The sequence below is a fragment of the Triticum dicoccoides genome, chromosome 6B (assembly GCF_002162155.2).
Source record: "Triticum dicoccoides isolate Atlit2015 ecotype Zavitan chromosome 6B, WEW_v2.0, whole genome shotgun sequence".
In the NCBI taxonomy this organism is placed as follows: Eukaryota; Viridiplantae; Streptophyta; class Magnoliopsida; order Poales; family Poaceae; genus Triticum; species Triticum dicoccoides.
The window spans coordinates 145017642-145089730 of NC_041391.1; the positions used below are offsets into that span (position 1 = coordinate 145017642).

At 46.8% G+C, this 72089-nt stretch overlaps 1 protein-coding gene across 1 annotated transcript; it reads right to left on the reverse strand.

The window, feature by feature from the left end:
- Positions 1 to 30338: 30338 nt before the first annotated feature.
- On the reverse strand, positions 30339 to 31447 carry LOC119322560 (BTB/POZ and MATH domain-containing protein 1-like). Its single transcript, XM_037596039.1, has 2 exons — positions 30821 to 31447; positions 30339 to 30742 (listed from the first exon to the last, which is right to left on the reverse strand). Exons 1-2 carry the CDS (start codon positions 31445 to 31447, stop codon positions 30344 to 30346), a joined length of 1026 nt encoding a protein of 341 aa, XP_037451936.1. The 3' UTR covers positions 30339 to 30343.
- Positions 31448 to 72089: the final 40642 nt, after the last annotated feature.

The window sequence follows — 72089 nt, forward strand, 5'->3', positions numbered from 1 at the left end:
GTTCAACTTAAGAACTACGGTTTGAAAAAAGAAACAAAACAAACGAAGCAACAAAAGTCAAAATGGCGAAAGAAACAAGCTTCGTTTACTAATCTGAACCTAAGTCAAATTTTACAGAAGCAAAAACTTGTTTGAGTTGGTTAAACAGAAAGAGGGTTTCGAGACGAAACTCTAGGCGCTTGAATCGCCTGATTCCGATAAATGAGCGAAAAGTTATACTAGAACAAAAATCGGATCACAAATCGCGATCTGGAATAATCGTGGAAAAATTCGAGAAAAAGAAAAACTGACGAACGGATTAACAAACGGATGTTCGTTAACAGCGGCTAAACGGTGAACTCGTCCATTAACACGAACGAAAGAGCGAACGCTCGCGAAATAAATAAACCGATCTAAAAAAATATAAAACCTAGGGTTTCTAAAAAAATCGAATTGGTTTTCTTTAGAAAACCGGGGCGGCGGGCGGCTACCTCGGCTCGGGCTCCGGCGAGGTTCGGCGGCTCCGGCGGGGCTCCGGTGGGGCGGCGGGAGCCGGCGGCTACGGCAGCGGGCGGCGGCAGCAGCGGCTACGGCGGCGGCGGCGCGATCTGCGGCGGCGGTGGCTCGGCGGATCGGGAGGCTGATGCGGAGCATCCCTCGTTCATACCCATGTACACTCCGACTACTCTCCAAACCCCAAGAGGACATATGACGAGACATTGAACATACGCCATTGGAATTAAGGTGAACCCGCTCTTCTTCGAGAATATCATGAATATCCATTGGACTTGCTTGCTACCTCACAAAAGTGCTCTATGTGTCCTTAGATACGAAGACCGATGACCACAAGCTAGTGAGGGACACCCCAAAGGAGTTGGAGAAGGACCACAAGGCCACAAGGAGGAAGAAGGAGTGCAACAAGATCAATTCAGCACCTTCCAGGCGACCCCGTGCCCACGGGCCTCGAAGACCCCGTGCGCACGGACTACTCAGAGAGCTGGCGCCGGAGCACCCCGTGCGCACGGGCTTGTACCGTGCCCATGGGACCCCCGTGCGCACGGGCCCAACTTACCCCGTGCGCACGAGCTCATCAGGATGGATGGCCGAGAGTCACCTGTTGGGCCTCCACTTCGTCCCATTCCTCCACCTACCTACCTATATATATATATCCCTCTCCCTCCTCCATTTAGACTTAGCAAATAGGATAGCTCATTCTTAGGTGAGCTTTGCTCCTACCTTCTCCTCTTGAGAGAGAGAGACCACTCCCATGGAGTTCAAGGCCTCCATGTGAGAAGATCCACTTGTGGATATCAAGACCTCCTCTTGGAGATGACAATCATCAAGACCTCTCTCCTCATAGGATTGGGATGAATTAGTACTTTGTATCTTTCCTTTGTTGCTCTTGGATCATTGTATCTCTTGTATGTTCTTTGATCTAGCATATGTGTGATTGGATCTAGTCAATTTGAGTATTTCCCATCTTTTGTGTTCCTTGTGTTCATCTTGTTCTTGGGGATCCCCCCTCCAATTCGTGAAAGATCTCCCCATAGGGTTCCACCCTACATCATCTTGGTATCATGAGCCATGGTTTCTCACGAAATTGGAGCCCCCCCTCTTTGTTTTCTAGCCTTGTTTTGTGTGATTTCGTCCTAAATTCAAAAATTCCCCACCAAAAATAGCCCCAATTTTTTTTGTGATTTGTTGGTTTGATGAGATTTCGTTGGATTTGATCCATGGATTTGGTGTTTAGCAAGTAGATCCACCCCTCTACCACCTTCTCCTACCTTCCACCCTTCGATTTTGACCTCAGATTCGAGATTTGCCACGGATCCGGAGTTGTTCGTCCGCTCCTCGAGGACCCCGTGCACACGGGCCCCCGTGCACACGGGCTTCGCAGACCTCGTGCGCACGGCCCTTCCTGTGCGCTTCGGCCTCTGCCCCACCCCCCATATCACCCCCTGACCCCCAGCTAAACCCAGCCACGAGGTCCATCATTTTGCCGCCCAGATCGCAAAGAAATCCGCCAAACCCGCGTGTCCCAGAACACCCCGTGTCCCCGGTACGTGTACCATGCTCACGGGACCCCGTGCCCATGGGCTCCTACCCCCGTGCGGACGACCCCCCAGGTCAGCTGCAAGCACTTCACCGTTTTGCCCATAACTTCCACATCCGGAGTCAGATTTTCGTGTTCTTTAGCTCGTTGAGTAGGTATTGACATTCCCCATCCACCTAGATAGGCTCCCACACCATTTGACTCCACCAAAATTTCAGCATTTTGGCAAGTTTGCCTAGGCCCTCCACCATATCATCCGCATAGCCACCACCGACTCCGCAACCTAACCCATTTTGTTCACCATAGCATTAGTGGTTGTTTGAGTAGTGATTCGAGTCTCCTAAGGTGTTTCGGCTACTTAGGGACGGTTGCCTCTTCATCAACCACCACCTCCGCTCTCCGCTACCACCATTTGACATTTGTCATTTGAGATTTTGAGTTTGCGGTTTTTCCGTCTCCTAAGGTGTTTCGGCTACTTAGGGACGAGACTCCATCATCTTGGTATCTACATCAAGAACACCGCCACTCATCATCCCAAAGGATGGTAACCTCGACGACACCATTGTATATTCCCCTTGCAAATTGCATTGATAACCCCTAGCCCATTTTGCGTTACTTGCCTATCGAGACTAGCCATTTGAGTATTGCCGGCAACGTTACTTGTGCACATTAGTGATCATACCTTCCATTGCATACATACCATATCATATTGGTATCATCTTGCTATCATATCATCTCTTGTGTCACAAGATTGTTCCCGCATATACACAATTGCTATCTTGGTTTTGTGCATTTCGCATAAGTGGCCATATAAAAAAAAGAATAAGCTTTTAAGCAAAAAAAAGAGAGCAAAGCAGCTTGTAAGCAAGTGCCATAGCATCATACCCCATTGCACATAAGATTGTCATATCCGATCATCTTGGATCATCTTGAGAGAAACACCGGGAACCATACATACATAGCATACTTGGGATAGAAAGTTTATCCATTTTGCATCTTATAGGTTGTGCACAAGTGGCGTATCCGCCTATTGAGAAATCGTGCTAGCGTCTCTCTTGAGTTGTGCAACACAAGCGTTTTCCGTGGATTACACATTTTGTGCTCATTCTTTGGTTGCACGACCCCATTTTATCTATCCATGTGTGTGTTTCCGTGTACCACATATTTCTTTTGGTCTACTTGTTTCACTTGCGAATTTGTGAATCTTTTCCAACATTATTGACTCTTGCTAACATTTTGCATCAAATTTTTGTGCCACTATCCTAACCGAGCTCTACCATAAGCCTTAGTTGTGTAGGTGTGAGAATTGACAAGATCCGGTACCAACTGTGCTATTTCCTTGTTACATTATTGAGTGATCATTGATCCATCTTCAACATTGGATAAGGTACATTGGTCTAGTTCTTTCCTTTCTTCCACTCACATTTGCTCGAGTATTGTGATGGATAGGCAAGGCATTTCCTCTCCGGTCTACGATAACAACGACGGCGTGAACAACTACATCACCAAAGCGTCCATCTTCGACCTACAACGACAAATGCAAGGCGCACAATCAAAATTGCGAGAGCGCATCAAGAACATCTCCATCGACATTCGTCACTCCGAAGCAAGGAAAAGGGACTACATCGACAAGAAGCTTTCCGCACATAAAGAGGAGCAAGATGCAAGGATGGAGGAGATTAGAACCTTGATCAAGTCTTCTTCCCCTTCGTCATCTTCAAGGCGGCGACATTCAAGCCACAAGTCTTCGGAGCGCGGCCATGATGCAAGTGCAAATCGTCCTCGTCCACATCTACATGGCGACCACCATCATGTTCGTGATCAACATCGTCATGAAGGGCAAGTCACATCCAAGCATCATGTGCACGATGACGACGAACGACATCTACTACGAGCTCAAGCACGACAACGACATCATCATCATGAAGATGCTCCACAAGCGCAAATGCACAAGTCCCAACAAGCCCTACTTCACGCCAAGTCCAAGCTTCAAGAGCACAAAAGAAGATCGCGAGACGACCACCACCAAGACGGTGCTACGACTACACCAACCACTTTGGCATCTTCGCCAAGTGCTATCAAGGCATCTTCGCCTTTGGACGTATGGCATCTTTGCCTACTTCCCACGAGTACGCCAACAACGACTTCATCAAGTCCAAGGCGATGACCTACAAGCGAGGGCGACACTTCCATCTTCGGAAGCCCCTCAAGGACGATGGCCGAGCATGGGAAACTCCCTTCGGTCATGGAGACGAGCTATGAGGTGCCACATCATATGGGCCTCCAACACCAAGACGGCGACAAGAAGGTCGAGCAAGGGCCATCCCCTTCGACCACGACGATAGGAGTTGAGCATGGAGACATTTGCACCTACATCTCTCCGACACTCACATATGTCGAGATGCCCCATTTGTCATGTGAGGAGAGCCACCACCACATGAGTGACATGAGTGACTCCACCATATGTGACATTGAGAGCATTTCCTATGAGAGGATGAGTGTGACCACCACTAGCCCCACACATGAGAGCATGCCACACATCCTATGTGAGGTTGAGCGCCATTTGAGTGACTCCACCAACCATATGAGTGAGTGCATCCTTGAGGGAGTGAGTGAGCCACAACACTTAGTGAGTGAGGTAGTTGACACGACACGTTAGGCCACCATGATTTCTAACGACTTAACCTCTACTCCTAGTGTGTTTTCTTCTTTGGTGCTAGGTCTCCTACATGACGACATGCTTATCCTCGATGAGTCCATCCCTCCAATGGACAAAATGATGGCCATGGTGGACGATAATGCACCCCCACATGGTTCCATCAAGATGAAGATGACAACGAGACGATCTTCAACACCTCACCTACAACACATGCGCGACGCTCCAAAGGTAACATAGGTGATGGTGCTTCTCTTGTCCCACTAGTGGACGCTCTTGACAATGATTGCTCCCATGATGTTGACCCACCTATTACCATGCTTCATGCTAGTGAAACTTCGTCATGCCTTGACTTACCTATTTATGATGAATATGATGATGAGCATGTTGAGTTGCCTAGTTGTGATGCTATGCTCCATAGGATATCATGTGAAAATTCTATTGGTCACATCATATTTGACAATCCATTGAACTTGTCATATGCTATGAGTGAGATCTCCCATATTGCATCATTTCAATCTCAACATAGTAACTATGCATGCCCCATTAAAATAAATCCCATTTGCACTTATGGCATAGATGACGAGATGATGGTCATTGACTTTTGCTTCTCTTGTGATGATATTGCCATCCGTCCTTTACATGATTTGCGCAATTCATTTACTATGTCCACTACTGGAATCTGGCACTTTGCCATCTGCCATAGCAGATGGCAAAGGCATGGTCGGCGGATGGCAAAGGCTTTGCCATCTGCCAGCAGATGGCAACCAGTTTGTCTGAAACCCTGTCGGCAAAGGCTTCTTTGCCGTCTGCTGGTTGATGGCAAAGAGCCTGTGGCTTTGCCATCAGCTGGCAGATGGCAAAGCCTCCTAACGGGGTTAGCCCCGTTAGAAGGCTAACGACATACTTTGCCGTCTGCCAGCAGATAGCAAAGGCTGCATGCTTTACCGTCTGCCAGCGGATGACAAAGAGCTTTGCCATCTGCTGGCAGATGGCAAAGAGCCCAAATAGGCCAGCCCAAATTTTACATGTAGATGACACGTGGCCTCTTTGCCGTCTGCCAACAGATGGCAAAGTGACTATATTGCCCCATCTAATTTTGTTTTTTCTTATATCAATTCATTTTCACAGAAAATCAAACACAAATATATTTATATGACCAATATAGCATATTCAACACATATTACCAATAGTCATGAACACATATATATCCAACACATGTTACCAATAGTAGCAAGTTTCATCCGTACATATACATAGTTTCATCAATATTACACAGTTTCATCCATAGATAGCAAGTTTCACAAGGTCAAAACAAAAACTAAATACAAGCACTCCATCAACCCAAGCTTCCGTGATCTTAAGCAAATCTGTAAAATGGGAAAGAAGAAAGTTAGAAGAAGACTAGAAGAAGAAAATTATTGTGATGCAACTAAAATGTGAAGAAGATTATTATGATGTAACTTATATCATCAATTCTGCAATCTGAGAAATAAATGAACACAAGGGCTGCTGCATGATCTGAAGAAATATGTAGATATATTACCAGTTAACTGATCAATTATGTAAAGCATCGATTCCTCAGTCACATTGCTGCTGCATGATCTGAAGAAATAAACGCAGAGTGATGGGGCTCACCTTGCTGCTGAAGCCTGACATAGCTTGGCCTTGGGGAGCCACTGGCCATGGGCTTGGAGGAGGATGGCAGGGGCGCTGGTGATGTTGTCGCCTTGGGGAGACACATGTACCAAAGATTCCAGGACAGTTAAGAGAATCTACTGGTCTAAAAATAATGCAAAGAGGAGCCATGAAGAGGTATCTATTAGCAGTGAAAACTGAAACGACAACTACTTTATTGTGAGTTGTACTCTATACGTATTTATAGTATTCTTGTTAATACAAACCAAGGAAAGTGTGTATACTCACATTTAAACTGTTAAACTAAAATCTGGAATGAAATAGCAAAATATCTCTCCACATTAGTAACTAACACCAAGAAACTAAATAAGCAAACCATCTTTTGCTCTTCTAAATTTGCAGAAAAGCATAGAAGTTCAGTTCAGGAACCAGAAATAGGAAGAAAAGAGAAATAGCAAAATATAGGAAATTTAACTATTTGTCAAATTGTAAGCATGTACATGCACCACCATCTCTTTGAGGTTGCCACTATCATATCTTGAGTTTCACATGAATGAAACACTGCTTGGCCAAGTATTCCGAAGGAAATAACAAGAATATCATTAGGTAGAGAAAATTTAAAGTACCACTCGATCTATTTGTGCATCAGGCACAAGATCAGCCATGCTACCTAGCTACACAAATCCATTACCCAAATAATCATGTGAACGCAAGTCCTCACCACCTCCCTTTTTTGCTTCCTATTCTTCCTGCCCGCTCTCACCGGGGTGGCACACCACACCAAAAATAAGAAATAATATGGAGACCTGATAAAGAGAGTAGTGAATCACATACTGCAAATCGGTTAAAAAAATAGCCATTTCATATCCATATGTTCTATTTTAAAAGTAACTTCTTATATTAGACATGTTTTCATTTACATTTTAAGCAAATATTGATGGAGGGGTTAATACTGCCATGACACAAGCACAGTATAGGCTGCATAATGGCAAGTAAGATACATGTCCCAATAAATCCTACCGCCAAGGTCAAATACTTTGTATCCGAGCCTCAAATGGTGGGTTACTACAGGATAGTGCAAACTTGTAGAGAGTATACTACACAAAACATAATTCGCGGATAAGAAATGAATGGACAGGCCTGAGAAATAAACCAGGCAATAATGCAGAAAAATTTGATGAAGCAAATAGTTCACGACTGAAAATTTAGTTGTTCTGATGCCATCCTAAAGAGCACAGCCGCTACAGTATCACTTAGTACTTAGTAGTTGTCATTCTTCAGAAACAATGAAAACAGTAAAAACTAAAAATGTGAAATGGAAAGTATGATAAGATTACAAAGGCCAAAAAAATCGTGTTCAATTGTCAGTTATACAAATAAGCAGGAGGATGAGTATAACCTACATGTTAACTTGTTCCAGTGGTGCTAATTACAGTTCAGTATACCACTCCTTCAGGACATCATGCAGAAAAAATTAGTATAAACTAAACAGCATCAATGAGGACATTGTTATTTCCAAAGGAAAGTGTGCTTTGTTATAGCAAAGACCAGAGTTTCCAACAACAATGAGGGCCACAGAATAATGAATTCATGCAACGAAAAATAAGTTAGAGATACCATGTTGGTCACTAACGCGCTTGCACAATTGGGCATGATTGTGTCAATGGATCAGATTCACAAATAGCATCCAAATTTAGTAAGACTAATCATGTATATTTGACGCAATCTGGAAAATAAGTGTAAGAAAGAGTTAAATCAAAACTAAAAAGTGATGCCAATAGGTAGAGAAATGTGGAGGTGACTATTAGAGCATATGGGAGGCTTGTGGATTGCAACTGACGTAAATATCAGCAAGAAAATAAAAGAATCCATCTAAAAGGTTTGGATGGCTTCCGCTATAGTGAGCAAATGGATGGTTATGGAATAACTTACGTATAGCTATTGCATGAATATCGTAATAACCTTCAGATCCTTTGCATCACCGTTTCTCACTTGTCCTTAAATGCGTTGGGTGTGAACCAAGATACGCCAAAATTGATACATTGCTCTGAAAACATGAATATCAAATCATAATGATCCGGTGAAAGAGAAATCAATAGTACACCGTAGAAGTTGTCACCAGCTCACTAACAAAGAGTGGCATTTATATTATGATTACTAATTAAAATATAAAAAATACGAATGAAACTAAATATCCCATAGACATGCACCACCACATAATTTTCTACTACAACAGTCTAGTCCCTTAAGTTATTCCTTTGCTCTATCTGGCCGCAAGATTCGATCCTTATTGTAATGAGATAGCATATTGCTTAATTAAACAACATCGACACGCCTCTAAAAGAAACATAAGAAAATAATCTAGTCCAATACGCTATAACCTGACGCAAAAAATAGTCATATACGTCGATTATTTTAGTTAAGTAAATTATAAAATGGAAAAAGCTAGTTGTTTAAGTTGGATTCTCATCCACGTAATGTTAAACATACTCTAAGTCTCAATATAAAAAAACAAATGAGTAGTATCTTGTAGAAGTGGATTATATTATATCTGCGTGTGTGGAGATCATTCCATCAGACGTGGACTGAAGATGCTGCCATCGGATTCCTCCTATTCTATTACGATGCCCATTGTTGGTTATGTGACACATGCATACTGGTCTGCACACAGTCCTTGTGCATCCTGCTCATTTTGCAATGAAAGCTATAAAAAGCATACATGCTATCTAGTTGTTGTACTATGGGAAGGAAAAAAAGTCATGACGCAGCATTTACCATCCCCTTCAATGCGCCACAGTTGTACTACAAAAAAAGCACACATGATATCTAATTTCGTTTTTAGGAAAACCACATGTATAGTCTGCATTTCCTTCAATGCGCGACAGTTTATACGACCCGGACTCTGTTTTGTATAAGCAGAAAACCTTCATCCCCAAAATGAAAAGGATTAAATTGTTTATACCTTGAAAGGTTTTGATCGGAACGAACATATTAATGCAAATACGCTAACATAACAACATAATTGAAGCCAAGTTACTGCTTGTGATCGGAGAAACTTTTATGCTAACTTTCGCATTGTAAACTAATATGTGTCAGCACAACATATTCATTTGGATTCGGTGCCAACCTGTGCCAAAGTATGAATCATGTTATTTGCCTAGTTTACATGGTAAACTTCAAGAAATAAATATCTCCTCAGAACATAAACTGTTGAGCACAGGATTCGAGCCTTTCACCTATAGACCAACAACGACATACATGGAGTCTGTTCATAGCATATCTGCGCACATGTTGTTAGTGAACAACAAATTAAGCAAGATCGGGTTTTTATGCTAATAAAAAGTAATACAAAATTTATAGTCCCACTTAGATTACGAACAGATGATCAAACTCACCCTGGACCAACAAATTTCAACAAAATTGAAAACATGAAAAAAGAGCGAACCTCCATTCAGATTATAGAGATGACTATCCAATCCAATTGATATTCATGTCTTCTCCCTGGTCCAAGGAAAGTGCAGGTTTCTTTGGAAATAGAAAGACTGCCTGCAATGGTGGTTCTTAGGGCCTTAATGAGGACAGCAAAGGGCCTGGGGATGGCAGCCAGAAGGAGGACGCGATCCCGGAGATGCACTGGTAGAGAGGAAACGTTGGCCCCATACTTTCCGTTACTGAAAGCAATGCCGATGCTGTCTGCTGAGATGACGACCGCTGGATCGCTGGAGAAACGTGATTGAGGAACGAAACTGGGCAGATTGATTATGCTACAAAGGATGTTGTGGAGGTTCAAGGGATCTCCACTTCAGTTGCATCAACCAACCAACTCAGCCGCACCTGATTAACCCAAAAAATCTCCCCAACTGAAACTGCTACCATCATATACATGACATGCGGTGCATCGATGCACTTCTCCACTACATCGTCCATCATGGATTACAGCGTGATTGGGTGTGGAAGTTGAGGATGACATTATATGAATATCCTCTTATGTATCATCAACCACCATGGATTGCAAGCTACTTGGGCCAGCCCAGATTCAGAGGTTGCAGAGAACATGAACAGGGAGAGGCTGGTTGCATCGTTTCATTATAGATGGAATTGTGGTGTGGCCAGTTTAGTACGTCGTGGAGGCCGGCGATGGGAGAGGAGGAGCGACATTAAAGGGTCCCACGCTGGGTGAAGGAGTCGGCTTTTATCTGTAAAAAAAAGAGTTGATGAGAGATATTTTTGTGTAGCCCGTCCAAAGGTTCGATGAAGAGGCATGCACGTGGGATAGTTTGCCAGGACTCTTTCAGCTACCTCATCCGACGACTGTACATAGTTAATATGGAGATCGGACAGTCAATTTTCTTAATTTTGAGGATTAACGTAGAGGCTCGGATGGTGCTGTCAATTAGTAAATATAAGATAAGATATAAGATAGTTAACAGTGCAAGCATAGAAGAATCCACCAGAGCAAACTGGTGACCATCAATTATAGCAGCATAAATACAAGATATCTTTGTTTACAGACATTTTAAGCAGTCCTTGTACAGATACTGTGGCGGCGGAACGGCAAGCAAGATCTAGTAGTATAATTCATGGCTGCTCAAGCAAAGATCGCATCTATTCAAGAGTCCGTGAAAATTCAGTAGAATATGTACTGAAACAATAGAGGACAATGCATTTTTGCAACCATTAAAACGCCAACAAATTAACAACTCCTTCCAAAGTCAAAACATGCGAGGGAAGTCATATATTTGATTGAAAATAAAAAATAAAGGCTTTATCCAGTCATACCATGGAATCAGTTGAAAATAATAAAATAAAGACTTTTTCAGAATTTGATTAAAATGAGGGCATATGCATCATGATTAAAGGTTGCTCCCTATACTGTATAAAACTTTCAGTGCTAGTTAATCTAATCACATAGCACATTATCCTTCCACTTTCAGGTTTACATTATCACGAATATTAGTTAGATGGTAGGTGCAAGAACGTGTGCTTGTAAATCAAGGTTCAAGGAGATCACTGTCGACTTACTGTATTGGAACCAACAAAAGACTGCACCAACAAGAGAAGTTGTGCACCCACCAGATCCCACGGACCACGCCCGCCGGAGAAAGAGAAGCCGCCACATAGGCAGCACCACTTCATCGTCGATGGCCACCGCGAGGACACCCTTGACCAGAACCACCCCTACGCACCTCCCCCTTGACGCCACATGCCACACCTCTTTAACACCATCCTATATAAACAGAGTAGCAAAAATCTCAACATTGTGTTCATACGTGTGAGTGCCTGGTTGAGTCTCGGGGAGAGAGAGAGAGAGAGAGAGAGAGAGAGAGAGAGAGAGAGAGAGAGAGAGAGAGAGAGATCGTACCAGATCCAAAGCAACAGGAGCCAAGCTGCGAGAAATCCATCAACGGTGGCTCAGATCCCGCGCCAGCCCGACCAGCCCCTCGAACGGAACGCATCAAGGGCCCCACCTCTCAGTCCACAGCCCGCGCCGCCGCGGACATCCCGAGCTCCGTGGAGTGCGCCGCCGGCCGCAGGCGCCGCGACGGCGGTGGTCCCGCTCATGGAGTCGTCCATGGCCGCCGCCGCGTGGATCTCCTCGTTGACCCCGACTATCGACCACCGGAACGCGAAGAGGAGGGAGGGGCTCGCGACGCAGCAGGGCGGGCCGGTGGAGGAGTAGCAGCAGGGCGGCGGCGGGGCTCCTAGGGCGCAGAAGGAGGAGGAGGAGGTGGGAGGGAGTGGCAGCGGGTGAGGAAGGAAGGAGCGAGGGGCGTGGGGCTGTGGATTGGGGCTAGGGTTCGATGCCCTTTTCGTCCCTCCTAGGGGGAGGGCCGGCGACGGGGTGGGGGAGCGACAGCGACGGGGCGGGGGAGTGATGCGGCCGGCGACAGGGCGGGGGAGCAATGGGGCCGGCGACAGGGTGGCGGCGGGCGAGCCTAGAGCGCCATCGACGGGGGCTGTTCGGTGTGTGGATGAGATGCGAACATAGTTTTTTTTACCTGGATGGGTGGGGAGAGAGGGAGGGGATAACCCCACAGTTGTTTTTACCTAGAAAAAAATAACCTCATCTCTTTGCCATCTGCCCGCAGATGGCAAAGAATCTTTGCCGTCTGCTCGCAGATGGCAAAGAGGTGGGGCTGGTACGCCTTTACACTCTTGACGGCCACAGGATTTGCCAACCTCTTTGCCATCTGCTGGCAGATGGCAAAGATTATTTGCCATCCACTAGCAGATGGCAAAGAATTGGCTGATGGCAACCATGTTCTTTGCCATCTGTCAGTTATTTGCCATCTATTTTTTATAAGCAAATGGCAAAGACGTTCTTTGCCATCAGCTGGCAGATGGCAAAGAGCTGGCTAATGGCAAATTCCCTGTTTCCAGTAGTGGTCATGCCATGATCACATTGTTCCAAATATGCATTGTTTCGGATGTTGTCAATATTCTCCATGTGATGTTTCCACTATTGGTCATGAGGAGACCCCCATAGTTTCCTCATACATATTAGGAGATCTTGATGCATTTCATACTTTGCATGATTCCCATGATAGTGTACACCATATGCATTCCATGAATAACAATGCTCTAGATATTGTTCGTGATGCATTACACAATTTGAGTCTCCATTATGCTATACATAATAACAAACCTCTCATGATGGATGACATGTTTCTATATCATGCATCTCATTTATTTGAGCATTGGCTATTTTGTGCTCACCGACACATGCACGTGCGCATCAATGATGGATGATGTGTACATCTACCATGCACACACAATTTTTCTTTTGTATTTGTTTTGTGTATGTACTCATGTATACTTGTCAACCTCTCAATCCCAGGAGTTGACGAAACGAGCTCTTGAGAGCAACGATGCTTTGGGATCCCGTGGACTATCCTTACCACCGTTCCCTTCGCGCAAGGACTACGCGCATCTCTTTTACTTGTCTCTCACACGGCTATGGGCTATTTACCACTTGTCACCTTATGCTCATTTTCCCGTGTTCACTTGCATGTATTCCTTGTTTCTATGCCTTTGCCATGCAATTGTGACCCTTGTTTGCATCTACCCATGATTCACCATTATGATATTCCTATGTGTATTTGCATGCTTGGTGGAGATCCTTGTTGCTTTTGCCATGTTTATCATGTGCCCCATGCTATTGATGCTTGTTGTGTTGGGAGAGTAATGATGCTCCATTGCTATTCACATATGGCCTCTCGCCAATACATTCATGCCATTCTACTCATATCTTGCTTGCATGCTTGTGATATGTCATGTGCATTATTCATGCCCACTATTTGAACACATGACATGCTTGCCATGATTCCTTCTAGTATGTTGCATCTTCGCACTACTAGCATGCTTGACTTGATCGCTATGATTGCTTGCTATGTTGCATCACCCATGTTCCACTATTACTTGCTTTCTTGGGTTGATGGCATATATGTCCATGCCTCTCACTTGATTTGTCATGATCATTGTCTCTTGTCTCCATTAGTTGCATCTCTCATATCACCTTGTATTGATTGCCAACTTGCTATGCTTATTGATCATGGAGACTTTGACACCTTACTTGTGATGCATGCTTCTTTACTTGAGCATCTTGTATTTGGTTGTTCTTGCATCATATGTCTCCATACTATGAAATGCTCCCTTGTACCTTCTTATGATGAGCTTGATGCATACACTTGTTGGGTATCTTACCACACGAATGATAGGTTTTGCATTTCCGCTAACCTCATTTGTTTTTCCGAGTGTTTATCATGTTCTTTCATTTTGGAGGATTCACAAGGCGGTGTCGTTATGCGACATATTGGTTATGTGAAGGCATACATGATGTACGACTCCAACATCTTTGGGAACTTTCTTGAGGTGAACTCCTTCTCTTTGAGCCATCCTCAAATACGCATATTGGATGGGTCACTCTTTCATTGTTGTTTCCTTCTTGTTGTCTCCATGATACATCTCGTGAACGGAGGAGCGAGATTGGAGATTGGCTATATGGACCTTCACATTGAGGAGCGCTCGCACTTATTGGATGCACCTTCGGAACTCCACTCATGCCTCGACATCGAGCTTTGGTACACCAACACCTCCATATTTATTGATTGTGCTCATACATGTCATGCTCGATGGACATATCATACTCACCACAAGTTTGCACCCCATGCATGGATTGACTCACATTATGATTGCCTTGTTAAATCTTGTATTCCCATGTCATCCATGATATATGACCTTGTGCATTTCCTTAGCAAATTTGTTGTGATCTACCTTTATGGCATATTCATACATCATTATCATATTGTCCACCATCAATTGCATGATAGCTTACACATATTGAGCATCCATTGCCATATTCATGCTATTGATAAACCGTCTCACCATGACATTATTTTGCACCGTGGTTGCATTGATCATATTCACAACACATTTGTGTGCACCATGATTGCATTTCCTCCCATGAATGCTTTGCATCTCATTCTAGATCATCTTGATAAGCTTCATGCACTTTGTCACGACCAATCTTGCCGCACGGACTCATTCTTACATGATGGACACTTTGTGTGCGCTAACCATTGTATTTTCGAGTGTTGCTTGTGTTTGCTCTTTTTGCATGTCTATCACTCCGGTGACACCTTGGACTACTTGGATTGCGCCATGTCTTCAACTTCGTCCAACTACAAGTCCGTCTACGACAACCGTTTCCATAGTGATGAGGATCACGATCTGAGGTCGGATCTTTCCCAAGGGGGGGGGGAGATGATGCGGAGCATCCCTCGTTCATCCCCATGTACACTCCGACTACTCTCCAAACCCCAAGAGGACATATGACGAGACCTCGAACATACGCCATTGGAATTAAGGTGAACCCGCTCTTCTTTGAGAATATCATGAATATCCATTGGACTTGCTTGCTACCTCACCAAAGTGCTTTGTGTGTCCTTAGATACGAAAACCGACGACCACAAGCTGGTGAGGGACACCCCAAAGGAGTTGGAGAAGGACCACAAGGCCACAAGGAGGAAGGAGTGCAACAAGATCAATTCAGCACCTCCCAGGCGACCCCGTGCCCACGGGCCTCGAAGACCCCGTGCGCACGGACTACTCAGAGAGCTGGTGCCGGAGCACCCCGTGCGCACGGGCCCAACTTACCCCGTGCGCACGGGCTCATCAGGATGGATGGCCGAGAGTCACCTATTGGGCCTCCACTTCGTCCCCTTCCTCCACCTACCTATATATATCCCTCTCCCTCCTCCATTTAGACTTAGCAAATAGGATAGCTCATTCTTAGGTGAGCTTTGCTCCTACCTTCTCCTCTTGAGAGAAAGAGACCACTCCCATGGAGTTCAAGGCCTCCATGTGAGAAGATCCACTTGTGGATATCAAGACCTCCTCTTGGAGATGACATTCATCAAGACCTCTCTCCTCATAGGATTGGGATGAATTAGTACTTTGTATCTTTCCTTTGTTGCTCTTAGATCATTGTATCTCTTGTATGTTCTTGGATCTAGCATATGTGTGATTGGATCTAGTCAATTTGAGTATTTCCCATCTCTTGTGTTCCTTGTGTTCATCTTGTTCTTGGGGATCTGAAACGCCCTCGATGCGGCTATATCTCCCACGTGTCGAAGCACGACTTAGAGGCATAACCGCATTGAAAGCAATGTCGCAAGTGAGGTAATCTTCACACAACCCATGTAATACATAAGGGAAAGAGATACATAGTTGGCTTACAATCGCCACTTCACACAATTACATGAATAAAGCATTACATCATCCAGATACAATCAAGGTCCGACTACGGAACCAAAGTAAAAGAAGAACCCCAAATGCGACAAAGGTCCCCGATCGACCCTAACTGGGCTCCACTACTGATCAACTAAAACGAAACAACACAAAGGGCAAGATCTTCATCGAGCTCCTCCTTGAGCTTGGTTGCGTCACCTGCTCGGTAACATAGGCACCTGCAAACTGGTCTTGGAAGTATCTGGTGAGTCACGAGGACTCAGCAATCTCGCACCCGCGAGATCAAGACTATTTAAGCTTAAGGGTAAGGTAAAGGCATGAGGTGGAGCTGCAGCAAGCGACTAGCATATATGGTGGCTAACATACGCAAATGAGAGCGAGAAGAGAAGGCAAAGCACGGTCGATAAAAGTATGATCAAGAAGTGATCCTATAGCAACCTACGTCAAGCATAACTCCAACACCGTGTTCACTTCCCGGACTCCGCCGGAAAGAGACCATCACGGTTACACACACGGTTGATGTATTTTAATTAAGGTCAACTTCGGGTTTTCTACAACCGGACGTTAACAAATTCCCATCTGCCACATAACCGCGGGCACGGCTCTCGAAAGTTTATAACCCTGCAGGGGTGTCCCAACTTAGCCCATGACAAGCTCTCACGGTCAACGGAGGAATAGACCTCCACCCGAGACACTCCGATCAGACTCGGTATCCCGGTACAACAAGACATTTCGACAGGGTAAAACTAAACCAGCAACACCGCCCGAATGTGCCGACAAATCCCGATAGGAGCTGCACATATCTCTTTCTCAGGGCACACTCAGATGAGTCTAGCTACGAGTAAAACCAACCCTCAAGTTTCCCTGAGGTGGCCCCGCAGGCAGCTCAGTTCGGACCAACACTCAGAGGAGCACTGGCCCGGGGGGGTTAGAATAAAGATGACCCTTGAGTCTGCAGAACCCAAGGGAAGGTGGTAGGTTGTTAGTGCAAATGGTAAAACCAATGTTGGGCATTGCTGGAGGAGCTTTACTTAAGGCGAACTGTCAAGGGGTTCCCATTATAGCCCAACCGTGTAAGGAACGCAAAATTCGGGAACATAACACCGATATGACGGAAACTAGGACGGCAAGAGTGGAACAAAACACCAGGCATAAGGCCGAGCCTTCCACCCTTTACCAAGTATATAGATGCATTAATTAAATAAGATATATTGTGATATCCCAACAAGTAAACATGTTCCAACAAGGAACAACATCTCCATGTTCCAACAAGGAACAAACTTCAATCTTCACCTGCAACTAACAACGCTATAAGAGGGGCTGAGCAAAGCAGTAACATAGCCAATCAACGGTTTGCATAGGAAAGGTGTCAAAGGTTAGGGGTTCATGGCAATTTGGGAGGCTGACAAGCAAATGGTAGGCATCGTAGCATTGGCATAGCGAAAGAGCGAGCAAACTAGCATAGCAAAGATAGTAGTGATTTCGAGGGTATGATCATCTTGCCTGAAATCCCGCAAGGAAGAAGAACGAGTCCATGAAGAAGACAAACGGTCGTAGTCGAACGAATCCTCACAACTCCGGAACGAAACCGAAGCTAACGAGAGAAGCAACCCGGAAAGAAACAAACAACATAGTAAACAACCATCACATAAACATGGCATGATGCGCAAACAAGTATGATGCATGTCCGGTTTAAATATGCATGGCATGGGAAAGTGCACAAACAATCCTACAAATTAAGTGGAGCTCAATATGCAACGAGTTGCATATTGACGAAACACCACATCAATTATTTAGTTATCTCTCGTTTAAGCTACCCAACAATATTAAGTGTGGTTAAACATGGCAAGGGGTGAAACATAATTAAACTACACCGTCTAAACAATTTAAATGGGGCCGGATATAAGAACAACAAATCCGGTAAATCCCCATATGCATTTAGCAATTTAATGCAACAACAAGTTTAAACATTTTAAATGTTGTTATCATGATGCGGATGACATATGCAAGTTTTATGCAATTTTATGAAAACGATAACATGAACATGTTATGAAGCATTTGTCGCCATGGCGGAAGGAAAAAGGTGCCACGGCGGCGAATCCGAAAATGATGCCACGGCAACATTCCGGTCCCGGTAACTCATGGAGGTACCGGTGCAAAGGAAGTGGGCGTGAGCGTGTCATGCAAGATGGTGGGGTGATCCCGACTTCCGGGTTCCACAGGACGGTGGCACGGCAAAAGAGGGGCATCGCAAGGACGATTCGATCACGGAGCAAATGATGCATCTCATTCAACACATGCATTAAGTCACGGGCGTCGTCTCGGCGTTATACCTTCGAAGCGTGCGTTTTCGGAGCGGTTCGAGTCGTCGAGGGAAGTAGTTGTTCACGGCGACGGTAGAGGTACTCATTCATTTCGTAGATGTCCAGGGTCGTCGGTAGAGGTACACGTTTCGGAGAGGAACTTGTCGTATCCATGTAGTCGTTCACGTGTGACCGTGGTGTAGTCGTACATGTCGGCGATAGTGGAACTTGGCGGTCTCGACGGTCATCGGGTACTTGTTGGTCCGGTCTTGGCGTCCGCAATCGTAGTGGTACTTGGCGGTTTCGTGTAGTCGAACTTGACGGAGAAAACGTCCTCGAGGGTAGTCGTGGTACTTGGGGTCTTCGGACTTGCCGGTCTCGGTTCTTGCGACGATAGTTGTACACGTTTGCGCTAGTTGTTCGAGTCACCGGTAGAGGTACTTAGCAGCGTAGTTGTACAAGCACGACATCGGACTTGTCGAACCCGAACACTTCGGGGGGGGGGGGCGCGTCATGGTACTTGGCGAATCCCAGAGATGGCGGAAGACGAACTTGGCACCCACGGTCTTGACGCCAACAGCAACAGCAAGTGAAGGTGCATGATGATAGTGGGCATCAAAGTGCAGCACGGGTACAGGAGGCCGGGGCTTCACGCGAACAGGGCCACGGCGATGCAACAGAGATGGGCGCATGGAGCAGAATTGCGGCGATGCGGATCTCGCGCAGGAGATGGGGTCGCAGCACCATGGGGATGGAGGTGCTCGGCTTCCCTCGGACGTTGCCGGCTGCTGATGGAGGAGACGCGTGGGAGAGGTGGAGCGGATCCAGGTGGAGGCGAGGTGGAACAGGGTGTGGCGGCCATGGGAGCTCCAAGGAGGGAGGTGACTGGTCGTGGTCGCCGGCGATGGAAGCGGAGCAAGGGACGGGCGAAGCAGAGGAGCCGATGGCGGACGCGGGAGGTCGGTCGCGGCGCCATGGGGAGGCGACGACGTGGAGGAGGGGAGGCTGCAGGGGCAACGATGGTGGAAGATGAGGGCGACGACGATGAGTGGCTTGCGGAGGAGGCAGGGAAGGAGCCGCGCGAGGGAGGAGGTGGGCGCTCGGCGCTCGCGCACAGAGGCGACGGGGCCGGCAGGGGCGAAGGCCGGCGGCCATGGCGATGCAGGCAGTGGAGAGGCGATGGGATCGGGCACGAGAGAGAGAGGGGGATCGAGGGGGGAGATGGGGATCGAGGGCGAGAGATGCGAGCGCAGAGGAGGGAGATGGGATCGATAGGAGGGGTTGCGGCGCTGTGAGGGAAACGAGGGAGCGATGGCTGAGGGGATCGGGCAGGGGGGTTCGGGCTAGGGTTAGGTCGGCTGGGCTGGATGGGCCGGGAGGAGAATGGCCAGAGGCCTGGCGGGCTGGCAGAGGCCTAGCTGGGTCTCTCCCTCACTCTAATGAAAAATAAAAAACAGAACAGAGAAAAGAAAGAAAGAAAGAGAGGTTAGGGGAAGAAAAAGCGCAAGGGGATATTTTTCCCGGACTCGCAAAAATATGCTCGTTCCAAGAAAAATAGAAAGGGGCATGATTGAAAGATTTAAATTCAAACTCATTTGAAATTCAAATGGGTTTTGAACTAGGACTTGATGAAAGGAAGGTCCAAAAATGTTCGGATTTTTGGTGGAGCTCCGGAAAATGATGAAATAATTTATGGGCAGAGTTGGAGATCAAGAATTAAGATAATAAAGGCATTGAGAATTATTTGCAAGTGTGTTATGGTGATCTCCGAAACAATGGAATATTTTATAATATAGCTCCCTAAATATCGGGAGGGTATGTTGTAAAGAGAAGTCACCATGTGATTTCCCTCGGTTTAAATGGATCGAAAAATCCATACAATTTATTTAGTTAAGGTTTTAAAAATTAATGATATGATGGCATGATGACATGAAGCAATGCACATGATGCAAGGATGAATGCAACAAATAAAACAAATCACACGACGAAACTCGGAATAGCTGGAAGTCTTCTGGAGCGTCGGTCTCGGGGCGTTACAACACTCCACCACTACAAGAGGATCTCGTCCCGAGATCTAGGATGTCACCGGAGAGAAACGGAAGAGGAAGAGAAGAGGTAAAACTAAGTTGCTTCTTTGACCAATGAGTGAAACCAAAGAACCTTGAGAGGTTGAGCAATTTAAAAGAAAGAGCACAACTGAGAAGAACGAGATTGCAAACAATTCGTTAGAAAAAAAAAGGAACAAGGAACATTACGAGAACTTGAAGGTTGCAAAGCTATGAATGACGAATACAATGGACAAGAAGGAATTGAAATCACTCTAGTTGAAACGAGATAAACAAGGAACAAGGAAGATCAAAATCGGACAGCACTCCGGTTGAAAAGAGATGCAAGACTTGATAAGATGAAAAAGAACTTGAAAGAAAAAGGAAGGACACTCCGGTTAAATGGATAAGCATGAAAAGAACACGATCCTCACGAATCGAGATGGTGAGTGAAAAGAGCAACGTCGCAATGCCTCCGGAAGAAAGAATAGAAGATAGGTCATTGGAATAACAGAATGGAGGGGGAAATGGCAACTTCTGCCACAATTGAGCTTGGAAAGCACTCTTCCAAGAAGGTTACAACGGGGTTGTTGGGAAAAACCAACAACGAAACGAATAAGCTTGTAGTGGGCTTATGGAAAACATCTCAAAATTATGAGGTGACAACCCGCCACTAAAGGAAGCCATTGATTTGAGTGAGAGCACCAAGGCGATGAGAAACTTCTTTCACCAAGAGGATAGGAGAAAAACTTGGATCATTGATAAGCACCACAAATAGCAACATTCCCAATGGAAGGCTTTTAGGTGAAATATGACACAAGATAACTCCAACAACGAGGTTGATGGATTTAAAAATAATTCATTCTTAACAACATGTGAATCATGGAACATGAACTCAAATTATCAAGAATGACATAATACCACCTCCGAAATATGGTAGAAAGAATTGCACTCAGGATTACCATATGAAGAAAGCTTGAGCTCCTTAGGAAAGAATCTCGATGAAAACTTTGAGAAGGGAATTAAATCCTTGATGAACCATCATGTAGAACCTCCATGAAGAACTCCGGTAAACAAAAGGAATGAAAAGAAAGAGAAATTGAAAACACAAGGTGAATCCTTGCAATGATTTAGATGGACCTCCGTGATAATTAGAGCTTGGAACTCCGGGAAAAAGAGAAGATGAAACAAATGAAACCGAGAATTTTAAGGGCCTCCGGAATAAAGAATTAATCACTTGGATGAACAAGAATAAGAATTATGTTATGCTTATCCTTCACCAATTAAATTGATGACAATCAACGGATTTGGCATACTACTTATTCTCGTAGAAAGGATTAAAAGAGATATATCAAAACTTGAGAAGGTCTTCAACGAACCACCGGTAGAATTGGAACAACAAATGAATTGATATGATGAACAAGGAAGAGAGATCTTGAAAGAACCATCGTAAGAATTAAAAATGAACAAAGAAAAGATAAGGAAGACACCGGGAAGAATTAGCAAATGAACGAAGGTGCTTGAGACAAACTAGATACATGAGAACAAAGAGATCAAGAACTGATTAGAGGATATTCGATAGATGCACCGGCAAGTTAGGAGAATGATAACTGACGGCTGAGAATGAATAAACCTGAATTGATGGACTCCGGATGACAAACTGAGAAGACTCTTGAATATCTCCTGATGGGTGAAAAAGATTCTCACAATCGAAAACAATTATGAGAGGATGGCAACAAGCTAGCACCATGAATCTTGAAGAGAATAGAGCAAGATTAAAGAGAAACTCTTCTTCGGTCTTCAAATGATGCGAATGACAACGAGAAACACACCAAGAATTATTGAGGCACACCGGAAGAATCAAAAGCGAAGAGGTTGAGCCAACTATAAAAAGAATTTGAAAGATCTTGGAGAAAAGCATTTGACTGATGATAACTCATTCTTACGTCAAACTTGGAGAAAAATTTAAGAGTAACGCCGGGAAAATAAGAAGAGTCAGGTAAGATCCTGGAAAAAGACCTGTGGGTTAGGGCCCACTCAAAAGAAACACCGTTGAACAACTTGAAGAGAGATAATGCACCGGTTGAAATAAAAGACTTGAATGAGAGAACATCCTCGAAAGATCTTGAACGAATGCATAGTGGAAACACGAATCTTCTGAGATATCTTGAGCACTCCGAATAAGAATAGAGAGAGATGAACAATTATGAGAGGCACCGGCATGGGATAGCATTTGAACAAGGAGAGGAATAAGATCAACACTGAAAGCTTGAATTGGATCCACCGGAGAAGCAAAAAAACGGAGGATGATGAACTTGAAACCCTTGAGCATCTTCATGGGAAATCACCGGATAAGAACATTGATGGAAAAGAATGGAGAAACTTCACAAAAATAAAATGATACTTGGTAAAGAAATCTTAGTCCTTGAGGAAAAAGGGTGGGTGGGCGGGAAAAAAAACAAAGGCAACTTGGAGACGGATGAAACAACCACCGTTGAGAAGAAATGATAATTGGTCTTGCTGATGTTGACGTGAACGGATCCACTTGAGGAGAGACACACCGGTTGAAAAGGATTGACATGACAATCTCGATTGTCGAGAAGGATTGGTATTCACATCGGAGTATGAGAACACCATTTCGGAAAAGTATGGAATCAACACTTGACATTGAAGCAACTCGAATACCACAACTCAAAACAAAAACAAAGGACTGGCTTGCGAATAAGCCGGAACAAACATATGATAGAGATTTCGTCCGAAGTTTTCGTGGTGGGGCCTACACGGGCTCGATCGTACAGCACCATCATGTACAAGGCAGTGCACATGACATACGAAGCGTCCCCGAGTCGGCATAGCCAAGGACTCTTTAAGACACAACGAGACCACTGTAAAAACGACCGTGAATAGGCGGACCACTAGACGTCGAACCCCAATTTCATATCATACATCTGTCGGAAAGATATCCTAAGAGCTACTTGAATTCCCACCAATGAAACTCCCGAAATTTTCCGGTTATGCAATCAGGTGTTGGGGATACAGGGGAAGCATAATATCTCACCCAAAACTAACAAATCCTACATCCAGCTGTATCCATCCTTCAACACATAACCAAGAAACCTTCGGAAATCGTCTACCTCAACCTTCGAAAAGCATCCGTTATACAAGTTATGGCAATACTCCCATACTCACCTCAGTACTGGGTTATCGGGGTTATCTCACCAACAACTGCATAAAAGAGATTTTCGATGTCGGCGTACTAAACTCAGGTATTCCAGAATTGCAACGATAAAATTATGATGACAACACCTCAGAGCTCAACTCCCCGGGACACCTCCACTAAAAAAAACCCCGCTGACGGGAGGCACCAAGACAATGTTGTCATCATAAAACCATCGGAACGATTCTAAGATACCCGCGTGATCCTAAAATTTTTTTTTAGTGAAACTTGAGGAGAGGAAAGTCAAAACTCTACGTCAGGATGCCTTACCAGAGCGATGAAGAGACTAGGGAGTAAAAAGAATTCCTGACTCTCCGATATATATAATCCTAAATGACTCAAAACATTTTTCTAGACACAACTCGGCCGCTAAAAACGATCAAACAGTGGGGCTCCTAAGGTCGGGGAAGGCTCTGATTACCAACTTGAAACGCCCTCGATGCGGCTATATCTCCCACGTGTCGAAGCACGACTTAGAGGCATAACCGCATTGAAAGCAATGTCGCAAGTGAGGTAATCTTCACACAACCCATGTAATACATAAGGGAAAGAGATACATAGTTGGCTTACAATCGCCACTTCACACAATTACATGAATAAAGCATTACATCATCCAGATACAATCAAGGTCCGACTACGGAACCAAAGTAAAAGAAGAACCCCAAATGCGACAAAGGTCCCCGATCGACCCTAACTGGGCTCCACTACTGATCAACTAAAACGAAACAACACAAAGGGCAAGATCTTCATCGAGCTCCTCCTTGAGCTTGGTTGCGTCACCTGCTCGGTAACATAGGCACCTGCAAACTGGTCTTGGAAGTATCTGGTGAGTCACGAGGACTCAGCAATCTCGCACCCACGAGATCAAGACTATTTAAGCTTAAGGGTAAGGTAAAGGCATGAGGTGGAGCTGCAGCAAGCGACTAGCATATATGGTGGCTAACATACGCAAATGAGAGCGAGAAGAGAAGGCAAAGCACGGTCGATAAAAGTATGATCAAGAAGTGATCCTATAGCAACCTACGTCAAGCATAACTCCAACACCATGTTCACTTCCCGGACTCCGCCGGAAAGAGACCATCACGGTTACACACACGGTTGATGTATTTTAATTAAGGTCAACTTCGGGTTTTCTACAACCGGACGTTAACAAATTCCCATCTGCCACATAACCGCGGGCATGGCTCTCGAAAGTTTATAACCCTGCAGGGGTGTCCCAACTTAGCCCATGACAAGCTCTCACGGTCAACGGAGGAATAGACCTCCACCCGAGACACTCCGATCAGACTCGGTATCCCGGTACAACAAGACATTTCGACAGGGTAAAACTAAACCAGCAACACCGCCCGAATGTGCCGACAAATCCCGATAGGAGCTGCACATATCTCTTTCTCAGGGCACACTCAGATGAGTCTAGCTACGAGTAAAACCAACCCTCAAGTTTCCCTGAGGTGGCCCCGCAGGCAGCTCAGTTCGGACCAACACTCAGAGGAGCACTGGCCCGGGGGGGTTAGAATAAAGATGACCCTTGAGTCTGCAGAACCCAAGGGAAGGTGGTAGGTTGTTAGTGCAAATGGTAAAACCAATGTTGGGCATTGCTGGAGGAGCTTTACTTAAGGCGAACTGTCAAGGGGTTCCCATTATAGCCCAACCGTGTAAGGAACGCAAAATCCGGGAACATAACACCGATATGACGGAAACTAGGACGGCAAGAGTGGAACAAAACACCAGGCATAAGGCCGAGCCTTCCACCCTTTACCAAGTATATAGATGCATTAATTAAATAAGATATATTGTGATATCCCAACAAGTAAACATGTTCCAACAAGGAACAACATCTCCATGTTCCAACAAGGAACAAACTTCAATCTTCACCTGCAACTAACAACGCTATAAGAGGGGCTGAGCAAAGCGGTAACATAGCCAATCAACGGTTTGCATAGGAAAGGTGTCAAAGGTTAGGGGTTCATGGCAATTTGGGAGGCTGACAAGCAAATGGTAGGCATCGTAGCATTGGCATAGCGAAAGAGCGAGCAAACTAGCATAGCAAAGATAGTAGTGATTTCGAGGGTATGATCATCTTGCCTGAAATCCCGCAAGGAAGAAGAACGAGTCCATGAAGAAGACAAACGGTCGTAGTCGAACGAATCCTCACAACTCCGGAACGAAACCGAAGCTAACGAGAGAAGCAACCCGGAAAGAAACAAACAACATAGTAAACAACCATCACATAAACATGGCATGATGCGCAAACAAGTATGATGCATGTCCGGTTTAAATATGCATGGCATGGGAAAGTGCACAAACAATCCTACAAATTAAGTGGAGCTCAATATGCAACGAGTTGCATATTGACGAAACACCACATCAATTATTTAGTTATCTCTCGTTTAAGCTACCCAACAATATTAAGTGTGGTTAAACATGGCAAGGGGTGAAACATAATTAAACTACACCGTCTAAACAATTTAAATGGGGCCGGATATAAGAACAACAAATCCGGTAAATCCCCATATGCATTTAGCAATTTAATGCAACAACAAGTTTAAACATTTTAAATGTTGTTATCATGATGCGGATGACATATGCAAGTTTTATGCAATTTTATGAAAACGATAACATGAACATGTTATGAAGCATTTGTCGCCATGGCGGAAGGAAAAAGGTGCCACGGCGGCGAATCCGAAAATGATGCCACGGCAACATTCCGGTCCCGGTAACTCATGGAGGTACCGGTGCAAAGGAAGTGGGCGTGAGCGTGTCATGCAAGATGGTGGGGTGATCCCGACTTCCGGGTTCCACAGGACGGTGGCACGGCAAAAGAGGGGCATCGCAAGGACGATTCGATCACGGAGCAAACGATGCATCTCATTCAACACATGCATTAAGTCACGGGCGTCGTCTCGGCGTTATACCTTCGAAGCGTGCGTTTTCGGAGCGGTTCGAGTCGTCGAGGGAAGTAGTTGTTCACGGCGACGGTAGAGGTACTCATTCATTTCGTAGATGTCCAGGGTCGTCGGTAGAGGTACACGTTTCGGAGAGGAACTTGTCGTATCCATGTAGTCGTTCACGTGTGACCGTGGTGTAGTCGTACATGTCGGCGATAGTGGAACTTGGCGGTCTCGACGGTCATCGGGTACTTGTTGGTCCGGTCTTGGCGTCCGCAATCGTAGTGGTACTTGGCGGTTTCGTGTAGTCGAACTTGACGGAGAAAACGTCCTCGAGGGTAGTCGTGGTACTTGGGGTCTTCGGACTTGCCGGTCTCGGTTCTTGCGACGGTAGTTGTACACGTTTGCGCTAGTTGTTCGAGTCACCGGTAGAGGTACTTAGCAGCGTAGTTGTACAAGCACGACATCGGACTTGTCGAACCCGAACACTTCGGGGGGGGGGGGGCGCGTCATGGTACTTGGCGAATCCCAGAGATGGCGGAAGACGAACTTGGCACCCACGGTCTTGACGCCAACAGCAACAGCAAGTGAAGGTGCATGATGATAGTGGGCATCAAAGTGCAGCACGGGTACAGGAGGCCGGGGCTTCACGCGAACAGGGCCACGGCGATGCAACAGAGATGGGCGCATGGAGCAGAATTGCGGCGATGCGGATCTCGCGCAGGAGATGGGGTCGCAGCACCATGGGGATGGAGGTGCTCGGCTTCCCTCGGACGTTGCCGGCTGCTGATGGAGGAGACGCGTGGGAGAGGTGGAGCGGATCCAGGTGGAGGCGAGGTGGAACAGGGTGTGGCGGCCATGGGAGCTCCAAGGAGGGAGGTGACTGGTCGTGGTCGCCGGCGATGGAAGCGGAGCAAGGGACGGGCGAAGCAGAGGATCCGATGGCGGACGCGGGAGGTCGGTCGCGGCGCCATGGGGAGGCGACGACGTGGAGGAGGGGAGGCTGCAGGGGCAACGATGGTGGAAGATGAGGGCGACGACGATGAGTGGCTTGCGGAGGAGGCAGGGAAGGAGCCGCGCGAGGGAGGAGGTGGGCGCTCGGCGCTCGCGCACAGAGGCGACGGGGCCGGCAGGGGCGAAGGCCGGCGGCCATGGCGATGCAGGCAGTGGAGAGGCGATGGGATCGGGCACGAGAGAGAGAGGGGGATCGAGGGGGGAGATGGGGATCGAGGGCGAGAGATGCGAGCGCAGAGGAGGGAGATGGGATCGATAGGAGGGGTTGCGGCGCTGTGAGGGAAACGAGGGAGCGATGGCTGAGGGGATCGGGCAGGGGGGTTCGGGCTAGGGTTAGGTCGGCTGGGCTGGATGGGCCGGGAGGAGAATGGCTAGAGGCCTGGCGGGCTGGCAGAGGCCTAGCTGGGTCTCTCCCTCACTCTAATGAAAAATAAAAAACAGAACAGAGAAAAGAAAGAAAGAAAGAGAGGTTAGGGGAAGAAAAAGCGCAAGGGGATATTTTTCCCGGACTCGCAAAAATATGCTCGTTCCAAGAAAAATAGAAAGGGGCATGATTGAAAGATTTAAATTCAAACTCATTTGAAATTCAAATGGGTTTTGAACTAGGACTTGATGAAAGGAAGGTCCAAAAATGTTCGGATTTTTGGTGGAGCTCCGGAAAATGATGAAATAATTTATGGGCAGAGTTGGAGATCAAGAATTAAGATAATAAAGGCATTGAGAATTATTTGCAAGTGTGTTATGGTGATCTCCGAAACAATGGAATATTTTATAATATAGCTCCCTAAATATCGGGAGGGTATGTTGTAAAGAGAAGTCACCATGTGATTTCCCTCGGTTTAAATGGATCGAAAAATCCATACAATTTATTTAGTTAAGGTTTTAAAAATTAATGATATGATGGCATGATGACATGAAGCAATGCACATGATGCAAGGATGAATGCAACAAATAAAACAAATCACACGACGAAACTCGGAATAGCTGGAAGTCTTCTGGAGCGTCGGTCTCGGGGCGTTACAGGATCCCCCCTCCAATTCGTGAAAGATCTCCCCATAGGGTTCCACCCTACATCAGAGGCGGGGCGGGTCGGGGTGGTGGGTGAGGAGGGCGGCGGCGGCGGTATTTATGGAGGGGGCGATGGCTTGCGGGAGGGGGCGGGGAGGCGTGGCCCTCCCGGACTCGGGCGGCGGCGGCGATCGGGACTCCGGTCCCGATCCGGAGTGGGAGACGGCGGCTGCGCTGGGCCGGCTCGGCTGGGCCTTCGGCCCAGTCGGGCGCGCGGTATTTTTTTTAAACAATGCCGCCGAAACTAAGAAAAATCCTAGAAAATAAAATAAAATTATAAAAATGCCAAAACAAATTTTCACCGTCCAAATAAAATATTTAGATCGAGATGAACATTTTCTTGGCCCTAAAATGCAGTTTTGAAAAATGTGCAATTTTCCTAAATTCAAATAAAATAGCCAAAAACTCCGAAATAAAATCTTATTTGAATTTTTTTATTAAATCCTCAATATCTCTTTATTTTTGGGAAAGTCATTTTATTCCCTCTCTCAGATTTTTATAATAGAAATAATTGAAGATAAAATAAATAAAATCAAATGATCCTATTTTCAAAATTTGAGAAACTCAAATATGAGAATAACGGAATCCCCAACTCTCTCCGTGGGTCCTTGAGGTGCGTAGAATTTCTGGATCAGGCCAAAAGCAATGAAATATGATATGCAAAGATGATCTAGTGTATAATTTGGAATGTTACAGTAGGACTGCCTAGTAGACTTATCAACTATGATTTATCCATGCATTGTTGACTACTATATATGGGTTTGTAAGATTGTGTGGTTATATTAAATGTGGTATTGTCATTAATGTTTGTGAGATGGTTCTGTGAACTTAGTCATTAATGTTTGTGAGATGGTTCTGTGAACTTAGTTTATTTACACTGGACTTGTCTTGATTTCCATGAATATTGCATCTGACATTTTCTTTATTATTTCGATTTGCCTAGTTGTAGCGTGGGGAGAAAATAGGCGCTACAAACAGAACCTACTACTAAGTATCTTAGCTGCAGCGTTGGTTTAGAAGCGCGCTACTGTTAATTAATAGTTGTAGCGCTCTAGCAATAGCGCGGGGCACGCACACTACTGGCATGTAAAAAGTCAGCGCCACTAGTAAGGTTTTCTCTAGTAGTGCGGGCATGGTATTATGAGTATTAGCGACTGTTGGCTAGATATGGTAAGTGAGACTGCCTAGAAGCTATCTAGCAAACCGCCTCTAAAGTCGTGTTCTCTCTACTAGTGCTTCATCCTTAGAATTTGCCACTTAAGTTTGCATGAATGCTTAATGTACAAAGAAAGGCGTAGTATAATAATATAATGTTGTATAATAGGATGAGGAAAATAGAATAGGATTAACTATGAAGAGTTTGTCTTTAGCCATGGAGTGCAAGCACATAGTAAAATAAATATGTCAATCAGGTACTCCTTCCAAAATACTTTGAAGTTTAAGGTTTGTGCTAGGTCAAATTTCTGTAAGCTTGATCATGTATATAAGCATCTATATGTAATATGATAAATCTAATGAAACTATGTTGGCGTTGTAGATATTGATACATTTTCCAATAGACTTGGCCAAACTTAAAAATGTTTGACTTAGGGCGTATCTATGACTTCAAGAATGTTGGAAGAGAGGGAATAAGAAAGGAAAACCAAGTTGATGAGATATGATTCATATGAATGTGTTGAAATAGACTAATCGCCAATCTCTTCTAAAAAATTGTAGTGTCACTTTTTGCAGATCACGAAGGAAAAGTAATTACAACCTGTCGATTCAGTTTCTCAATAACTTCATCGAAAATATCACACACGACAAGTGGATGGTTCTTCTTCAATTGCTCAAATCCTTCGCTTCGTTTTATGTCTCGCAACCTCTCAAAGTCTCTTGCCATATACTTGAGACAGCAACCCTTGAGCTGTTGACAATTGTACCGCTCAGCCAGATCCAGAGTGAAGCCCGCGGTCTTGACATCCAGCGCCTTGCTCAGCTTGCTCTCGCACATCAGTTTCAGTCTTTCTACCGCATATCGATCAGCTGCGACGAGCAAATGTTGCGCCATGTTTGTCGCCTCTTCCGTGGTCTCCTCCATGAATGCCGGCAGGGAGTCCTTGTACATGTAGTGCAGCAAGACCCCGAAAACCTTATCATCCATACCCTCGATGCAGATGCTGCTATGCCTGCTTTCCATCATGGAGCCGCATAGTTGTGCGCGGAAGACCGGTGACCGCGCACTCAGCACGCACGCATGCACCTTGAAACTCTTGGACGAACCGATCTTGACAGTGAGATCTGCCTTCAGGCCGCTCTCTAGAATATCGCTGAGATCTATGCTCAAGTTGGAGGGCGGCACGGTGATGTTACCGTTATCTTTATCCTCAGAGATGACTTTGTAGACTTCAACGGTGCACTTGATCACCAGGCAGTCATCCTTGAGGCACCCGGATGCGGCCAAATCGGCTTTGCTCACAAAGCTGCTGGTGCCCAAACCCTTACCCCCGAACAAGAACTTACATGATGTTTTGCCAAAAATAAATCTGTTGGTCGATGGCGATTCAGGATCCTGGAGGCAGAAGGAGTAGGACGCCCTGACCTCACCATCGCCGGGGCTTATCAGCTTGAGGAACACAGACGTGAACTGCTCATCAACCCTCGGGACGCGGCCGTTTGGGTAGTAGGCGATAGCCCAGTCGTGGCCGCCGGCGCGGAAGGTCTCGGAGGTGAGGATGGTGTTGCTTCCTGTGACCAGGGAGTGGCCGACGACCTTGAACAGATGCTCGCCGGTGTGGACGACCACCGTTGAGGAGGTCTTGCTGGTTATCGTGGCCTCCGCCGCCGATGCCGGCATGATGAAGAGCTTCCCGGAAAGAGAAATCGAGAAGGATATCGATCTCCACTTTTTTTGTAGGGAACCGATCTCCGTATGTCGATCTCCACTTCTTTTTAGGTAGGGAATCGATCTCCACTTTTTCCTTTTGTGGGGAATCGATATCCATAGATCTTGGAGGTTTTGTACTAGGCCTGGGATACAAGTACAACAGGTCAACAGCCCAACACGGCCTAGCTCCCAAGCACAAAGCGCCCAGTCAGCGTGTCGACCTACCCACGCACGTACGGACTCATCATCTCGCATCGCACGACGCACGGAGCTACTTATCTTTATCTTTACCTAATAATAAAAAGAATTGGGAAATCTCACGGTTATAATTCTCGTGGATTACAACTCCATATCACGCGGAAGCCGCTCCGGAAAAGTAGGATCTGATCGCACGAGGCGATCAGGTGGCGACGAGGCCCTTGCGCGCCGCCGGTGACGCCTTCGGTTCCCTCTCTCTCCGTCGGCCGCTCCGGCGACGGGAGGGAGGGGGAACCTCGGGTCTGTTCGCTAGGTGGGTGTGTGGTAGGGTTAGGGTTGAGGGAGACGCCATCGAGGCCGTTGCGGTGGTGTCGCGTTGGAATAAGTTTCTCCGGGCTCCGTTCGCGGTCAGGCGAGGCTTTTGCCTTCGTCTAGGAGCCAGCGGGGTTGGGGATCCCCGGATCTCGTCGAGGTCGCGGGCTATGGTGGCTGGAGGTCCATCGGCACTGGCCGTTTGGGTTCTCAGATGGGCGATGGATGCAGGGAGACGAAGACCCTTCTTCTTCCTTGTTGGTATGATTTGTTGTTGTTGTTCTTCTCCTTCCTCTGCGCTGATGCTGGTGGGAGATCCTGCTTTGTCCGGGCGGATGACCCAGCCGCGGTGCTGGACCGGTCGGATGACTCGAGTTCTCTTCCTTCCGGAAGGGAAACTTTTCGCGGTACTCAAAGCCAAAGATGGCGACGGCTGTTGCAGGTGTGTTGGATTGATGTCCATGCCCTCTCAGCGCTGGTGTCAAGAAAGGAGGAAGCAGCATGGCGGCAATTGTACCATGGTCGAAGATGATGACCTGCTTGCGACTGGTTGCAGATCCTTCTGCTGCAGGGGTCTTCTCTCAAGATTCAGGGATGATGACCCAGGGCTCCGGAGATCTTCTTGTGTTATGGTTGTTTTAGGATACTCTAGGTGTTCATGGTCCTTTGTGTTTGCGTTTCAGTGTGCTTGTAAAGGTCAACTTCGTTGTACTGATTCGTGATATGAATGAAAAACTTCTAAAAAATAAAGAGAAATTGGGTTTCTGCCGTCCGTCATTAGTATTTTTGCATAAAAGCCCTTGAAGTTTATACAAATCAACCCGCAGACCAAGGTCAACCCGGAGCGATAGAAAAAAAACACTCCCAATCGCATCTCCACCTCCAGCGCGCCGCCACCCCCTACCGCGAGCTGCCGGCCCCCGCCACCATTGCAGCCCGCCGCCACCGCCTACCCCGCTGGAGACACTCGAGGCCGCGGCCGTTGCCGGCTCCCACACCCGCGGGCCTCCGTCTCCCTTGCCGCCGCCGCCGCCCCGCTTGTCCAGCGGGCCGGCCCCGTCCATGGGGCTACCCGCGCCCCCCACGCCTGCGCGCGCCTCCTTCTTCCCTTCCCTCGCGAACGACACCGCGTCCTGCAGCTCCACGAATACGTCCTCCTCCCTGACCGACTTCTCTGAGCCTGATGCGATCCCGGTGGTAGCCGCGCCTTGCGAGAGCCCCGCCGCTGCTCGGCCCGGTGTCCTTCTGTGGCGGGCGCCTGTCGTCGGAGCTCTGGTCGTTGGTTCCAGAGTCGGGCGGTTCCACACGGGGGGCGCCTGTCCCGCTGTGCCACCAATCACTTAATTCGGCTCTCTCGAGCTGCCCGGCTGATGGCGGCGCCTAGGCCATAGCAGCCACATGGGATGAAACTAGCAGAGATGAAGAAGGCGGCGGTCGTTGGGAGGAAAAAGGTTGCCGGGAAGCTGGAGGGCGTGCACCAGCTGCGGCTGCTGGACAACCGCTATGTTCAGTACAGGTTGCTGAACGCCCGGGGGCATAGGCGGCCAAGGAAGATGGAGAGGGGCTGGTGGAGGAGAAAGGCAGTAGAATGCTGTCGCCATTATTCCAACCCATATCTTTGGATCAGAGATGTGAGTCGGGTTGGTAGGTGGGGGATGGCAGTGACTGGATGACTCGTGGCCGTGTGTGGTGTGCGTGGCTGGCATGTGGAGGCTCTGTCCGGGCAGCGTGGTTTGCGACGTGGTACATAGGCAGGCGGCGAAGCATACTGGCCCGCTGCGTGCGTGTCCCAAGTCGTCTGTGGCGTGCCATCCTTGGCTTCGTGCGGGAGGTTAAGGAGATGGAAGATTAATATGGGCCAATGTGAGAGACAGAGAGAGCAAGTGGAAGACCACTTAAATCAAATTCTGGTGGCCAGCATTAGCTCCAGAATTAGTTCAGGGTATCAATTCTGTTCCAATGATTTATTTTTTGTTTTTTAGGTACCAAGTACCTAAATAAACATTAGCTCAGGGTATGGAGTAAATTGAAAGGATTCTTGCCCGCAATTTTTCTAAAGGATTCTAATACACAATATGCATTCAAGTTCCTCGAGGGTACGTCCACCTCAACTATGGGGAGGCACTCGAAGGGATGAGCCCCTGCTCTGGGGAGAGAGTAGAGGGCATGTTGGGCGCTGCTGCTGGAGGGGATTACTGTTAGAATATATGTATAGGATAGAGATATACTTCACATTCAAATTGTACTCTATCTCTATCTCTCCTTCTCCCTCTCGGTTTCTTCTCCTGTACCGAACTTCTCTTCCTGAGATCGATCTTCTTGATCTCTTCTTGTACTCCAAGGCATTGCCAATATAAATACAATGCGGCCCGAGACCAAAGGGTTATACGCTTCAACCAAACTTACATGGTAATCAGAGCATCTTCCTCTTAGATCAAAGATCGCATCTAGCTACCTTCCTCGCGGCCGAGATCATGTCTTCCTCCGCAGCCCTAACTTCCACCACAAACGCACTTTCCACCTCCATGTCGTCCACCTTCGCACCATCATCCAGCAGCAGCTCTGTTCCTCTCGGACCGCCACCACAAGAGAAGCTATCAAGGGGAAACTTCCTTCTATGGAAGGCCGTCGTGCTCCCGCAGATCAGAGGGGCACAGATGGAGCACCACCTTGACGGGAAGAGCCCGGAACCACCGGCCACCCTCACCATCACCAAAGAAGGTAAAGAAGAGCAGATCGCCAACTTTGCCAGAACCCTCTGGTACGCGCAGCAGCAGCAACTCCAGGGGTACTTGATGGGGTCTCTGTCACGAGAGATCCTAGCCTAAGTCGCCACGCTCCAGACGCCGGCAGAAGTATGGAGCGCCATCAACGCCATGTTCGCCGCCCAAAGCCAGAGTCAAGCCATCAACACCCGCATCGAGCTCACAAACCTGAAAAAAGGTAATATGTCCATGGCTGATTATCTTGGCAAAATCAAAACTCTTACAGATGAGATCGCGTGTTGCACTGGAGCTCCTCTTTCCGACCCCGAGATCATCTCCAAGATCATGGCTGGCCTCGATCTGGATTACAATCCAGTTGTGTCCGCTCTGTCTGCTAGGGTTGAGCCAGTTTCGGTTCAGGAGCTATACAGCCAGCTCCTAAGTTTTGATGCTCGCCTTACTCTCCTCCACGGCACCAACATCAGGCAATCGTCTGTCAACTCGGCGGCTCGCGGGCGCGGGCGTGGATGCGGTCACCAGGGCCAGAGCCGCAACTCCAGCGGCGGCAGTCGTGGTCGTGGCAACTACCAGGGCGAGGGCGCTCGCTCCGGTGGTGGCGGCAACTCAGGAGGCGGCGGCTTCAACCACAACGCGGGAGGAGGCGGCGGCTTCAACAACAACAACAGCCGTCGCACGTCCTCAAACCGCCGCCCTCGCTGTCAACTTTGCAAGAAGCCGGGCCATGAGGTCCTGGACTGCTGGCACAGATACGATGAAGACTTCGTCCCCGACTCTCGTCACGTTGTTGCAGCCATCCGTGAAGGAGGAGGAGGAGGAGACGGAGTCTGGTACGTGGACTCGGGTGCAACAGACCATGTCACCAGCGAGTTAGAGCAACTTGCGCTCAGAGAGAGGTACCACGGTGGTGACCAGATTCACACCGCGGCCAGTGGTGGAGGTATGGATATTTGTCACATTGGACAAGCTTACATTAATCCCCCTAATCTCAAACGTGATCTAGTTCTTAAGGATGTTCTTCATGTCCCACAAGCTGACAAAAACCTTGCCTCCATGTCTCGTCTAGCAAATGATAATAATGTCTTCTTTGAAACTCACCCTCGTTACTTTTTTATAAAGGACCGGGAAACGAGGGAACTTCTTCATCACGGTAGATGCATTGGAGGGCTCTACCCATCACATCCGGAGCACTTAGTCGCAAGAGTCGTCAAGTTTATTCTGCCATCAAACCCTCTTTGGAAAGGTGGCATCAAAGATTAGGACATCCGTCATCGATCATAGTTAAACAAGTAGTCAATAAAGACAAACTTTCTTTGTCACATAGTCAGGATAGTGAGTCAGTTTGTGAAGCTTGTCAGTGTGCCAAGAGCCACCAACTTCCTTATCCCAAGTCTGATAGTGTGTCTCATGCTCCTTTGGATCTTATTTTCAGTGATGTGTGGGGTCATGCAAGAGATTCTTTTGGAAGAAATAAATATTATGTTAGCTTTATCGATGATTATAGCAAGTTTACTTGGATTTATCTACTCAAGTATAAATCTGAAGTTTTCTCTATCTTCCAAGAGTTTCAAAAACTTGTTGAAAGGCAATTTAACAAGAAAATTCTCACAGTCCAAAGTGACTGGGGAGGGGAGTACGAAAAACTTAACTCCTTTTTCCGTAGCATAGGCATACAACATCATGTTTCCTGCCCACATGCTCGCTAACAGAACGGTTCTGCCGAGCGCAAACACCGTCACATTGTTGAAGTTGGTCTCTCACTCCTTGCTCATGCATCTATGCCACTAAAATATTGGGATGAGGCATTTCTTACAGCCACATATCTCATCAATCGTCTTCTAAGCAAAGTTATTGGTAATTCTACTCCTTTGGAACGTCTCTATCATCAAAAACCTGACTACAACTCGCTCAAAATATTTGGGTGTGCTTGCTATCCAAACTTACGTCCATATAATCATCATAAGCTTGAATTCCGCTCCACACAATGTGTGTTTCTAGGATATAGTAACCTTCACAAAGGATACAAGTGCCTACAAATTTCAACTGGACGTATATATATTTCTCGAGATGTAGTTTTTGATGAAACTCTTTTTCCATTTGCCAAACTCCATCCTAATGCAGGCGCACTCCTCTGTGCTGAAATAGCACTCCTTCCGGACTTTGACACAATTTTTGATCACGGGGGTGAATTAACCAAAGCTGACCATGTGGAAAAATCCATGAAAATTGTGTCTCTGATGATATTTGTACAGGTGCAGTCTGTGATTTTATGTACACAGAAAAAGCCAACACAGCCGCCGGCGCCAGCTTCGAAGAGGATCCCAGCAGATCCGGCGCGCGATCCCAGGACGATCCTGGTGTCAGTACAGGCGCCCGATCCGAGGAGGATCTCCCCACGCGTGAGGAGGCGGCGCGTGCTTCGGTGGTTGACAGCGATGGCGTGGAGCCCACCAGTCCAGGCGGGGGCAGGGCGACTCCCCACTTGCCATGACTTCACGCGTCGCGCGGGTGGTCGACCAACCGACAGGCGCTGGGCCCAGCCCACGGGCGTCGACGCGCACGGGCTCAGCGGGCGGTGCAGAGGAAGCCACGCGGCGCGCCTCGACTGGCGGCTCGATCCCGAGGTCGATCTCGCCTACTGGAGATTCGGCGCGCGATCCCGTGTCGCCTGAGCAGAGTCAGATGGCTGGATCTTCTGTGGCGGTTCCTGCACCAATAATCCCGCGGCGCCATACGAGGTCTCAATCAGGTATTATTAAAGAAAAAGAATACAAAGATGGCACTATCAGGTATGATAAAAAAAGAGCTTTTCTCACTACTACTAGAGAACCAGTTAATCTTGTTGATGCCCTTGCCCACAAGAATTGGAAAGAGGCTATGGATAGTGAGTATGATGCACTTATGAAAAATAAAACATGGCACCTAGTACCATCAAAAAGTGGAATGAATGTCATTGATTGTAAATGGGTATACAAGATAAAGAGAAAGTCAGATGGAAGTATAGACAGGTACAAGGCCAGATTAGTTGCTAAAGGTTTTAAGCAAAGGTTTGGGGTTGATTATGAGGATACTTTTAGCCCAGTTGTCAAATCAGCTACCATTCGACTTGTCTTGTCTATTGCTGTTTCCAGAGGTTGGAGCTTAAGACAGCTAGATGTTCAGAACGCGTTTCTCCATGGTGTTCTTGAGGAAGAGGTTTTCATGCGGCAACCACCAGGTTATGAAAACAAAGGTACACCAAATTATGTTTGTAAGTTGGATAAGGCTATATATGGTTTAAAACAAGCTCCAAGAGCTTGGTATTCACGGTTGAGCATGCAACTACAACAACTTGGATTTGTAGCGTCCAAGGCAGACACATCCTTGTTCTTATAAAGGAAATGTCACTATTTTTGTACTAGTCTATGTTGATGATATTATTGTTGCTAGTTCAAGTTCAAGTGCCACCACCTGTTTGCTTAAAGATCTTAAGTTGGAATTTGCCCTCAAGGATTTGGGAGAACTTCATTATTTTCTTGGTATTGAAGTCAAACAGATCAGAGATGGTATACTTTTGACACAAGAAAAATACACGGCTGATATTCTCAGAAGAGTAGGTTTAGAAAAATGTAAACCTGTAAGTACACCCATCTCGACTTCTGAAAAACTTTCTGTTGAAAGTGGAGAGCCACTTGGATCAGAGGATGCAACAAATTACAGAAGTGTTGTAGGTGCTTTGCAATACTTGACACTGACATGTCCTGATATTTCCTATGCTGTCAACAAGGTATGTCAGTACTTGCATGCCCCTAGCACTACTCATTGGACTACAATTAAGAGAATTTTGAGGTACCTTAAGTTTTCAGAAGGGCTTGGGCTTCAAATTACCAAGTCCTCTTCTATGCTTGTTACTGCCTACTCTGATGCAGACTGGGCAGGATGTATTGATGATAGAAGGTCAACTGGTGGATTTGCTGTATTTCTGGGATCCAATCTTGTATCATGGAGTGCAAGGAAGCAAGCTACAGTTTCTAGATCAAGCACAGAGGCTGAATATAAGGCTTTGGCAAATGCTACAGCCGAAGTAATGTGGATACAAACACTACTTTATGAGCTTGGAATTAAGGTTCCAAAAGCTGCCAGATTATGGTGTGATAATATTGGTGCAACCTATCTATCAGCTAATCCTGTTTTTCATGCACGCACAAAGCATATTGAAGTTGATTTCCATTTTGTCAGAGAAAGAGTAGCTAGAAAGCTTCTTGACATTCAGTTCATTCCTACTGGAGATCAACTTGCTGATGGTTTCACCAAGCCTCTTACTATGAGGAGGTTAGAGGAGTTCAAATACAATCTTAACCTTGGCCGAAGTTCATGAGATTTAGATTGAGGGGGAGTGTTAGAATATATGTATAGGATAGAGATATACTTCACATTCAAATTGTACTCTATCTCTATCTCTCCTTCTCCCTCTCGGTTTCTTCTCCTGTACCGAACTTCTCTTCCTGAGATCGATCTTCTTGATCTCTTCTTGTACTCCAAGACATTGCCAATATAAATACAATGCGGCCCGAGACCAAAGGGTTATACGCTTCAACCAAACTTACAATTACGACGTGGGCTTGCTGGAGCTGCTGCTGGCTATTCCTGCTAGAGAGAGAGAGAACAGAGAAGGAGAGATGGATTCGAACGCCTGCTGATCTGGTCTTGTGGAGAAAAAAGAGAGATACATCAGGAAGAGAGAGAGCTGAGAGATGCAAGATAGAGAGAGCACAGAGGGATGTTGATTGCTGGACATTCAGGTATATGTACGGCGCTTCTTGTGAGGTGTATGATTCTACAGATTGATGCACATTTAGATAGAGAACATAGATGTAGCTTTGCTACTGATTGCTGCTGCTATTGATAGTCTCATCAGTCAATAGTACTCATTTTGTATCCAGATAATTTCCTCTGTCATTAAGGGAAAAATACATCACTAAACCTTTTGTTTCTAATTGCAAGGTTAAATAATTTTGTTTTCTAACTTTCTGGGATAATCTGTAGTTGTTGTTAGAGTTGTGTCGAATATAGTGTACAAGGTAGGTTACAGTTGGACCTGTAGTTGTATCGTGTTTACATTGGATGTGGAGCCGTGTCCTAGTAGGACACTTGTATCCTAGCCTCTCATATATAGCGGGGGTAGACACACGATGTAACCTATGCCAACATAATAGCACCGGAACGCAGGGGAAGCCGGCGGCATGTGCCGGTGTCCAGGGCGACCGGGTGCGGTATTGTAGCGGTATCATGGGGAGGAGCGCCCATAATCAGGCCCCGGGGATGTAGCCATATCGGTGAACCTCGTTAACAAATCTCGGTGTCGTGCTTGTGTGATTTGCTTGGTCCTCGGATGATCGACGGTATGCCTCGGATTTATTCTAACAGGTGGTATCAGAGCTAGGTTATTCGGAGGCGGTGAGAGTTGATCCAAAGGAGGCTGAATGCTGATTTTGTTTGTCACGAGGGACGATCGTGTATCAGCGGACGCAAGCGAATCGATCTGGCGCGGAATCTCGGACGAGATCGATCTGGAAGCGGACAGCGCGGAAGCTGCCAGTTTTGCATGGCTACGAAATCTGCGGTCGCGAGGCGAGACGTACGGCGGTCGATCCACCTGATCGATCGGGCGAGCGTCAGGTGGCGGTGAGCGGTGCTATGAGCCTTGGCGGCCCATGGCAAGAGGCCCATCAGAGGGCCGAGTCGATGGACCAGGCATCGGTGTTGTGGTGACAGGGCAGAGTGGTTCTTTGTTCGCTAAAGCAGATCGAGGAACGAGGAAGCGTACACGAGATTTGTTTGGTTGAAAAAAAAGAGGACCGAGTCCTTGTGGACGCCGCGAGAGGCAGATCAATTCGGCGAGGAAAAACAAATCCATCACGCATTCACGTTGGCATCCATTGGAAATAGCAGAACGCGAAGCAAAGCTTAGCATTGGAATTTTGTGCCAGGGAGCGCTCCACACGTGAAGACCAGAAAGATTTTTGGTTGGAATTTGCTAGTAGTACAACCTCGTGTACTTGGGCATTGTGTTAAAAGAGAGCTCGGATAATTTTTCGCGTGGTCAGCCGTACAAAGAACCATGGTGCCAACGGGTATCAGGTTTGAGGTGGAGAAGTTCACGGAACTGAAAACCTTGGGTTATGGCAGACAAGGGTGAAAAAATTGTTGACACAATGGGGATGCTTGAAGGCGTTGCAGGAAGTCATGTCAGCTAAGATGGAACTATCATGTGATGGATGGAAATTCTTGGAAGACGATTTGGGACCTCGAGCATGTCATGTAGTCGGACAAGTTCGGCTGGGTCGGACTGGACAGTCTGACAGATCGACGTGAGTCAGTTGGAACAGAAGATGGTGGTGGGATCAGCGACGACGACGTAGGAGCGTGATGCTGATGGTGACCGACTTCTAGGCGTGGAAACACGTGGCACAGGCCCCGAGGGCTTGTGTAGCTTCGACAAGACTATGGCGCGGGGTTGATTCAAGACGGTGCACACAGAGTTTGAAGTCGACGGGGCGCGAGGGTGGACTGATCATCTACCTTGGAGTCATGTTGAAGGTGGAGCTGGATTGAGGGGCTACGGTGTAAGGATCCAGAGAATCGAAGCCTATTCAGCGGGGAAAAAAGCGAGTGACACGTAGTTTAGACTGGAGCCCAGTGGTCTGATGGAAGCGTGAAACTCGTCATCGGTCGGTGATGATCGGTGGTACTCTGCAGTGGGGGTTGAGTGGTGTGGTTTCGCGACCCTTGAGATTCGACCGGGACAACGGAGGCTCGACGCGGTAATAGCGGCGAGGCGTGCGGTACGCACGGTGCATGGAGACGGACCAGGGCTCTGGTGGTCATACATGTGGTGAGACAACTGCGAATTTGACTCGGGGTGACTACAAGCAATGGTGAAATTCTTTCGGGTTTCAGACAGGCGGTCAAGAAAGGAGCGGTGATGTTGAGTTCAGCTAACTCTTACGTGTGACACCCAATACGTGAGTTGTTCACTTTCACGCAGGTCAGTGATCGGTGTATGATGGTGTTGAACTGATACTCTGGAAGTTGGGAGCGCAAACTAGAGTAATGTGAAGCTTAATTTCGCTCGAGTGTTGACTGTGGTCAAGAAAAGAAGGGACTACAAGTTGCAGGTGGAGTCATATGGAGTCTTTTGGAGTAGCAGCGGTACTCATGGGATAAGCTCAAGTCCAATGTACATGGAAGTTTGACGCATGGACGAACTCAAGGTGGTGGAGAATATTCGCCAAGGTGGAGTTTGTTAGAGTTGTGTCGAATATAGTGTACAAGGTAGGTTACAGTTGGACCTGTAGTTGTATCGTGTTTACATCGGATGTGGAGCCGTGTCCTAGTAGGACACTTGTATCCTAGCCTCTCATATATAGCGGGGGTAGACACACGATGTAACCTATGCCAACATAATAGCACCGGAACGCAGGGGAAGCCGGCGGCATGTGCCGGTGTCCAGGGCGACCGGGTGCGGTATTGTAGCGGTATCATGGGGAGGAGCGCCCATAATCAGGCCCCGGGGATGTAGCCATATCGGTGAATCTCGTTAACAAATCTCGGTGTCGTGCTTGTGTGATTTGCTTGGTCCTCGGATAATCGACGGTATGCCTCGGATTTATTCTAACAGTTGTTTCGCTCATTGCCATGCCGCAAGTTTCCGACATTGTCGTGCCTGCACATCGTCGACTTCGTCGGAAATCCGTGTGCACGTACTCCACCATCTGCCGGAACTTCTTCTGGCCTGAGGTACATACTACAATCTCATCAATTTGCATCTGTCATCAACTACTAATTGATTATGTATGTTCTTTAGTATATGCTTTATAAGCTCTGAATAAGTCGATGCCTAAAAGGGTCACGATATTGCTTTTCCATGCCCTTCAGTTTTCTCAATTTAGTTGGCTACCTGAATTTCCACTATGTTAATTCTTTCATGTGCAATTTCTCAGTGGTGTTCATGTAATTACCATGCAGCCTTTCTTAGCAGTGCCTAACATTTGATTGATGTGCTTACATAGAACTGGAACTGTTTTGGATTTTGTAAGGTTGCGGATAACAAGCCAGTGAGCGCTGATGATTCAGTTAGAACCTGCATTTTCTTGACCTCTTTCCTTGTCTGATAAATTAACATGGGACTTTTCTAATGCGATTTATAAAGTTTTATCAATCTGGTGAGCATATGAGGCTGCATTACTGGGTTTATGCTCAGAAGTTAGACTGCTTGCTGATTAATTCGCGTCAAATAGTAGCAGTTTTCTAATCCAAGTTCATTTGATTTTGTAGGGCAGGGGGAGATCCAATACCAAGATTTATGATTTGACATGAGTGAGTATATTGTTCTGACTTTATGATACATGTGTTTTGTACAAATATTTCTCATGTTCAACCGGTAATGAGCATATGCTCTTTTCTGATGTTGCATTAAACAATGTTTCGAAACTGATGTATCTGTGATAAAAATATTGAAGTAATGGATATGTCCATAATTTGCTATCAAGCAAAGAGGTAGATTCATAAGATGATGGTGGTTATAAGGTGTTGTATATTTGTTTTTTTAGTTGAGATTTCATTTCTTTCAATTATTTTTAAGGTATATAGTTTGTATGACTTTGCACAATACAAGATATTTTTTTTGCTATGTGGTCCTCGGTGTCGCCTTTGTAAGGATTGCTTCATTTGTAGATATCTACGGCAAAATCGAAGTCGTCAAATCGGAAGTGATGGGTGAAACTTTGTTCTCTGGGCGCCAATGTCTAACACTCTTGCCTGATAATGTTATGTGCCGGGATGAGAGCAAACGAGAGATGGCAGGATGTGTGTGCCTAATGAAGAAGGATCTTTGTGCAACATGCTTGATTTCGCTGGACACAAACGGCGCTCACTAAGGAGATTTTTTTTCAAAAGTATTATCATTATTTTAACAAATTCCAAAAATATATGACCTAATTTGAAATTTTCAAAATATTAGCCCATCGGCCTCGCACAGGCCGAAGGGGCACTTTTCGGTTGCTCTTAGACCGAAGTTTGGTCTTCGGTCACACTTGGACCAAGGTGTGTCCGTTCTGGGCCGAAGAGATTAATTTCGGCCGCGGGCCGACCTATGGGCAATCTTCGGCTTTGCCCTGACCGAAGAGCACCTCCAGCGCAAGAGATGTGCTAGAGCCCAAGCCGACATCCATCTGCTACTAAATTTTATTTGACATACGTGAAAGTTTCACACATGGCGGGACATATTACAAAATATTGACATGGCGAATTTTTTGAATGTGTGTGAGCATTCTATTTGGATCGGCGGATGCGCCCAAGGGGATATATACACATTTTGCTGTCGTGGTCAACACTTAATAAATTAAACATAATTATACATAAATGGCCGTTCAAACGTCAACGGTCAAAGTCCACTTAAACATAACTACAAATTAAAAAACTATAGTAAACGCCCGCACTCTGCCCTAGTTGACGGCCTTGCCTTTGCCCTTGCCCTTGCCATCATCGTTGCCGCCGGTGAGGTCGATGAAGACGGGAGGCGGCCCGGCCCAGCCGACGGCGCCTTGATAGGCTATGGCTTTGGTAGGGTCCAGATGCCAGCCATGCGGCACAATGACAGCTGGATACGACAAAGGGCTGGCGGTACTCCCAGTGCCACCGCGCCTGGTGGCGTGTCGCGTCTAGCCGGTGGCGGTGGAGGAGGGAGTACGCGGGAAGAGCTCGCTCCGGCGCTGAATCTCCCCTTCCTACCTGCCCATCCTTCCTCCCTCCCCGCTAAAGATGCCCACGACTTTGCTAGGGTTTGGGGCTGGCATGCTTGCTAGGTTTTTCTGGTCATTGGCGAGGGAGCAAAGGTGGCCGGATATGGACGGGGGAGTGGATGAGGCCGGCCCCGCCGCACGCATCCATTAAAAAGGACGGGCATCGGCCCTTCCACACACTGCCAGACAGGCCCTTTGTAGGTCGCCATGTTAATTATGACCGTCTGGGTTGTTGGCCTGCCGACATGTGGGGCAACAACGGACATCGAGGGGACGCGCGACGCGTTGTTAGCGCCCTGACGAGCAGGATCCACTGGGCAGCGACCACACCAACACAACAACTGCCCAGCGGCCCACACGAATCAAACGGCCAGCCAACGCGCCCATGGGCCAGAGTGGATCACCCGAGCCCATGTTGCACGCTACTTCAGAGGAGGCGCACGAGGGCAGAGGCATCCGGTGGATCAACGACGAACTTGGCGGCTACCACTTTCCCCTCCTCGAACCCTAGTTCATCCTCCACCATTCTTGTAACCGAATCAAGCTTGTATCCCAGATATTGTAGCTACTGAGTAATCGATCCGCAAGAGAGAACCTATCATGCGTTCGTTTCGCGTCCGCGCCGACACATTTCAGACGTAAATTTGCACCGAAAATGGGTCCGCTCGGACGTGAAACGGACGGGTTTTGGTAATGGGCAGGCGAGTTGGGCCATCGTTTTTATCTTCGACGACTCAGACGGACGTGGGCGGACGAAATGAATCGCCCGGTTAAAATTACTCTAAGTGTTTATCCTTTATACTAATTTTAATATAAAATTATATTAAGGTTGAGACACTTATATTAGGACAAAGGGAGTATCAATATTTATTCTTAGAATGTGCTTTGCACCGACGAAGAGGGCGGGCTGCCTCGAGTGCTGAAAGCTAGCAGCATAGAGAGTGGCGCTGGAAGTGGCGCGAGTCCAAGTGAGGTGGCACAAGTCCCGTTAGGCTAGTCATAGTGGAGAGTAAATTAGACTAGTAACATACATATGTTACTAGTGTATGTTACTACCTTCATAGTGGGTAGTGTCGTAGATGTGGTAACATAGATGCCTTCATTTATTACTTGGTAGACTCATTATGCATTGGGAAGCGTTATGTGATGGTAACATATTATGTTACTTTATTTGCCTCTCTCCTCACTAACTACTTGCCACATCACCATTTTTGTTTATGTGGCATCTATGTTACTACCTATGTTACTCCCACTATGACCAGCCTTAGTTACTTTTTTTTTTTTTTTGCGGGAACCAGCCTTAGTTACTGTCAGGAGCTTCCAGAGAGATGCCAAATCTCGTTGTTTGTTGGTTCTCGCGAGCTACAGCCAACCTTAGGCCGAAGATGGCATGCCTCCAAGCATACATGCAGATGAACAATCTACTGTACTTTATTGGTATAATTCTAAGTGGAACACACGAACATCTAAGTGATCTAACAACACGTATATCCAGCAGGAAAAGTCATCCCTCTTTCACACGCTGACACAGTTGCTTTTGCTGATGCAGGTGCCCTCTTCGGCTTGGTGTAGGCCGAAGGCAACTCTTCGGTCAGGGCGAGGCCGAAGTGCGTCCATCGGTCGGCCCCCGGCCGAAGTTGATCTTTTCGGCCCAGTCCGGCCACTCATCGGCCCAAACGTGACCGAAGACCGAACTTCGGTCTAAGCGCGGCCAGAAAGTGCCTCTTCGGCCTGAGCAAGGCCGACGGGCTAATATTTTAGAAATTTCCAGATTAGTTCATATATTTTTAGAATTTATTAAAATATTGATAATACTTTTATAAAAAAATCCACTAAGGAATATATGTTTGTAACCATACGTGTTTGAGATTTGCTTTGGGTGTCGTGTTAGGATTTGTATCCCGGATGTTGTGTTAGGATTTGTATTCCGTTGCAACGCACGGGCATTGTCCTAGTATGTACTATTTTCTTAATTTTCTCACGTTATTTTAGTTTGTGTAAGCATATGTATATGATTAAATATGTGGAAAACAGCTACAAGCACTAACCACACCGGAACTTAATTATTATGCGTCTATGTGGATTAGTGTTTGCAAGAAGGAAAATCATCCAGGAAGGAATCCTGCAAACTCCGTTCGCAACACATGCCTTTGTTGACAGATTCCTTGCTGACATACAATGCCTGGCTAAGCCTATATCAAGAGGACGGATGCCAGCTCAACCTCATCCGACTGGATGGATTCCCCCACAGGAAGGCCATGCGAAGATCAACGTGGATGCAGCAGTGGCACGATCTGAACGTTTTGGTGCAGCGACGCATCAGGAAATTTTCTAGGAGCCTCATTGATAGTGATCAGACACATTGGAGATCCAGAGGTACTCGCGGTCTTAGCCATCAGAGAAGCTCTTGCCCTAGCGAATGATCTATATATTCACAGAGTCTCGGTTGCTTCGGATTGGAAAAATGTTGTGGAGGCAATAAAAAAGGGAACCTCATCTTCATATGGGGCAGTAGTGCTCGAAATTGAGCAGTCATCTATGTTGAGTATATGTGTTATGTGCATATTATGTATTGGGTCCGCCTCCTAGTTTCTTGTATAGTTGAGGTCCGTGGCCCACCTTTATACATCATATATACGTGTCTATGCACGAGAGTAATACATCGTGCAATTCACATATTCTACATGGTATCAATTTTTAGGTTCTAAACCCTAGCCTTCCGCCGCTGCCGCCGCCGCCGCCATCCAGCCGCCGTTGCCCGCGCGTCTCCCGCGCCAGCCGCCGCTCCTCGCCTCGCCAACGCCTGCCCGATCGCCCGCGCGTCGCTAGTCCCGATCGCCAACTGCAGCCGCGCACGTTGCTTTCCTCCAGCCGTCGCTAGTCCCAATCGCCAAACTACAGCCGCACACCAAGCCCGGTTGCCCAATCGCCTGAAGTCGCCCGCAGCTCCCTGATCGTCAAACTGCAGCCGCACGCCATAGCGATCAGTACTAGTACTTCAGCTAGTACTATTCACATCACGTGGAGGCCAAGGTTGATTGCTAGTTCAATTTTTTGGACTTTTTCATCTCTAATTGCTAGCCATCCGCGTCACTGAAGCCTCCTGTTGCTGCCGCCCAACCGCGCCGATCGTCGCCGTCGGACCAGCAATGGCGTCACCCGGCCCATCCGCCGCGGCCTCTGCCGTCCCGCCGCCGGCGCCCTACGGCGCGGCGCCGCCGCCATACGGGGCGGCCGCCACCTACGACGCGCCCGTTCCCACTTACGGGAATCCTACATACGGGGCATATGGGACTCCGCCTGCTTCCACATACGGGTCTCCGCCTGCGTACGGGGCTTCGCCCACGTACGAGTCTCCCGGGTCCTGGTGGGGGTCGTCAGCGGGCCAGCACTCGCTCGCTGGGCAGCAGCCCGACGGAGCCCAACACCTGCAGCATCTATCAGCGGGCCCGCAGTTTTTTCCGGCAGGCCATCCGGTCTACCCGGCATCGCAGTTGCAGCCGGGGCTGTATGGAGCGTACCCACCGCCGTCGTTGAGCGGCGGCTACGGCTTCCCCCTGGCGTCTCCGTCCCCCTCGCCGGCCCTGCCGTCGGCGCCCTGGGACCCCGTGCTCCTCACCGGGCTGCATGTCGCTCCTACGCCGAACAACTACACTGGAGGTGGTGATTGGTACATGGACACCGGTGCTACGGCTCACATGTTTGCTCATCCTGGTAACCTTGCCTCCTTCACTCCGTCTCCACCGACCGCCGCATTATTGTCGGCGACGGTTCCACACTTCCTATCACACATGTTGGGCACACTTCTTTTCCTTCTACTTCTACTCCATTATCTTTGTCTAACATACTTGTGTCACCTCATCTTATTAAGAATCTTATTTTCGTTCGTTGTTTCACTCGTGAAAATCCTGTTACCGTTGAATTTGACGAGCTTGGTTTTTGTGTCAAAGACGCTCGCACCAGGATGGTACTTCACCGATGTGACAGCCCCGACGAGCTCTATCCGGTGCACTCGCCTTCATCCACCACCACCGCACCGGTTGCTCTCTCCGCTGGTGTCGTTCTCTGGCAAGCTCGCTTGGGTCATCCCAACCCCGTCACCCTGAAGGAAATATGCCCTAGAGGCAATAATAAAGTTATTATTTATTTCCTCATATCATGATAAATGTTTATTATTCATGCTAGAATTATATTAACCGGAAACATGATACATGTGTGAATACATAGACAAACATATAGTCACTAGTATGCTGAAATACCTGAAAAGGACTAAGGATATGTTTCTCGTATATGGAGGTGACAAAGAGCTAGTCGTAAATGGTTACGTCGATGCAAGCTTTGACACTGATCCGGACGATTCTAAATCGCAGACCGGATACGTGTTTTTATTAAACGATGGAGCTGTAAGTTGGTGTAGTTCTAAACAAAGCATGGTGGCGGGATCTACATGTGAAGCGGAGTACATAGCTGCTTTGGAAGCAGCAAATGAAGGAGTCTGGATGAAGGGGTTCATTTCCGATCTAGGTGTCATACCTAGTGCATCGGGACCAATGAAGATCTTCTGTGACAATACTGGTGCAATTGCCTTGGCAAAGGAATCCAGATTTCACAAAAGGACCAAGCACATCAAGAGACGCATCAATTCCATTCGGGACCAAGTCCAAGTGGGAGACATAGAGATTTGCAAGATACATACGGATCTAAATGTTGCAGACCCATTGACTAAGCCTCTCTCACGAGCAAAACATGATCAGCACCAAGACTCCATGGGTGTTAGAATCATTACTATGTAATCTAGATTATTGACTCTAGTGCAAGTGGGAGACTGAAGGAAATATGCCCTAGAGGCAATAATAAAGTTATTATTTATTTCCTCATATCATGATAAATGTTTATTATTCATGCTAGAATTGTATTAACCGGAAACATGATACATGTGTGAATACATAGAGAAACATATAGTCACTAGTATGCCTCTACTTGACTAGCTCGTTAATCAAAGATGGTTATGTTTCCTAACCATAGACATGTGTTGTTATTTGATTAGTGGGATCACATCATTAGAAGAATGATGTGATTGACATGACCCATTCCGTTAGCCTAGCACTTGATCGTTTAGTATACTGCTATTGCTTTCTTCATGACTTATACATGTTCCTGTAACTATGAGAATTATGCAACTCCCGTTTATCGGAGGAACACTTTGGGTACTACCAAACGTCACAACGTAACTGGGTGATTATAAAGGAGTACTACAGGTGTCTCCGAAGGTACATGTTGAGTTGGCGTATTTTGAGATTAGGTTTTGTCACTCCGATTGTCGGAGAGGTATCTCTGGGCCCTCTCGGTTATGCACATCATTATAAGCCTTGCAAGCAATGTGATCAATGAGTTGGTTACGAGATGATGCATTACAGAATGACTAAAGAGAGTTGTCGGTAACGAGATTGAACTAGGTATTGGATACCGACGATCAAATCTCGGGCAAGTAACATACCGATGACAAAGGAAACAACGTATGTTGTTATGCGGTTTGACCGATAAAGATCTTCGTCGAATATGTAGGAACCAATATGGGCATCCAGGTTCCGCTATTGGTTATTGACCGAGAATAGTTCTAGGTGATGTCTACATAGTTCTCGAACCCGTAGGGTCCGCACGCTTAACGTTACGATGACAGTTTTATTATGAGTTTATAAGTTATGATGTACCGAAGTTTGTTCGGAGTCCCGGATGTGATCACGGACGTGACGAGGAGTCTCGAAATGGTCGAGACATAAAGATTGATATATTGGACGACTATATTCCGACACCGGAATTGTTCCGGGTGATTTCGGAGAAAATCGGAGTGTCGGGGGGGTTACCGGAACCCCCCGGGAGAGTATTGGGCCTCATGGGCCCTAGGGGAAAGGAGAGAGGGGCGGCCAGCATGGGCCGCGCGCCCCCTCCCCCCTCTGGTCCGAATTGGACTAGGAGGGGGGCGGCGCCCCCCCTTTCCTTCCCCCTCCCCCCTTCCTTCCCCCTCCTAGTAGGAGTAGGAAAGGAGGAGTCCTACTCCTACTAGGAGGAGGATTCCTCCTCCTTGGCGCGCCCCAAGGGGCCGGCCGGCCTCCCCCTTGCTCCTTTATATACAGGGACAGGGGGCACCCCATAGACACACAAGTTGATCTACGGATCGTTCCTTAGCCGTGTGCGGTGCCCCCTCCACCATATTCCACCTCGGTCATATCGTCGCGAAGTTTAGGCGAAGCCCTGCGCCGGTAGAACATCATCATCGTCACCACGCCGTCGTGCTGACGGAACTCATCTTCGGAGCTTTGCTGGATCGGAGGCCGGAGATCGTCATCGAGCTGAACGTGTGCTGAACTCGGAGGTGCCGTACGTTCGGTGCTTGGATCGGTCGGATCGTGAAGACGTACGACTACATCAACCGCGTTGTGCTAACGCTTCCGCTTACGGTCTATGACGGTATGTGGACGAACACTCTCCCCTCTCGTTGCTATGCCATCACCATGATCTTGCGTGTGCGTAGGAAACTTTTTGAAATTACTACGTTCCCCAACAGTGGCATCCGAGCCTAGGTTTTATGCGTTGATGTTATATGCACGAGTAGAACACAAGTGAGTTGTGGGCGATACAAGTCATACTGCTTACCAGCATGTCATACTTTGGTGCGGCGGTATTGTGAGATGAAGCAGCCCGGACCGACATTACGCGTACGCTTACGCGAGACTGGTTTCACCGTTACGAGCACTCGTGCTTAAAGGTGGCTGGCAGGTGTCTGTCTCTCTCACTTTAGCTGAATCGAGTGTGGCTACGCCTGGTCCTTGTGAAGGTTAAAACAGCACCAACTTTACGAACTATCGTTGTGGTTTTGATGCGTAGGTAAGAATGGTTCTTGCTCAGCCCGTAGCAGCCACGTAAAATTTGCAACAACAAAGTAGACGACGTCTAACTTGTTTTTGCAGGGCATGTTGTGATGTGATATGGTCAAGATGTGATGCTATATTTTATTGTATGAGATGATCATGTTTTGTAACCGAAGTTATCGGCAACTGGCAGGAGCCATATGGTTGTCGCTTTATTGTATGAAATGCAAACGCCCTGTAATTGCTTTAATTTATCACTAAGAGGTAGCGATAGTCGTAGAAGCAATAGATGGCGTAACGACAATGATGCTACGATGGAGATCAAGGTGTCGCGCCGGTGACGATGGTGATCATGATGGTGCTTCGAAGATGGAGATCACAAGCACAAGATGATGATGGCCATATCATATCACTTATATTGATTGCATGTGATGTTTATCCTTTATGCATCTTATCTTGCTTTGATTGATGGTAGCATTTTAAGATGATCTCTCACTAATAATCAAGAAGTGTTCTCCCTGAGTATGCACCGTTGCGAAAGTTCTTCGTGCTAAGACACCACGTGATGATCGGGTGTGATAGGCTCTACGTTCAAATACAACGGGTGCAAAACAGTTGCACACGCGAAATACTCAAGTCATATTTGACGAGCCTAGCATATACAGATATGGCCTCGGAACACGGAGACCGAAAGGTCGAGCGTGAATCATATAGTAGATATGATCAACATAGTGATGTTCACCATTGAAACTACTCCATCTCACGTGATGATCGGACATGGTTTAGTTGATTTGGATCACGTGATCACTTAGATGACTGGAGAGATGTCTGTCTAAGTGGGAGTTCTTAAGTAATATGATTAATTGAACTTAAATTTATCATGAACTCAGTACCTGATAGTATTTTGCTTGTCTATGTTTGTTTGTAGATAGATGGCTTGTGCTGTTGTTCCGTTGAATTTTAATGCGTTCCTTGAGAAAGCAAAGTTGAAAGATGATGGTAGCAATTACACAGACTGGGTCCGTAACCTGAGGATTATCCTCATTGCTGCACAGAAAAGTTACGTCCTGGAAGCACCGCTGGGTGCCAGGCCTGCTGCTGATGCAACCGACGACGTTAAGAACGTCTGGCAGAGCAAAGCTGATGACTACTCGATAGTTCAGTGTGCCATGCTTTACGGCTTGGAACCGGGTCTTCAACGACGTTTTGAACGTCATGGAACATATGAGATGTTCCAGGAGTTGAAGTTAATATTTCAAGCAAATGCCCGGATTGAGAGATATTAAGTCCCCAATAAGTTCTACAGCTGCAAGATGGAGGAGAATAGTTCTGTCAGTGAACACATACTCAAAATGTCTGGGTATAATAATCACTTGATTCAACTGGGAGTTAATCTTCCTGATGATAGTGTCATTGACAGAATTCTCCAATCACTGCCACCAAGCTACAAGAGCTTCGTGATGAACTATAATATGCAAGGGATGAACAAGACTATTCCCGAGCTCTTCACAATGCTAAAAGCCGCGGAGGTAGAAATCAAGAAGGAGCATCAAGTGTTGATGGTTAACAAAACCACCAGTTTCAAGAAGAAGGGCAAAGGGAAGAAGAAGGGGAACTTCAAAAAGAACGGCAAGCAAGGTGCTGCTCAAGAGAAGAAACCCAAGTCTGGACCTAAGCCTGAAACTGAGTGCTTCTACTGCAAGCAGACTGGACACTGGAAGCGGAACTGCCCCAAGTATTTGGCGGATAAGAAGGATGGCAAAGTGAACAAAGGTATATGTGATATACATGTTATTGATGTGTACCTTACTAATGCTCGCAGTAGCACCTGGGTATTTGATACTGGTTCTGTTGCTAATATTTGCAACTCGAAACAGGGACTACGGATTAAGCGAAGATTGGCTAAGGACGAGGTGACGATGCGCGTGGGAAATGGTTCCAAAGTCGATGTGATCGCGGTCGGCATGCTACCTCTACATCTACCATCGGGATTAGTTTTAGACCTAAATAATTGTTATTTGGTGCCAGCGTTGAGCATGAACATTATATCTGGATCTTGTTTGATGCGAGACGGTTATTCATTTAAATCAGAGAATAATGGTTGTTTTATTTATATGAGTAATATCTTTTATGGTCATGCACCCTTGAAGAGTGGTCTATTTTTGTTGAATCTCGATAGTAGTGATACACATGTTCATAGTATTGAAACCAAAAGATGCAGAGTCGATAACGATAGTGCAACTTATTTGTGGCACTGCCGTTTAGGCCATATCGGTGTAAAATGCATGAAGAAACTCCATACTGATGGGCTTTTGGAATCACTTGATTATGAATCACTTGGTACTTGCGAACCGTGCCTTATGGGCAAGATGACTAAAACACCGTTCTCCGGAACTATGGAGCGAGCAACTGATTTGTTGGAAATCATACATACTGATGTTTGTGGTCCAATGAATGTTGAGGCTCGCGGCGGATATCGTTATTTTCTCACCTTCACAGATGATTTGAGCAGATATGGGTATATCTACTTAATGAAACACAAGTCTGAAACATTTGAAAAGTTCAAAGAATTTCAAAGTGAATTGGAAAATCATCGTAACACGAAAATAAAGTTTCTACGATCTGATCGTGGAGGAGAATATTTGAGTTACGAGTTTGGTCTACACTTGAAACAATGCGGAATAGTTTCGCAACTCACGCCACCCGGAACACCACAACGAAATGGTGTGTCCGAATGTCGTAATCGTACTTTACTAGATATGGTGCGATCTATGATGTCTCTTACTGATTTACCGCTATCGTTTTGGGGTTATGCTTTAGAGACGGCCGCATTCACGTTAAATAGGGCACCATCAAAATCCGTTGAGACGACACCTTATGAACTGTGGTTTAGCAAGAAACCAAAGTTGTCGTTTCTTAAAGTTTGGGGCTGCGATGCTTATGTGAAGAAACTTCAACCAGATAAGCTCGAACCCAAATCGGAGAAATGTGTCTTCATAGGATACCCAAAAGAAACTATTGGGTAAACCTTCTATCACAGATCTGAAGGCAAGATTTTCGTTGCTAAAATCGGATCCTTTCTAGAGAAGGAGTTTCTCTCGAAAGAAGTGAGTGGGAGGAAAGTAGAACTTGATGAGATAACTGTATCTACTCCCTTATTGGAAAGTAGTTCATCACAAGAACCGGTTCCTGTGACAACTACACCAATTAGTGAGGAAGCTAATGATATTGATCATGAAACTTCAGATCAAGTTTCTACTGAACCTCGTAGGTCTACCAGAGTAAGATCCGCACCAGTGTGGTACGGTAATCCTATTCTGGAAGTCATGTTACTTGACCATGATGAACCTACAAACTATGAGGAAGCGATGATGAGCCCAGATTCCGCAAAATGGCTAGAGGCCATGAAATCTGAGATGGGATCCATGTATGAAAACAAAGTATGGACTTTGGTTGACTTGCCCGATGATCGGCAAGCCATTGAGAATAAATGGATCTTTAAGAAGAAGACTGACGCTGATGGTAATGTAACTGCCTATAAAGCTCGACTTGTTGCAAAAGGTTTTCGACAAGTTCAAGGAGTTGACTACGATGAGACTTTCTCACACGTAGCGATGCTTAAGTCTGTCCGAGTCATGTTAGCTATTGCTGCATTTCATGACTATGAAATCTGGCAAATGGATGTCAAAATTGCATTCTTGAATGGATTTCTGGAAAAAGAGTTGTATATGATGCGGCCAGAAGGTTTTGTTGATCCAAAAGGTGCTAACAAAGTGTGCAAGCTCCAGCGATCCATTTATGGACTGGTGCAAGCATCTCGGAGTTGTAATAAATGTTTTGATAGTGTGATCAAAGCATATGGTTTTATACAGACTTTTGGAGAAGCCTGTATTTACAAGAAAGTGAGTGGGATCTCTGTAGCATTTCTGATATTATATGTAGATGACATATTATTAATTGGAAATGATATAGAATTTCTGGATAGCATCAAGGGATACTTGAATAAAAGTTTTTCAATGAAAGACCTCGGTGAAGCTGCTTACATATTGGGCATCAAGATCTATAGAGATCAATCAAGACGCTTAATAGGACTTTCACAAAGCACATACCTTGACAAAATTTTGAAAAATTTCAAAATGGATCAGGCAAAGAAAGGGTTATTGCCCGTTCTACAAGGTGTGAAGTTGAGTCAAACTCAATGCCCGACCACGGCAGAAGATAGAGAGAAAATGAAAGGTGTTCCCTATGCTTCAGCCATAGGCTCTATCATGTATGCAATGCTGTGTACCAGAACTGACGTATGCTTAGCAATAAGCTTGGCAGGAAGGTACCAAAGTAATCCAGGAGTGGATCACTGGACAGCGGTCAAGAACATCCTGAAATACCTGAAAAGGACTAAGGATATGTTTCTCGTATATGGAGGTGACAAAGAGCTAGTCGTAAATGGTTACGTCAATGCAAGCTTTGACACTGATCCGGACGATTCTAAATCGCAGACCGGATACGTGTTTTTATTAAACGATGGAGCTGTAAGTTGGTGCAGTTCTAAACAAAGCATGGTGGCGGGATCTACATGTGAAGCGGAGTACATAGCTGCTTCGGAAGCAGCAAATGAAGGAGTCTGGATGAAGGGGTTCATTTCCGATCTAGGTGTCATACCTAGTGCATCGGGACCAATGAAGATCTTCTGTGACAATACTGGTGCAATTGCCTTGGCAAAGGAATCCAGATTTCACAAGAGGACCAAGCACATCAAGAGACGCATCAATTCCATTCGGGACCAAGTCCAAGTGGGAGACATAGAGATTTGCAAGATACATACGGATCTAAATGTTGCAGACCCATTGACTAAGCCTCTCTCACGAGCAAAACATGATCAGCACCAAGACTCCATGGGTGTTAGAATCATTACTATGTAATCTAGATTATTGACTCTAGTGCAAGTGGGAGACTGAAGGAAATATGCCCTAGAGGCAATAATAAAGTTATTATTTATTTCCTCATATCATGATAAATGTTTATTATTCATGCTAGAATTGTATTAACCGGAAACATGATACATGTGTGAATACATAGAGAAACATATAGTCACTAGTATGCCTCTACTTGACTAGCTCGTTAATCAAAGATGGTTATGTTTCCTAACCATAGACATGTGTTGTTATTTGATTAGTGGGATCACATCATTAGAAGAATGATGTGATTGACATGACCCATTCCGTTAGCCTAGCACTTGATCGTTTAGTATACTGCTATTGCTTTCTTCATGACTTATACATGTTCCTGTAACTATGAGAATTATGCAACTCCCGTTTATCGGAGGAACACTTTGGGTACTACCAAACGTCACAACGTAACTGGGTGATTATAAAGGAGTACTACAGGTGTCTCCGAAGGTACATGTTGAGTTGGCGTATTTTGAGATTAGGTTTTGTCACTCCGATTGTCGGAGAGGTATCTCTGGGCCCTCTCGGTTATGCACATCATTATAAGCCTTGCAAGCAATGTGATCAATGAGTTGGTTACGAGATGATGCATTACAGAATGACTAAAGAGAGTTGTCGGTAACGAGATTGAACTAGGTATTGGATACCGACGATCAAATCTCGGGCAAGTAACATACCGATGACAAAGGAAACAACGTATGTTGTTATGCGGTTTGACCGATAAAGATCTTCGTCGAATATGTAGGAACCAATATGGGCATCCAGGTTCCGCTATTGGTTATTGACCGAGAATAGTTCTAGGTGATGTCTACATAGTTCTCGAACCCGTAGGGTCCGCACGCTTAACGTTACGATGACAGTTTTATTATGAGTTTATAAGTTATGATGTACCGAAGTTTGTTCGGAGTCTCGGATGTGATCACGGACGTGACGAGGAGTCTCGAAATGGTCGAGACATAAAGATTGATATATTGGACGACTATATTCCGACACCGGAATTGTTCCGGGTGATTTCGGAGAAAATCGGAGTGTCGGGGGGGTTACCGGAACCCCCCGGGAGAGTATTGGGCCTCATGGGCCCTAGGGGAAAGGAGAGAGGGGCGGCCAGCATGGGCCGCGCGCCCCCTCCCCCCTCTGGTCCGAATTGGACTAGGAGGGGGGCGGCGCCCCCCCTTTCCTTCCCCCTCCCCCCTTCCTTCCCCCTCCTAGTAGGAGTAGGAAAGGAGGAGTCCTACTCCTACTAGGAGGAGGATTCCTCCTCCTTGGCGCGCCCCAAGGGGCCGGCCGGCCTCCCCCTTGCTCCTTTATATACAGGGATAGGGGGCACCCCATAGAAACACAAGTTGATCTACGGATCGTTCCTTAGCCGTGTGCGGTGCCCCCTCCACCATATTCCACCTCGGTCATATTGTCGCGAAGTTTAGGCGAAGCCCTGCGCCGGTAGAACATCATCATCGTCACCACGCCGTCGTGCTGACGGAACTCATCTCCGGAGCTTTGCTGGATCGGAGGCCGGAGATCGTCATCGAGCTGAACGTGTGCTGAACTCGGAGGTGCCGTACGTTCGGTGCTTGGATCGGTCGGATCGTGAAGACGTACGACTACATCAACCGCGTTGTGCTAACGCTTCCGCTTATGGTCTACGAGGGTACGTGGACGAACACTCTCCCCTCTTGTTGCTATGCCATCACCATGATCTTGCGTGTGCGTAGGAATTTTTTTGAAATTACTACGTTCCCCAACAGTATATGATGCAGCCAGAAGGCTTTGTTGATCCAAAAGGTGCTAACAAAGTGTGCAAGCTCCAGCGATCCATTCATGGACTGGTGCAAGCATCTCGGAGTTGGAATAAACGTTTTGATAGTGTGATCAAAGCATATGGTTTTATACAGACTTTTGGAGAAGCCTGTATTTACAAGAAAGTGAGTGGGAGCTCTGTAGCATTTCTGATATTATATGTAGATGACATATTATTAATTGGAAATGATATAGAATTTCTGGATAGCATAAAAGTGTTGGGGAACGTTGCAGAAAATAAAAAATTTCCTACGGTTTCACCAAGATCCATCTATGAGTTCATCTAGCAACGAGTCATTAGATGCGTCTACGTACCTTGTAGATCGCGAGCGGAAGCGTTCAAAGAACGGGGATGATGTAGTCGAACACGACATGATTCGAATCACCGGAGATCCTAGCACCGAACGGACTGCACCTCCGCGTTCAACACACGTACGGAACAGCCACGTCTCCTCCTTCTTGATCCAGCAAGGGGGGAGGAGAGGTTGAGGGAGATGGCACCAGCAGCAGCACGACGGCGTGGTGTTGATGGAGCTGCAGTACTCCGGCAGAGCTTCGCTAAGCACTATGGAGGAGGAGGAGGTGTTGGAGAGGGAGAAGGAGGCAACCAAAGGCCAAGGTGTCAAGGTATGAAGTCCCTCCTCTCCCCCACTATATATAGGAGGGCCAAGGGGGGGTGGCTGGCCCTAGGAGATCCAATCTCCTAGGGGGGGTGCGGCCAAGGGGAGGTTTCCCTCCCCCCCAAGGCACCTAGGAGGTGCCTTCCACTAGTAGGACTCCTCCCCCTTGGAAACCCTAGGCGCATGGGCCTAGTGGGGCTGGTGCCCTTGGCCCATGTAGGCCAAGGCGCACCCCCTACAGCCCATGTGGCCCCCCGGGGCAGGTGGCCCCACCCGGTGGGCCCCCGGGACCCTTCCGGTGGTCCCAGTACAGTACCGATAACCCCGAAACTTGTCCCGATGCCCGAAACATGACTTCCCATATATAAATCTTTACCTCCGGACCATTCCAGAACTCCTCGTGACGTCCGGGATCTCATCCGGGACTCCGAACAACATTCGGGTTACTGCATATACATATCCCTACAACCCTAGCGTCACTGAACCTTAAGTGTGTAGACCCTGCGGGTTCGGGAGACATGTAGACATGACCGAGATCACTCTCCGGTCAATAACCAACAGCGGGATCTGGATACCCATGTTGGCTCCCACATGCTCCACGATGATCTCATCGGATGAACCACGATGTCGAGGATTTAATCAACCCCGTATGCAATTCCCTTTGTCAATCGATATGTTACTTGCCCGAGATTCAATCGTCGGTATCCCAATACCTCGTTCAATCTCGTTACCGGCAAGTCACTTTACTCGTACCGTAATGCATGATCCCGTGACCAGACACTTGGTCACTTTGAGCTCATTATGATGATGCATTACCGAGTGGGCCCAGTGATATCTCTCCGTCATACGGAGTAACAAATCCCAGTCTCGATCCGTGTCAACCCAACAGACACTTTCGGAGATACCTGTAATGCACCTTTATAGTCACCCAGTTACGTTGTGACGTTTGATACACCCAAAGCACTCCTACGGTATCTGGGAGTTACACGATCTCATGGTCAAAGGAAAAGATACTTGACATTAGAAAAGCTCTAGCAAACGAACTACACGATCTCACGCTATGCTTAGGATTGGGTCTTGTCCATCACATCATTATCCTAATGATGTGATCCCGTTATCAATGACATCCAATGTCCATAGCCAGGAAACCATGACTATCTATTGATCAACGAGCTAGTCAACTAGAGGCTCAGTAGGGACATGTTGGTGTCTGTTATTCACACATGTATTACGATTTCCGGATAATACAATTATAGCATGAATAAAGACAATTATCATGAACAAAGAAATATAATAATAATGCTTTTATTATTGCCTCTAGGGCATATTTCCAACAGTCTCCCACTTGCACTAGAGTCAATAATCTAGTTACATTGTGATGAATCGAACACCCATGGAATTCTGGTGTTGATCATGTTTTGCTCTAGGGAGAGGTTTAGTCAACGGATCCGCTACATTTAGGTCCGTATGTATTTTACAAATCTCTATGTCTCCATCTTGAACATTTTCACGAATGGAGTTGAAGCGACGCTTGATGTGCCTTGTCTTCTTGTGAAACCTGGGCTCCTTGGCAAGTGCAATAGCTCCAGTGTTGTCATAGAAGAGCTTGATCGGCCCCGACGCATTGGGTATGACTCCTAGGTCGGTGATGAACTCCTTCACCCATATTGCTTCATGTGCTGCCTCCGAGGCTGCCATGTACTCCGCTTCACATGTAGATCCCGCCACGACGCTCTGCTTGCAACTGCACCAGCTTACTGCCCCACCATTCAAAATATACACGTATCCGGTTTGTGACTTAGAGTCATCCAGATCTGTGTCGAAGCTAGCGTCGACGTAACCCTTTACGACGAGCTCTTCGTCACCTCCATAAACGAGAAACATTTCCTTAGTCCTTTTCAGGTACTTCAGGATATTCTTGACCGCTGTCCAGTGTTCCTTGCCGGGATTACTTTGGTATCTTCCTACCAAACTTACGGCAAGGTTTACATCAGGTCTGGTACACAGCATGGCATACATAATAGAACCTATGGCTGAGGCATAGGGGATGACACTCATCTCTTCTATATCTTCTGCCGTGGTCGGACATTGAGCTGAGCTCAATTTCACACCTTGTAAAACAGGCAAGAACCCTTTCTTGGACTGATCCATTTTGAACTTCTTCAAAATCTTATCAAGGTATGTGCTTTGTGAAAGACCTATGAGGCGTCTCGATCTATCCCTATAGATCTTGATGCCTAATATATAAGCAGCTTCTCCAAGGTCCTTCATTGAAAAACTCTTATTCAAGTAGGCCTTAATGCTGTCCAAAAGTTCTATATCATTTCCCATCAAAAGTATGTCATCTACATATAGTATGAGAAATGCTACAGAGCTCCCACTCACTTTCTTGTAAACACAGGCTTCTCCATAAGTCTGTGTAAACCCAAACGCTTTGATCATCTCATCAAAACGAATGTTCCAACTCCGAGATGCTTGCACCAGCCCATAAATCGAGCGTTGGAGCTTGCACACCTTGTCAGCATTCTTAGGATCGACAAAACCTTCCGGCTGCATCATATATAATTCTTCCTTAAGGAAACCATTAAGGAATGCCGTTTTGACGTCCATTTGCCAAATTTCATAATCATAAAATGCGGCAATTGCTAACATGATTCGGACGGACTTCAGCTTCGCTACCGGTGAGAAAGTCTCATCGTAGTCAACCCCTTGAACTTGTCGATAACCCTTAGCGACAAGCCGAGCTTTATAGATGGTCACATTACCATCCGCGTCTGTCTTCTTCTTAAAGATCCATTTATTTTCTATGGCTCGCCGTTCTACGGGCAAGTCAGTCAAAGTCCATACTTTGTTTTCATACATGGATCCTATCTCGGATTTCATGGCTTCTAGCCATTTGTCGGAATCCAGGCCCGCCATCGCTTCTTCATAGTTCGAAGGTTCACTGTTGTCTAACAACATGATTTCCAAGACAGGGTTGCCGTACCACTCTGGTGCGGAACGTGTCCTTGTGGACCTTCGAATTTCAGTAGGAGCTTGATCAGAAGTATCTTGATCATCATCATTAACTTCCTCTCTAGTCGGTGCAGGCACCTCAGGAACATTTTCTTGAGTTGCGCCATTTTTCGGTTCAAGAGGTAATACTTCATCAAGCTCTACTTTCCTCCCACTTACTTCTTTCGAGAGAAACTCTTTCTCTAGAAAGGACCCATTCTTGGCAACAAAGATCTTGCCTTCGGATCTGAGGTAGAAGATATACCCAACAGTTTCTTTAGGGTATCCTATGAAGACACATTTTTCCGATTTGGGTTCGAGCTTTTCAGGTTGAAGTTTCCTGACATAAGCATCGCATCCCCAAACTTTTAGAAACGACAGTTTAGGTTTCTTCCCAAACCATAATTCATATGGTGTCGTCTCAACGGATTTTGACGGTGCCCTATTTAAAGTGAATGCGACAGTCTCTAAAGCATAGCCCCAAAAAGATAGTGGTAAATCGGCAAGAGACATCATAGATCGCACCATATCTAATAGAGTGCGATTACGATGTTCGGACACACCATTACGCTGAGGTGTTCCAGGCGGCGTGAGTTGTGAAACTATTCCACATTTTCTTAAGTGTGTACCAAACTCGTGACTCAAGTATTCTCCTCCACGATCTGATCGTAGAAACTTGATTTTCCTGTCACGTTGATTCTCAACTTCACTCTGAAATTCCTTGAACTTTTCAAAGGTCTCAGACTTGTGTTTCATAGACATACCCATATCTACTCAAGTCATCAGTGAGGGTGAGAACATAACGATAGCCACCGCGAGCCTCAACACTCATTGGACCGCACACATCAGTATGTATGATTTCCAATAAGTTGGTTGCTCGCTCCATTGTTCCTGAGAATGGAGTCTTGGTCATTTTACCCATGAGGCATGGTTCGCACGTGTCAAATGATTCGTAATCAAGAGACTCTAAAAGTCCATCAGCATGGAGCTTCTTCATGCGTTTGACACCTATGTGACCAAGGCGGCAGTGCCACAAGTATGTGGGACTATCACTATCAATCTTACATCTTTTGGTACTTACACTATGAATATGTGTAGCATTACGCTCGAGATTCATAAAGAATAAACCATTCACCATCGGAGCATGACCATAAAACATATCTCTCATATAAATAGAACAACCATTATTCTCGGATTTAAATGAGTAGCCATCTCGAATTAAACGAGATCCTGATACAATGTTCATGCTCAAACTTGGCACAAAATAACAATTATTGAGGTTCAAAACTAATCCAGTAGGTAAATGTAGAGGTAGCGTGCCGACGGCGATCACATCGACCTTGGAACCATTCCCGACGCGCATCGTCACCTCGTCCTTCGCCAGTCTCCGTTTATTCCGCAGCTCCTGCTGTGTGTTACAAATATGAGCAACGGCACCGGTATCAAATACCCAGGAGTCACTACGATTACTGGTAAGGTACACATCATGTATATCAAATATACCTTTGGTTTTGCCGGCCTTCTTGTCCGCTAAGTATTTGGGGCAGTTCCGCTTCCAGTGACCACTTTCCTTGCAATAAAAGCACTCAGTCTCAGGCTTGGGTCCATTCTTTGGCTTCTTCCCGGCAGCTTGCTTGCTGGGCGCGGCAACTACCTTGCCGTCCTTCTTGAAGTTCTTTTTACCCTTGCGCTTCTTGAACTTAGTGGTTTTATTGACCATCAACACTTGATGTTCCTTCTTGACTTCTACCTCTGTTGATTTCAGCATAGCAAATACTTCAGGAATGGTCTTTTCCATCCCCTGCATATTGAAGTTCATCACAAAGCTCTTGTAGCTTGGTGGAAGCGACTGGAGGATTCTGTCAATGACCGCATCATCCGGGAGGTTAACTCCCAGCTGAGTCAAGCGGTTATGTAACCCAGACATAGTGAGTATGTGCTCACTGACAGAATTATTTTCCTCCATCTTACAGCTGAAGAATTTGTCGGAGACTTCATATCTCTCGACCCGGGCATGAGCTTGAAAAACCATTTTCAGCTCTTCGAACATATCATATGCTCCATGTCTCTCAAAACGCTTTTGGAGCCCCGGCTCTAGGCTGTAAAGCATGCCGCACTGAACGAGGGAGTAGTCATCAGAACGTGCCTGCCAAGCGTTCATAACGTCTTGTTCTGCAGGGAGAACAGGTGCATCACCTAGCGGTGCTTGTAGGACATAATCTTTCTTGGCAGCTATGAGGATGATCCTCAGGTTCCGGACCCAGTCCGTATAGTTGCTGCCATCGTCTTTCAGCTTGGTTTTCTCTAGGAACGCGTTGAAGTTGAGGACTACGTTGGCCATTTGATCTACAAGACATATTGTAAAATATTTAGACTAAGTTCATGATAATTAAGTTCATCTAATCAAATTATAATGAACTCCCACTCAGATTTGACATCCCTTTGGTCATCTAAGTGTTACATGATCCGAGTCGACTAGGCCGTGTCCGATCATCACGTGAGACGGACTAGTCATCATCGGTGAACATTCTCATGTTGATCGTATCTTCCATACGACTCGTGTTCGACCTTTCGGTCTCCGTGTTCCGAGGCCATGTCTGTACATGCTAGGCTCGTCAAGTTAACCCTAAGTGTTTTCACTGTGTAAAACTGTCTTACACCCGTTGTATGTGAACGTAAGAATCTATCACACCCGATCATCACGTGGTGCTTCGAAACGTCGAACTGTAGCAACGGTGCACAGTTAGGGGAGAACACTTCTTGAAATTTTGTAAGGGATCATCTTATTTACTACCGTCGTCCTAAGTAAACAAGATGCATAAAAACATAATAAACATCACATGCAATTATATAAAGTAGTGACATGATATGGCCAATATCATATAGCTCCTTTGATCTTCATCTTCGGGGCTCCATGATCATCTTGTCACCGGCATGACACCATGATCTCCATCATCATGATCTCCATCATCATGATCTCCATCATCGTGTCTTCATGAAGTTGTCACGCCAAAGACTACTTCTACTTCTATGACTAACGCGTTTAGTAATAAAGTAAAGTAGTTTACATGGCGTTCTTCAATGACACGCAGGTCACACAAAAAATAAAGACAACTCCTATGGCTCCTGCCAGTTGTCATACTCATCGACATGCAAGTCATGATTCCTATTACAATAGCATGAACATCTCATACATGACATATAGATCATTCATCATTCATCACAACTTTGGCCATATCATATCACAAAGCACTTGCTGCAAAAACAAGTTAGACGTCCTCTAATTGTTGTTTGCAAGTTTTACGTGGCTGAAGTAGGGTTCTAGCAAGAACGTTTTCTTACCTACGTGAAAGCCACAACGTGATTTGTCAACTTCTATTTACCCTTCATAAGGACCCTTTTCATCGAATCCGCTTCAACTAAAGTAGGAGAGACAGACACCCGCCAGCCACCTTATGCAACTAGTGCATGTTAGTCGGTGGAACCGGTCTCACGTAAGCGTACGTGTAAGGTTGGTCCGGGCCGCTTCATCCCACAATACCGCTGAAGCAAGATAAGACTAGTAGCGGCAAGAAAGTTGACAAATCTACGCCCACAACAAATTGTGTTCTACTCGTGCAAGAAGAACTATGCATAGACCTAGCTCATGATGCCACTGTTGGGGAACGTTGCAGAAAACAAAAAATTTCCTACGGTTTCACCAAGATCCATCTATGAGTTCATCTAGCAACGAGTCATTAGATGCATCTACGTACCTTGTAGATCGCGAGCGGAAGCGTTCAAAGAACGGGGATGATGTAGTCGAACACGACGTGATTCGAATCACCGGAGATCCTAGCACCGAACGGACGGCACCTCCGCGTTCAACACACGTACGGAACAGCCACGTCTCCTCCTTCTTGATCCAGCAAGGGGGGAGGAGAGGTTGAGGGAGATGGCACCAGCAGCAGCACGACGGTGTGGTGTTGATGGAGCTGCAGTACTCCGGCAGAGCTTCGCTAAGCACTATGGAGGAGGAGGAGGTGTTGGAGAGGGAGAAGGTGTCAAGGTATGAAGTCCCTCCTCTCCCCCACTATATATAGGAGGGCCAAGGGGGGGTGGCCGGCCCTAGGAGATCCAATCTCCTAGGGGGGGTGCGGCCAAGGGGAGGTTTCCCTCCCCCCCAAGGCACCTAGGAGGTGCCTTCCACTAGTAGGACTCCTCCCCCTTGGAAACCCTAGGCGCATGGGCCTAGTGGGGCTGGTGCCCTTGGCCCATGTAGGCCAAGGCGCACCCCCTACAGCCCATGTGCCCCCCCGGGGCAGGTGGCCCCACCCGGTGGGCCCCCGGGACCCTTCCGGTGGTCCCGGTACAATACCGATAACCCCGAAACTTGTCCCGATGCCCGAAACAGGACTTCCCATATATAAATATTTACCTCCGGACCATTCCGGAACTCCTCGTGACGTCCGGGATCTCATCCGGGACTCCGAACAACATTCGGGTTACTGCATATACATATCCCTACAACCCTAGCATCACTGAACCTTAAGTGTGTAGACCCTACGGGTTCGGGAGACATGTAGACATGACCGAGATCGCTCTCCGGTCAATAACCAACAGCGGGATCTGGATATCCATGTTGGCTCCCACATGCTCCACGATGATCTCATCGGATGAACCACGATGTCGAGGATTTAATCAACCCCGTATGCAATTCCCTTTGTCAATCGATATGTTACTTGCCCGAGATTCGATCGTCGGTATCCCAATACCTCGTTCAATCTCGTTACCGGCAAGTCACTTTACTCGTACCGTAATGCATGATCCCGTGACCAGACACTTGGTCACTTTGAGCTCATTATGATGATGCATTACCGAGTGGGCCCAGTGATATCTCTCCGTCATACGGAGTGACAAATCCCAGTCTCGATCCGTGTCAACCCAACAGACACTTTCGGAGATACCTGTAATGCACCTTTATAGTCACCCAGTTACGTTGTGACGTTTGATACACCCAAAGCACTCCTACGGTATCCGGGAGTTACACGATCTCGTGGTCAAAGGAAAAGATACTTGACATTAGAAAAGCTCTAGCAAACGAACTACACGATCTCACGCTATGCTTAGGATTGGGTCTTGTCCATCACATCATTATCCTAATGATGTGATCCCGTTATCAATGACATCCAATGTCCATAGCCAGGAAACCATGACTATCTATTGATCAACGAGCTAGTCAACTAGAGGCTCACTAGGGACATGTTGGTGTCTGTTATTCACACATGTATTACGATTTCCGGATAATACAATTATAGCATGAATAAAGACAATTATCATGAACAAAGAAATATAATAATAATGCTTTTATTATTGCCTCTAGGGCATATTTCCAACAAAAAGGATACTTGAAAAAAAGTTTTTCAATGAAAGACCTCGGTGAAGCTGCTTACATATTGGGCATCAAGATCTATAGAGATAGATCAAGACGCTTAATAGGACTTTCACAAAGCACATACCTTGACAAAATTTTGAAAAAGTTCAAAATGGATCAGGCAAAGAAAGGGTTCTTGCCCGTGCTACAAGGTGTGAAGTTGAGTCAAACTCAATGCCCGACCACAGCAGAAGATAGAGAGAAAATGAAAGATGTTCCCTATGCTTCAGCCATAGGCTCTATCATGTATGCAATGCTGTGTACCAGACCTGACATATGCTTAGCAATAAGCTTGGCAGGAAGGTACCAAAGTAATCCAGGAGTGGATCACTGGACAGCGGTCAAGAACATCCTGAAATACCTGAAAAGGACTAAGGATATGTTTCTCGTATATGGAGGTGACAAAGAGCTAGTTGTAAATGGTTACGTCGATGCAAGCTTTGACACTGATTCGGACGATTCTAAATCGCAAACCGGATACGTGTTTTTATTAAACGGTGGAGCTGTAAGTTGGTGCAGTTCTAAACAAAGCGTCGTGGCGGGATCTACATGTGAAGCGGAGTACATAGCTGCTTCTGAAGCAGCAAATGAAGGAGTCTGGATGAAGGAGTTCATTTCCGATCTAGGTGTCATACCTAGTGCATCGGGACCAATGAAGATCTTCTGTGACAATACTGGTGTAATTGCCTTGGCAAAGGAATCCAGATTTCACAAGAGGACCAAGCACATCAAGAGACGCTTCAATTCCATTCGGGACCAAGTCCAAGTGGGAGACATAGAGATTTGCAAGATACATACGGATCTGAATGTTGCAGACCCGTTGACTAAGCCTCTCTCACGAGCAAAACATGATCAGCACCAAGACTCCATGGGTGTTAGAATCATTACTATGTAATCTAGATTATTGACTCTAGTGCAAGTGGGAGACTGAAGGAAATATGCCCTAGAGGCAATAATAAAGTTATTATTTATTTCCTCATATCATGATAAATGTTTATTATTCATGCTACTACCTTCGTCTCGGTGAATAAGTCATTCGCGTAGTTCTAGGTTGACGATTCAATTATCTAAATATGTATTATACGTGAAAAAAATATATTTAGAAACTACATCCTTGTAGAAATCTAGTGATATACTTTTCATAACATATAACACATATTTAATTGCTCAAATCGATGACCTAGAACTACAAGAATGACTTATTCACCTAGACGGAGGTAGTAGAATTGTATTAACCAGAAACATGATACATGTGTGAATACATAGACAAACATATAGTCACTAGTATGCCTCTACTTGACTAGCTCATTAATGAAAGATGGTTATGTTTCCTAACCATAGACATGTGTTGTCATTTGATTAGTGGGATCACATCATTAGAAGAATGATGTGATTGACATGACCCATTCCGTTAGCCTAGCACTTGATCGTTTAGTATACTGCTATTGCTTTCTTCATGACTTATACATGTTCCTGTAACTATGAGAATTATGCAACTCCCGTTTACCGGAGGAACACTTTGGGTACTACCAAACGTCACAACGTAACTAGGTGATTATAAAGGAGTACTACAGGTGTCTCCGAAGGTACATGTTGAGTTGGCGTATTTCGAGATTAGGTTTTGTCACTCCGATTGTCGGAGAGGTATCTCTGGGCCCTCTCGGTAATGCACATCACTATAAGCCTTGCAAGAAATGTAACCAATGAGTTGGTTACGGGATGATGCATTACGTAACGAGTAAAGAGACTTGCCGGTAACGAGATTGAACTAGGTATTGGATACCGACGATCAAATCTTGGGCAAGTAACATACCGATGACAAAGGGAACAACGTATGTTGTTATGCGGTTTGACCGATAAAGATCTTCGTAGAATATGTAGGAACCAATATGGGCATCTAGGTTCCGCTATTGGTTATTGACCGAGAATAGTTCTAGGTCATGTCTACATAGTTCTCGAACCCGTAGGGTCCGCACGCTTAACGTTACGATGACAGTTTTATTATGACTTTATAAGTTTTGATGAACCGAAGTTTGTTTGGAGTCCCGGATGTGATCACGGACATGACGAGGAGTCTCGAAATGGTCGAGACATAAAGATCGATATATTGGAAGCCTATATTTGGACATCGGAATCGTTCCGAGTGAAATCCGCATTTTACCGGAGTACCGGGAGGTTACCGGAACCCCCCGGGGGGTTATTGTGCCTACATGGGCCTCGAGGGAGAAGTGGGAAGGAGGCAAGAGGGGGCCGCATGCCCCTCCCCTTCCTAGTCTGAATAGGACAAGGGAAGGGGGGTGGCGCCTCCCCTTTCCTTCCCCTCTTCCTCCTCTTTCCCCCCTTCTCCTACTCCCACTTGGAAAGAAGGGAGTCCTACTCCCGGTGGGAGTAGGACTCCCCCCTTGGCGCGCCCTCCTTGGCCGGCCGCCTCCTCCCCCCTGGCTCCTTTATAAACGGGGGCGGGGGGCACCCCAAAGATACACAAGTTGATCTACGGATCGTTCTTTAGCCGTGTGCGGTGCCCCCCTCCACCATATTCCACCTCGGTCATATCGTCGCGGAGTTTAGGCGAAGCCCTGCGCCGGTAGAACATCATCACCGTCACCACGCCGTCGTGCTGACGGAACTCATCTTCGGAGCTTTGCTGGATCGGAGCCCGGAGATCGTCATCGAGCTGAACGTGTGCTGAACTCGGAGGTGTCGTACGTTCGGTGCTTGGATCGGTCGGATCGTGAAGACGTACGACTACATCAACCGCGTTGTGCTAACACTTCCGCTTACGGTCTACGAGGGTACGTGGGCAACACTCTTCCCTCTCGTTGCTATACCATCACCATGATCTTGCGTGTGCGTAGGAAATATTTTGAAATTACTACGTTCCCCAACACACCCTTCGTCATATTCTTAGGAGTTTCAGCTTCAGTTGCAACAAGATCGAGAATCACACTTGTCATGCATGTCGAGTCGGCAAACATGTTCGCCTGCCGTTTACTCATTCCACCACCATTGCTTCTTTTCCTTTTCAGTTGATTCATAGCGATGTGTGGACTTCTCCGGTTCCCAGTAACTCGGGCTATATATATTATCTGGTCATTCTTGATGACTATTCTCATTATGTGTGAACTTTTCCTTTGCGCAGAAAGTCGGATGCACTCTCTACCTTGACGGCCTTTTACTCCTATGTCCGCACGCAGTTTGGGCGTCCCATCCTTGCGCTTCAGACGGACAATGGAAAAGAGTTTGACAACCTCGCTTTCCGCACCTTTTTGTCGCATCATGGCACAGTTTTCCGCCTCACATGCCCGTACACTTCACAGCAGAATGGTCGAGCCGAACGCGTCCTTCGCACTCTGAATGACTGCGTTCGCACACTCCTGTTTCATGCCAACATGCCGCCTCGTTTTTGGCCGGACGCACTCGCCACTGCATCACTTCTTCTTAACATTAGACCCTGCCGCCCACGGTGGAACTACGCACCTCACCATCTTCTCTTTGGTACGCCCCCGTCTTATGACGACTTGCGTATTTTTGGGTGCCTTTGCTATCCCAGCACTGCCGACACTGCTTCTCACAAGCTTTCCCCTCGATCTGTCGCTTGCATCTTCATCGGCTATCCCTCCAACTCCAAGGGATATCGGTGCTACGATCCCGTCTCCCACCGTGTGTTCACTTCCCAGCACGTTTACTTTGATGAGCATGTGTTTCCGTTTCACCAGGTACCCCCGGCTGCTCCTCCCGCCACCGGTGATGCGGGCTCCTCGACACCTCTCCCAGGGCGCTCACGCGCCTCTCTTGGCCCGCCCCTGGCTTTGAGGTGCGCCCCCCGCATGCGGCGCCTCCTATAGCCGCGCCCCCGGCGCCCTCGACATTGGCGCCCGCGGCCCCTGCGGCGCCCCCGACGTTAGCACCCGCGGCCCCCGTGGCCCCCCCGGCGCCCGTGGCCCCCCCAGCGCCCGTGGCCGGTCCGGTCACCCGCGCCCGTACGGGCGTTTTTCGCCCGAGCTCGCGCTACGCCTCGGATGACTACGTCCATGCGGCGTCCACCTCTGAGCCGTCGCCATTGCCGTCCTCTGTTCGAGCCGCTCTTCGTGACTCGCTCTAGATGGCTGCGATGCAAGAGGAGTTCGACGCTCTGTTGCGCAACCGGACGTGGCAGCTTGTTCCCCGTCCCAGGCACGCCAACGTGATTACCGGGAAGTGGGTCTTTAAACACAAGCTCCGTCCTGATGGTACCCTTGATCGCTACAAAGCGTGCTGGGTCATTCGTGGCTTCCTACAGCGTGCTGGCATCGACTTCACCGACACCTTCGCTCCGGTCGTCAAGCCTGGCACGATACGCACGATTCTCCACATTGCGGTCTCCCGTGGTTGGCCGGTGCACCAGATGGACGTCTCCAATGCCTTCCTCCATGGTCACCTCGAGGAGCAGGTCTTCTGTCAGCAGCCCACCGGGTTTGTTGACCCAGCGCTTCCCGACCACGTGTGCCTGCTTTCGCGGTCCTTGTACGGACTCAAGCAGGCTTCGCGTGCTTGGTACGAGCGCATCGCGGCATTTCTCCACCAGCTTGGGTTCCGCTCTACCTGCTCGGATGCCTCGCTCTTCGTCTATCATCAGGGCTCTGACACGGCCTACTTGCTGCTCTATGTCGACGACATCATCCTGACGGCATGTACGGCTAGTCTCCTCAGTCAGCTCACGGCTCGTCTTCGCGCTGAGTTCGCCATCAAGGACTTAGGTCCGTTGCACTACTTCCTCGGTGTCGAGGTGGTGCGTCGTCCGGATGGCTTCTTCCTTCATCAGGGGAAGTACGCTCACGAGCTCCTCGAGCGCGCCGGCATGCTTAACTGCAAGCCCGCCACTACGCCTGTTGATACGAAGGTCAAGCTTTCTGCCACGGATGGTTCTCCTGCTTCGGATGCTGCTTTCTATCGGTCTATCGTTGGTGTTCTCCAGTACC

Bases quoted from the DNA above. Each gene is read 5' to 3' on its own strand.
- LOC119322560 (XM_037596039.1), bottom strand. From the start codon at position 31,447: ATGCCGGCATCGGCGGCGGAGGCCACGATAACCAGCAAGACCTCCTCA. The intron at 30,743-30,820 runs GTCTTCCGCGCA...ATGGATGATAAG, and splicing joins TGCTGAGTGCGCGGTCACCG to GTTTTCGGGGTCTTGCTGCA.